Raw genomic sequence first — 70,000 nt, 5'->3', positions numbered from 1 at the left:
TTAGAATCAACTCGTGTACTAAGACCATCTTGCATTCACCTGTGTCATCTGAGCTTTAACTATCTCAGATGAAAGCAAAGATCTTAAAGGGTTAAGGAGATTTATGGATGTGGAGACCGACAATAAAAATGTTAAACAGAGCGACTGCTTTACCATCTATCTGAAATTATAATTCTTATTCAAGAGCAAAATAAATAGCGGGGGAAAAAAGTTAGACACAAAAATGCTGGAGTGACTCAGCGGACCAGGCAGCATCTCTGGAGGGAAGGAATGGGTGACTCGGGTCGAGTTAGGAAACTTTTGGAAACGTTAGGAAAGTTATGACTGAGGCGAAACAAAAAGTCAAAAAGAACCCGCAGAGAACGTTCTCCCGACTCTCAGGTCTCGACCCGAAAAGTCACATATTCCTTCTCTCCAGAGATGCTATCTGACCCGCTGAGTTGCTCCGGCTTTTTATTTTATTTTTTGTCTATCTTCGGTTTAAACCAGCATCTGCGGTTCCTTCCTACGCAAAAACAAATATGCTCCCGTTTGGAACAAGCGTTTTGGAAGTTGTTTGATGTGAAATGCAGTGGGATGTGGACTCTTGCAAAATTAAGGGGACTATGCAGTTCAAAGTCAATAACGTTCTCTGGAGACTGCCACAAAAAAAAGCTGGTGTAACGCAGCGGGTCAGGCAGCATCCCCGCAGTAAATGTGTAGCTGACGTTTCGGGTCGAGACCCTTCTTCAAGCTGAGAGTCAGGGGAACGTTCTCTGGGTGGCTTAGCCGACGTTTAGTCATAACTTTTTAAAAAGTTTCCTAACTTTCGTAATCATGTGTATACATTGTGTTTGCCAGCAAAGAATCTCACTGTGCATAGTCCCATGTGAGAATAAAAGTATTCATATTCCCACTCATATTCAGTTCATCAGAGTTATATAATTGGAATATTGTGGTTGTTAAAATCTTGTTCTGGCGTTTTGTCACTACTCGCGTCTTTTTCCTCTGCTGTAATATCGGGGCATTATTCAAAGCGCCTATCTTCACCCCCCTGTTCCTTCTTTCAGGCATCTTGGAAATAACTGCTGTCGATGTAGGAGTGGTGGCGATCAAGGGGTTGTTTTCGGGAAGATATTTGGCCATGAACAGAAGAGGCCGCGTGTTCGCGTCGGTAAGTTGTATATTTCATATTGACCATGTGTTCATATTGCTATGGGGAGGTCATGTCTCGCTAGGTTGCTATATATATGCAGAGTGCTTGAAGAACTTTTCTTCCCCATCGTCTGTATCAATTAGAAATCCCTTCACTTGTGACTTCATTCATCCATTCATTCATTAAATGGTATTTAGTGAAATATCCTAAAAGAAAACAGACTCAATATTTTACACGGCTACCTCATGGCATATGGACAATGCACCTGTTAAAGTTTCTTTATATAAGGAACTGATGTCTGCTATTAACAATAACACTTTAAAAAAAAACCACACACACACACACACACACAGCCAAAAAAAACGATTGATGAGGGAAAGTGTTGGTATATACCAAGTCTGAAGAAGGGTCTCGACCCGAAACGTCACTCATTCCTTCTATCCAGAGATGTTTACTGCCTGCCCCGCTGAGTTACTCCTGCATGTTGTGTCTATCTTCGGTGTAAACCAGCATCTGCAGTTCCTTCCTCCACACCCCCCATGTCTATCAACAAGTTCTGCCCCTTCTCACTTCCACTATAATGGGGGGGGGGGCGGAAATCAACGGGGTTGCACAAATATTCATGCTGTTTAGTTTATTTGATGATTCATGAGATCCCGAGAGTGCTTTAAAATAATCTGACGAAGAACAGCCCAGCGAGTGGCAAGCCGCGAGTTTAAAGTTGATTTCAGAGGGGAGAAGCATTTGAAGTGGTTCGCTGATTACTAAAGGAGATCAGTAAAAGGATTCACCGGGAGAAAGCTACAAGCAGGAGCGAGAATGGAGATTCTGGTTCTCAAAGTTCCCAACAAACTGTAAATGCTGGAATCTTGAGTAAAACACACAAAGCGCCGGTGTGGAACTCATCGGGGCGAGGCAGCATCTCAGCCGGGAAACGGACTGGTGACATTTCGGGTCGGGAGACTTCTTCAAACGTTCCCTACATCTTCTGTACACTCTCTCGCTCTCACTTGGAGGTACATAAGGTTCAAGACGAAGCAGTGAGTCACGTGTAACGAGAACGCCTTTTCGTGAGCAAAACAGAAAGTGAGTCAGCGGGTCAGGCAGTATCTGTGGAGGGAATGGGCAGGCAACGTTTCCGGTTCGGACCTTTCTTCACACCCTTAACGCTGCCTGTCCAGTCTCTGAGCTGATGCTGCCTGGCCCGCTATGTTGTTCCAGCTCTTTGTGTTTGGGTCAAGTTTCCAGCTACTGCAGTTCTTGATATCTCCTAGAATGGCGGTTTGTGACCGGCGGTAAAGGTTTGGCATGAATGTCATAGACCGTTTCTGAAGTCCCAAACACGCTTGCAGCCATTTTCTGATGAGTCAGCGTCTAATTAAACCCCTTCCTACGCCACTCCCACCTCTGCAAGAACAAGGTGCGCGGTGCTCCCACCGTGAGCCCCCACCCCACACACCTCCTCCCCTCACCCCGTCAGTGGCGAGGCGCTAACCAAAGGCCACACAAGTGGCTACCCGGCTTGGAGTCTGTGCACAGCCACTGTGCAAAATCACCCAGCGCTTTTGTGCCTATTTCCTTCGCTCCATAGATGCTGCTGCACCCGCTGAGTTTCCCCTGCACTTTTGTCCACCTTCGGTTTTCCAGCGTCTGCAGTTCCTTCTTAAACGCCAAACTTTCACATCCTGTCTGAAGGAAGGTTCAAGGTCACCCATTCCTTCTCTCCAGAGATGCTGTCTGTCCCGCTGAGTTACTCCAGCATTTTGTGTCTATCTTCGGTGTAAATCAGCATCCTACACACTCTTCTTCTGACAAGCAGAAAGACGCCTTTTGAAGTTGAAGTCTAGTTCCACCACTCTCTGTGTGAAAACGTTGCCCCTCCGGTTCCTATTAAATCTCTCCCCCCCCCCCCCCCCCCCCCCCCCCCCCAACCGCACTGGAGTCAAACTCAAGCCCGGCTTGTCTGTATCTTCAAGGCAAATAGTTAGCTGGTTTCAGGCTATGCATAGTACCTGCGTAAGTATGGAAAAGTTAACTATGTGCGTTTACATTCAACATGACACTTGAAGTTGGTTCTTGGTCTTTTCTCGCCTCCAATTCTCCTCCCCCACTTTGGTTCTGAATACCCGATCCGAAACGTCACCTATCCACCCTCTTTTCTTCAGAGATGCTGCCTGGCCCGCTGAGTTACTCCAGCACTCTGTGTCTACTTTTGGTATAAACCAGCATCTGCAGTTCCCTTCCTACACAAGCAGCGGTTATGCATGGACAACACTAACCCACTGACCAATAGGTCTTTGCTAAAGCCAATGCCTTTCAAACCTGTTTAAGAAGGAACTGCAGAAGCTGGAAAATCGAAGGTAGACATAAATGCTGGAGAAACTCAGCGGGTGCAGCAGCATCTATGGGGCGAAGGAAACAGGCAAGGTTTCGGGCCGAAACCCTTCTTCAGACTTTCAACCCTGTCCCGCTGAGTTACTCCAGCATTCCTTCCTATCATATCCGAACTGTTCATTCCCGGTTGTAAGTTTGTACCCTTTTCTCATGACATTCTGAGATGTGCGCGCCAAGATTTGATCTAAAGAGTGTGGGCTCAATTCCCGTTTCATCTCCTCCCCTCCTACCGCTCCTCCCCCCCCCCCCCCCTCCCCCCCCCCCCCCCCCCCCACCCCCCCCCCCCCCCCCCTCCCTCCTCCTCTTTCCACTCCCCCGTACGATCTTTCCTCTGATATCAGGGGCTTCAAATCTCTCTATCTGTTCAAAGTAGGACTGCACACAGAAACGGTTCACACGCTGCAACCCTCTTATCTGTGATCAGATTGCTGCCGCACTAATGGCCGCGTGTTCAATGTGCCCCACTGTTCCCATCAATGCAGTTCTATCCTTGATCGGCTGATATCCTTGCGGACACATCAATGAGCAAAAGTGGTGGTTCCCATCACAGTTTGATAATGTGATGTGTACCATGTACTCTTTTTTGGGGGGTAAGAAAGCAATTAGCAATCACCAGTTCCGACTATTTTTTTTTTATTTGATAAGTGCTTTTGAAATTCAATTCTGCAATTACTATAACAAAATAGAGGTCTGTTTTATAAGGTAGAAGTTGTTAACTTTGAGGGCGGGGGAGTGGGGAGGGGGTGTGAGAGAGAAGCAATGTCCTTTACACCTACACAATCAGTACACCAGCTACAAAATCTCTGATTGTCATTAATTACTGGGAGATATTCATGTACAATGTTATCTGATTTAATTGGACATCAAGCAAACAAAAGCTAATTACCGTGTTACTTTTTGCAGAGTAAATAAACCAATAACAATCACAGGACTCTGACTGTCCAGTGTATTTCACTGAAGATAGTCACTGAATGCTGGAATAACTCAACTGGCCAAGCAGCGTCTCTGGAGAAAAAAGAGTAGGTGACGTTTCTACAGAGACACTGCCTGATCTGCTGAGGTACTCCAGCTTTCTGTGTCTATCTTCTGTTTAAACCAGTCTGAAGAAGGGTCTTGATCCAAAACGTCACCCATTCCTTCTATCCAGAGATGCTGCCTGTATCGCTGAGTTTAGTCCAGCATGTTGTATCTATCTGCAGTTCCTGACTACACCGTGCATTAGAGGCACCGAACATAGAATTTTGAACATAGAACGTAGAACAGTTCAGCACAGGAACAGGCCATTTGGCCCACAATGTCCGTGCCGAACATGATGCCGAGTTAAACTGATCGCGTCTGCTTGTGCTGACCCATCTCCCTCAATCCCTTGCACTTACTTCCATGTGCCTATCTCAAAACCTCTTAAATGCCGCAGTCCTATCTACCTCCACCACCACCGTGGCAATGCTGGTATCGATTTTCATTGCAAAGTAATTATTGTAACTTTCGTAACTAGGCTTGAGTTGAATTTGAGAGAAAAATAACCTAAGGAGTTTAGAAGGATGAGGGGGAATCTTATAGAAACATATAAAATTATAAAAGGACTGGACAAGCTAGATACAGGAAAAATGTTCCCAATGTTCCCGCGAGTCCAGAACCAGGGGCCACAGTCTTAGAATAAAGGGGAGGTCATTTAAGTCTGAGGTGAGAAAAAACGTTTTCACCCAGAGAGTTGTGAATTTATGGAATTCCCTGCCACAGTGGAGGTCAAGTCACTGGATGGATTTAAGAGAAAGTTAGATAGAGTTCTAGGGGCCAGTGGAGTCAAAGGATATGGGGCAGGCACAGGTTATTGATAGGGGACGATCAGCCATGATCGCAGTGAATGGCGGTGCTGGCTCGAAGGGCCGAATGGCCTCCTCCTGCACCTATTTTCCATGTTTCTATGTTAGGAGTCATTATAATTTCAATATTTTATCTCGTTAGCCATCGTTAAAGTTGACTAAATTGGCTTGATATGGTGCCGTCTGGCTGCATATATTTTAATCACCCGAACGGCCAGAGTGCAGTAGGTGACCAAGTGCGGACCATGTTGTTCGCTTTGTGTAAGAGGTGACCTGCAGATGCTGGTTTACACCGAAGATAGACACAACATGCGGGAGTAACTCAACGGGACAGGCAGCATCGCTGGAGAGAAGAAATGGGTCGAGGCTCTTCTTCAGACTGGGAGTCAGAGGATGGGGAGACTTGAGATATGCTGGGGTAAGATGTGAAAACGACAGATCAAAGCAGACGAGGATTAAGGAAATGTGGTTTGGTCACAAAACGCTGGAGTTACCCAGCGGGTTATTCAGCAGGTCCCGCCGAGTTACTCCAGCATTTTGTGTCTATCGTAAGTTAAACTCACATCTGCAGTTCCTTCCCACACAAATGTAGAATGGTTCATTGTTAGCTGAGGAGAAGATGACAATGAGGCATACAATCGGTAAAATATCAATAACATTCATCAGGGGGACAGTGATACTAGTCGGCAAACTAGTGTGGGGGGAAGGTTCGGGGAGAGAGGGGAAGCAAGGGTTACTTGACGTTAGAGAAATCAATAGTCGAAGAAGGGTCTGAAGAAGGGTCTCGACCCGAAACATCACCCGTTCCTTCTCTCCGGAGATGCTGCCTGACCCGCTGAGTAACTCCAGCATTCTGTGTCATACCGCTGGGTTGTAAGCCGCCCAAGCAAAATCCAAGGTGCTGTTCCTCCAATTTGCATCGGTCCTCACTCTGATTCGCTTTGTCCCATTCAGGTACAAAGTTTTTTTCACTCCTTCCAATGGGGAACTATGAGGTGTAGACATCCCTGCTATTTAGATATGTGTTTTCCAAATACCTCAAATTGAAACGTTTCTTATTCAAAAATTAACTTAATTTGGAATTAAAAAATGCAGACAAAATCAAAAACTCATTCTCAATGCCCATACATTCAATAGTGTCATGCTCAGTTTGCATCTATCTTTACACAAAATATCTTTGCCACACATATGGCCCCTGGGGTGATATGTCTTTCCTTCTTTGAGGGGTGTCTCCCCTACACCCTGCCCCCCCCTCTCCCCCCCCTCAGTGTTCAGCAGCTGAAGGACCCTAGACTGTGGTCCTCCCCCACAGAGCCTTGAAGAGATGAACACACCAGAAGACAGCTTGTCCTTACTGAAGGACCTGGAAACTCTCTGTGATACAGTGGGGAAGAACTGGCAGATGTCATTGAATACAACCAAATGTCATACCATGCATGTCTCACACAAGATTAAACCACTTTTTATCAGAATACAACATGGGTAGCCACACATTGCTTGCTGTCGACCATCACCCATATCTAGGAATCGAATTAAGCAAAGATTTAAGTTGGGCGACGCATATTAGCCAAGTGTCCAACAAAGCAAATAGAACTCTCGGCCTACTCAAAATAAATTTTCACGCATGTCGTAGGTCCGTCAAAGAGAATACCAACAAGTCCTTGGTCAGGCCCAAATTGGAGTATTGTGGAGTCAGACGTATGGGATCCTTTCAACAGCAACAAGATCACCCTGGAGAAAGTAGAATAGTTTCTTTATTGTCATTGTAACATGAACCATGTACAACAAAATTTAAAATGTCAGCCAGTCAGTGCAGCATTCAAACATTTCTAAAAGCTAACGATACATACAAGGTAAAATATTAAAAGATAAACAACTAAATAAATATCACGAACAAAGCACGCATACACACCCAACCCTCCATCCTTCTGTCGATTTCACAGTGTACCACAGTCCCTTAGTCTGTATCGCCCCTGCGTTCCTTGGCGGCTACATTTAGTGCTTTTATAGCAGTGGGGTAAAAACTGTTTTTTTAGTCTATTTGTCCTTGTCCTTGTAGATCTGTACCGTCTGCCTGACGGCAACAGTTCAAACAGGGAGTGTCCGGGGTGGGAAATGTCCTTTATGATATTCTGGGATTTTTTGGTGCAGCGGGAACTGTGTAAGTCCTCCAAGGTAAGGAGTACAAGTACAACGCCGAGCAGCCCGCTTTGTGTGTAATGACTCAAAGCGCAAATCGAGCGTGAATAATATGCTGACTTCTCTCGGATGGGATACCCTAGAGCTGCGCAGAATCAGGCCAAGACCTATTGCAATTTACAAGGAGATTCACAAAATCGTGCCATCAAATCTCCTGTCATCCCAGAGCACCAAGTGCCAGAAACAAGACAAAATAACAGTCCCCACATCATCAACTGGCTAGATTTCACTAAATCTTGCGACCAATATTCCCTTTAGCCAAGGAGGATAAGGGAATGGAATATGAGACTACCCAACACATGCGCTGCTCCCGATGCTAAGCCATTTAAAAACGGGATGGAGCAGCTAGATCTCCTCAACTTGGTCAAAAAGGACCACGTCAAAATTTAATCGCTACTCCACTCACTCCGACCTGCATGAGATAACCACACAGTAATCAACCAGAACCTGAACCAGGCGTTGGCTGCACCGAGCTTCAGTGCGTCCCTCAGCACGTACTTCGTAGTCTGCAGCTGGCCGGTCGGCCACATTCCCCGACGGTCATCTCACTCTGCTGGGAGGTCAGCAAGTTTTGGACAGAGCAGAGAGAGTTGGTGACCTTCCAGCAGCTCTCCGAATGTGCTCCTGGGAACAGCCCGTAAATCAGAGAGTCCTCTTCATGGAGCTGTTTGGGATGAACGGTCAAATTGAAACTCATCACAGTTGTCACCAGTACTGACTTGCGTCTATTATTGATGGATCAAGTGTGGTCTCGTCCTGAAGCATCACTCATTCCTTCTCTCCCGTGATGCTGCCTGTCCCGTTGAGTTACTCCAGCATTTTATATCTACCGTCAATGTACAGTATTGGGTGAATGCACAGTGTTTTGCCCAGAGTATGGGAATCGAGAACTGGAGGACACACTGTAGGTTTAAGGTGAGATGGGAGGGGTGGGGAGATTTAATAGGAACCCAATGGCCACTTTTTCCACACAAAGGGTGGTGGGAGCATGCAAGAGAAGGTGCTTGATGCAGGTACGACAGGTTAAGAGTGTCTCGAGCCAAACCATCATCCCCCATTCTTTCTCACCGGAGATGCTGTCTGTTCTGCCGAGTTACTCCAGCATTTAGTGTCTATCAAGGCTTAGTACAGGGGTTCCCAACCTTGTTCATCCCGTTTACACCCTGGCAACTTTGAACAGCACATGACAACGTTATTTCACTTATTCATGAACAACTAATGATGAACAGAAACCGGTATACCAGAACCAAACACAGTCAGCCAATGAGAAAAACATGTACAAATCCAGAATCAACAAATGTACCCCCTGGGTAGACAAAATTTCACCCCCTGGGGGTAAATTTACCCCAGGTTTGGAACCCTTGGCTTCGTGAGATATAGGGCCAAATGAGGGCTGGTTGGACTAGCGTAGAGGGAGAATCTTGGTTGGCAATAGCAGGTTGGGCCGAAGGGCCTGTTTCCTTGCTGAATGGCAACAGGGCTATATGGACCACCAGACTAGTGAACACAACACACTATCTCAGCTATAAACCTTTATGGACTGACTTTGATTGACCTGTGGTCAATGGCTTTTTTTGTACTGGAACTGTTCTTAACAATTTGTTGATTTTATTGTTTAATATATTTTATCTCTGTGTATTGTGTTTATAAACAATAGACAAGAGGTGCAAGAGTTGGCCGTTCGGCCCTTCGAGCCAGCACCGCCATTCAATGTGATCATCCCCAATCAGTACCCCGTCCCTGCCTTCTCCCCATATCCCCTGACTCCGCTATTTTTAAGAGCCCTATGCGGCTCTCTCTTGAAAGTATCCAGAGAACCGGCCTCCACCGCCCTCTGAGGCAGAGAATTCCGCAGAAATAGGCATGTTATGTTGCCACAAGTAAGAATTGTTTGGTTGTCGGTACATATGAGAATTGAACACTAAATGCTGGAGTAACTCAGCGGGTCAGGCAACATCTCTGGAGAAAAGTGATAGGTCCTACTCGTTCCACTGTTTGCATCATTGTTATCACATCCCCAGCAAACAATGGGCCATTATGGGCTTCACCCTTCCTGAGGTCAACTGTTGCCAGCTCTGAATAGTTCTGGCCTTCTCTCATCTCCATTTTCCCTCTCTCCTCACCTCCCAGCCCCCTCCCTCCCCACCTCTATCTATCAGCCTGAAGAAAGGTTGCGACCTTTTCCTTTTTCTCCAGAGACACTGTCTGACCCGCTGAGTCCTGCAGCATTTTGTGTCAGTCTGCGGCATAAGCCAGCATCTGCAGTTACTTCCCAAATAATTAAACACCCCTGACAACCTCCCTAATGATGGGAAGAGGTTAGACTAGTTATGTGGTTAGGAAGGAACTGCAGATGTTGGTTTAAACCGAAGATAGATACAAAAAAGCTGGAGTAACTCAGCGGGACAAGCAGCATCTCTGGAGAAGGAATGGGTGATGTTTCGGTTCATTAATGGCCATAAATTGAACCGTCACCCATTCCTTCGCTCCAGAGATGCTGCCTGTCCCGCTGAGTTACTCCAGCTTTTTGTTTCTATCTTAGATAAGTAGTTAGGTCTATATACCTTAAGGGCCTGTCCAACTTTCATGACCTAATTCACGACCTTTTTTTACTTGTGGACATTTTTCGTCATGTTGAAGAAACGCCCCGACCTACTTCTGAAGCAGGGTTTCGACCCGAAACGTTGCCTATTTCTTCCACTCCTTAGATGCTGCTGCACCCACTGAGTTTCTCCAGCACTTTTGTCTACTTTCAATTTTCCAGCATCTGCAGTTCCTTCTTAAACGCCCCGACCTACTTGATGCCACGAGTACCTACGACTAGCATCATGATTTACCTATGACCTACCTACGACCTACCTACGACCATGCCGTGAGTTTGAGTCAAGGTCACACTCGGCAGAGGTTGTGAATTAGGTTGTGAAAGTGGGACAAGCCCTTATAGAGAAATGTATTTGTATCGAAAATGTACGTTCTATAACTGGTTCTCCTATGTCTCTGTGTGTTTGCAGGAAGTCTACACCCCAGAGTGTGAGTTTGTTGAGCGGATCCACGAGCTGGGATACAACACCTACGCCTCGAGATCCTACAAGACCGCCCCGAGCTCAGCGGGATCAAGGCGGCGGAACAGCGCCGAGAGACTCTGGTACGTGTCCATCAACGGCAAGGGCCGGCCGAGGAGAGGGTTCAAAACCCGCAAGACCCAGAAATCCTCGCTCTTCCTGCCGCGGGTGCTGGACGGCAAAGATCACGAAATCGTCCGGTTATTCCGCACGAGCTCCAAATATCGAGAGGACTTGGTGAAATCTCCCAGCAAGGCCGAGAAAACGAGAGCTTCCCAATAGCCGGGTCAACATCGCTGCAATAACAGGCCCTTGGAGCGCAAAGCTTGGACTCTATTGGAATGGAGATAGGGCTTTTTTTTTTTAATTTCTAGAACGATGTGCCTAGGACTGCGAAATCATCTATGATATAATAATTAATGTAAATATGTAAATCTGGTTTCTATTTTCAAATTTCCTGCTACTTCCAAAAGGGACAATTAATGTATATCATCCTCGGTGTCTTATTCGAACTCAGTAGGGACTTGTAGTCAGTGGTTTTTGCTTTGAAACATCTATATTTGTATCTCAAGAAAATACAATGGATTAGTAGAACATCTACCGAAGGCCCATTTTCGTCCCACGTTTCCCAATGAACACTTCATTATACTTATGCGGTATGATTAATGGCTTACGACTGAGCTGGTCATTTCAAGAACGACGGGGAGGAACTACCAGCGGAGTGGCAGTGTTATCTGGAAAATCAGTTCATGGTTGAATGCCGAAGTGGTATCAATTTTCAAAAGAGAATTGGATAAATCCTTGAATTTGGGGTGATTGTGGAGTTATGGGGAGAGAGCGTGGGAGTGGGACTGCTTATAGCCCTTTCAAAGGAGCCAGCACGGGCACGATGGGCCGAAGGGCCGCCTTCTGGGCTGTGCCATCCTATGATACTGTACTATTAAACTCAGCCGAGCGAAGGAAGTCAGAAAGCGCACTGGACAATGTACTCGAGAACTGACATTTATCTGTCCACATATTTATTTTAAATAAATATCTACAAATGGAGTACTTTGGTGTAACGAGTGGTGAGTGGTGCGTTATGGAAACACAGAGGTATAAGGATGAAGCCATCCGCACTTTTGTATTTATTCCATTGATAGAAATCCTTGTGATCTTTCAGCGAAGCACTCTAGGATTTTGTACACGATTCAAAACAATAGCCGGGGTCATTTACAGTTGGTCATTATTGGCTAAACTGTCCTCTCGATCATCTTGTTTCTCTGAGCAGATCTGAATGATACAGACATTTCCACCTTTACAACTCAGCGGGTGCAGCAGCATCTATGGAGCGAAGGAAATAGGCCGTTCGCTCCATAGATGCTGCTGCACCCGCTGAGTTTCTCCAGCTTTTTTGAGTAACCTCTCGATCATCTTGTTTCTCTGAGCAGATCTGAATGATACAGACATTTCCACCTTTACATTTAACAAAGTTCTGATTCTGCCAGAGAAAGTGGCCAATGGAGTAGTCGATGTTTCTTCGTAACCGACCGCACTCTTTGGAATATTTGTTTATTTCACTGATTGATAATGGAAGATAACTAGAGATAGAGAGAGAGAGAGAGAGAGAGAGAGAGAGAGAGAGAGAGAGAGAGAGAGAGAGAGAGAGAGAGGAGGGGAGAGAGAGAGGGGGAGGGGGGAGGGAGAGGGAGAGAGAGGGGGAGGGAGGAGAGAGAGGGGAGGGGAGAGAGAGAGAGAGGAGAGAGAGAGAGAGGGGGAGGGGGAAAGAGGGAGAGGTGAGAGAGAGGGAGAGAGAGAGAGAGAGACAGACAGACAGACAGATACAGACACGGACAGACGGACGGATGGACAGATAGATAGATAGATAGATAGATAGATAGATAGATAGATAGATAGATAGATAGATAGATAGATAGATAGATAGATAACACAATACTCGGTGGGCCTCTCTACAGAGTTTCTCAGGTACAGATGAATTTAACAGGAGGCTTCACATAATGTCCATTCCATTTGATACCTCTACCATCAGCACCAACCGAGACAATACCCCCCTCCCCCCCCCCCCCAGGGAAATGGTCTTCTAGAGGATGTACAGGTTTCACGTGACATGTACTGCCTCTGAAAATAATTGCACTTTAGAGGACATTTGGGTACAAAGCATCGCCATTTGAAAAAATACGTGTATTGATTTGTAGCTTGGAATGAGATTTGTATAATTAATTTCCCGTGTTTATTTAGATCCTGATTTGAAAATTGGTTGATCTCAGACTGTAACAAATCCGAGTTATGTGTTGGAAGGAACTGCAGATACTGGTTTACACCAAAGATAGACGCAAAATGCCGGAGTAACTCAGCGGGATAGGCGGCATCTCTGGAGAAAAGGAATGGGAGACGTTTCGTCCCGAAACGTCACCCATTCCGTCAATCCAGAGATGCTGCCTGTCCCGCTGAGTTACTCCGGCAGATCAGAGTTATCCAGCTGACATTTATTTTGTCCTGTCTTGTCTTGGCAGATTATTTACCTTCGAATTAGGTAATTTTTCTAATTTTTTTTTTGTGGAAAAATCACGTATCCAGGCCGATCAACAGAAGCAAACCACTTCTCCGGCCTCCAAACATCTAGTCGCTGAACCCCATTGACTGAGCTCTCGAAACGTTCCCCGACCACAGGGAGATTCCTGCTTGAAGCTCTTAATGGGGCTGTCCCACTTAGGAGATGGAACGGAAACCTCTGGAGACTTTGGGCCCCACCCAAGGTTTCCGTGTGGTTCCCGGAGGTTCCCGGTGGTTCCCGGTTGTACCTCGGGCAACCTCCGGCAACCTCCGGCAACCTCCAGCAACCTCCAGCAACCTCCGGTAACCTCCAGCAACTAGCAAAGCAACCGGCTTCGACTAAAAAATTACCGATTTTTAAAACGGCAACCTATTTTTAGTCGCGGCCGGTTTTGTAGTTTTTGAAATAATCGCCGGAACATAGAAGAAGCGGAAACCACTTTCGACTATTAGGGAGACTGACAAAAACCTCCGGGAACCACACGGAAACCTTGGGTGGGGCCCAACGTCTCCAGAGGTTTCCGTTCCAGTCTCCTAAGTGGGACGGCCCCATAAAGAAGAAACGCGATTCCACAATATTGCATTTCCATAAAAATGCAATACTTCACGATTATTGCAAAAATAGTCGCAAAGTGACCCATTTGCCGTTCATTCAGAAACCGGCATGAAACAGTTATTATCCACGTTACACCTAAACGGTCGTGGAAACCAACTATGTCCGATGTCAGATACCTGGTAAGTTTTTACCTGGCCATTCTTAATTCGTTGACAGGCACAAAAAGCTGGAGTAACACCGCGGGTCAGGCAGCATCTCTGGAGAAAAATAATAGGTGATGTTTCGGGTCGTGACCCTTCTTCTATCTCGACCCGAAACATCGTCTATTCGTTCTCTCCAGAGATGCTGCCTGACCCGCTGAGTTACTCCAGCATATTGTGTTTATCTTCGGTTTAAACCAGCATCTGCAGTTCCTACCTACACATACTTAATGTGTAATTCTGACAAGCAGAAACACACTCTTTGAAGTTGAAGTATATTTCCACCACTCTCGGTGTGAAAAAGTTGCCATTATTTGTTCTTGCATTTTGACAGTTCCAATAAATCCCCTTGGATAAACTCAAGACCCAGGAACCCGCCAGTTAATTGAAATGCAGAAAATGGGATACCTTAGATCGAAGATAGACACAAAATGCTGGAGTAAAACTCAGCGGGACAGGCAGCATCTGTGGAGAGAAGGGATGGGTGACGATTCAGGTCGAGGCCCTTCTTCAGACCGAGAGTCAGGGGAGAGGGAAGCAGAGATAAGCAAGTGTCAGGTGTGACAACGAGACATCAAATGGGAAATGGTGACAATGAAGATCACCGGTCGAATGACAATTTCGTTTTACAGCTGACGCCAATATTTTATAGTATCGGTAATATGGCCTCATAATCAACTGATACCGCGATTTTAATCGGGTTACTGCACCTAATTGAGTATCAAATTGAAAGGGAGATTTTCCACACAAAGGGTGGTGGGTGTATGGAACAAGCCGCCAGAGGAGGTTGTTGAGGCTGGGACTATCACAACATTTAAGAACCGGTCAGACGGGCACATGGATGGGACAGGTTTGGAGGGATATGGAACAAACACAGGCAGGTGTAACTAGTTTAGCTGGGACATGTTGGCCAGTGTGGGCAAGTTGGGACGAACGGCTTCTTTCGACACTGTATCTTGAAAGTTCTTCAGCAAATAATCTTTATACATATATATATATCTATCTATTTAATATATAAAACTCAAACCCATCCGTCCGCCTGCAGTACGGATCCCTTCCTGCCTTTTGATTCGTTGACGGCTGCTCCTTCCTATCAGCTTCCAACACACTTCGAAACAAAGTTGCAAGACAGGAACACTGAACTTTTCACTGCTGCAGCAGGCAGGGGAGGTGCAATTGAGGGAGGCGGGGGAGTGCTGGAAACTTACATTTGGCAACGGCTTCAGTTCCATTGGAGGAGATGGGTACATGGTGGAATATTGGGTTGGGGGAATCACGCCATTGGGGGAGCAGACCCAACGGGTCTGCACTTGGTCTAGTATATATATATAATTTGTGTAGAAATGACAAATCGGCGCTGCACACCCGATTGCTGGAGTTTTACGTGAATTAAAATATACCAGGTTAATTTTTTTAAAATTCAACATGATAAAAGATACGGCAGTGAGTGAGTGAGTGATTGAGTGAGTGAGTGAGTGAGTGAGTGAGTGAGTGAGTGAGTGAGTGAGCGAGCGAGTGAGTGAGTGAGTGAGCGAGTGAGTGAGTGAGTGAGTGAGTGAGTGAAAGATACAACATGGAAACAGGCCCTTTGGTCCATCAAACCCATACCGTCCATCCACCACCCGTACACATTAGTTCTACGTTATCCCAATTTCGCATCCACTGCCTGCACACAAGGGACTATTTACAGAAGCCAATTAACCTACAAACCCTTTGTCTTTGTGGTGTGAGAGGAAACTCGAGCACCCGAAGGAAATCTATACACAGGGAGAACGAACAAACAGGCAGCACCCGTGGTCAGGATCGAACCCAGGTCTCTGGCGCTGAGAGGCAGCAACTCTACCGCTGCGCCATTGTGCCGCTCTAAATAAATATAATCGATAAAGTTAATTGAATTGAATAATTGAAATGAACACATTTTATTAGTCAAGTATGTATACGTACAAGGGATTTGCCTTGCTGTAATCTTGTTACCTGGACAAATAGCCTGGGTGGCCGTTGGCCGGTGGGATATTCACACAAATCGACCAGGCAGGACAATATTTTAGCTTCAATTCAGTGAAGCCGAGTAAAAGGATGTTTACTTTATAAGTAGATTTGCGGGGGAGGTTTTTATTCTCACAGAGGGTGGTGAGTGCCTGGAATGTGCCGCTGGAAGTGGTGGTGGAGGCAGATGGCAGAGTGGCTTTTAAGAGACTTTCAGATAGACACAGACATGTGGGGAATGGGGGAATGGGGGAATGTTTAGTTTAGTTTAGTTTATTATCACGTGTGCCGAGGTACAGTGAACAGCTTTTTGTTGCGTGCTATCCAGTCAGCGGAAAGGCAATACATGATTACAATCGAGCCATCCACAGTGTGCAGATACATGATAAGGGAATAACGCTTACTGCAAGGTAAAGCCAACAATTTTCCGATCAAAGATAGTCCGAGGGTCACCAATGAGGTAGATAGTAGTTCAGGGCTGCTCTCCAGTTGTGGTGGGATGGTTCAGTTGCCTGATAACAGCTGGGAAGAAACTGTCCCAGAATCTGGAGGTGTGTGTGTTCACATTTCTGTACCTTTTGCCCGATGGGAGAGGGGGGAAGAGGGAATGGCCAGGGTGCGACTGGTCCTTGATTATGCTGCTGGCCTTGCCGAAGCAGAGCGTGGATCATGCATAGGCAAGAGTTGGTCTTGGCATAATGTTTGGCACAGGCATTGTGTGCCGAAAGGCCTGTTCCTGGGCTATTTTCTAAGGGTTCAAGGAAACCTGAGCCCCAATATAATGGTGTAACTGACACTTGAATCTGATCAACATTTCACAGGAACACGGGCAATGATCAAATTCGAATGTATTCAGTTTTCAGCTTTAGAGATGGTTTTAGAGATACAGCGCGGAAACAGGCCCTTCGGCCCACCGAGTCCGTGCCGACCAGCAATCTGCACACAATAACACTATCCTACACACTAGGGACAATTTACAATTATGCCAAGCCAATTAACCTACAAACCGATACATCTTGTATTCAAGATGAACTCAAGATAAAAAGTAGCTCTTAGGGCTAACGGAATCAAGGGATATGGGGAGAAACGTGGAATGGGGTACTCAGCCATGATCATATTGAATGGCAGTGAAAGCCAAATAGCCTACTCCTGCACCTATTGGTTAGGTTTCTAGTTTCTATCTTTCGAGTGTGGGAGAAAACCGGGGCTCCCGGAGAAAACTGATGCAGATCACGGGGAAAATGTACAAACTCCGTATGAACAACATAGAACCATAGAAACATAGAAATTAGGTGCAGGAGTAGGCCATTCGGCCCTTCGAGCCTGCACCGCCATTCAATATGATCATGGCTGATCATCCAACTCAGTATCCCGTACCTGCCTTCTCTCCATACCCTCTGATCCCCTTAGCCACAAGGGCCACATCTAACTCCCTCTTAAATATAGCCAATGAACTGGCCTCGACTACCCTCTGTGGCAGAGAGTTCCAGAGATTCACCACTCTCTGTGTGAAAAAAGTTCTTCTCATCTCGGTTTTAAATGATTTTCCCCTTATCCTTAAGCTGTGACCCCTTGTCCTGGACTTCCCAACATCGGGAACAATCTTCCTGCATCTAGCCTGTCCAACCCCTTAAGAATTTTGTAAGTTTCTATAAGATCCCCTCTCAATCTCCTAAATTCTAGAGAGTATAAACCAAGTCTATCCAGTCTTTCTTCATAAGACAGTCCTGACATCCCAGGAATCAGTCTGGTGAACCTTCTCTGCACTCCCTCTATGGCAATAATGTCTTTCCTCAGATTTGGAGACCAAAACTGTACGCAATACTCCAGGTGTGGTCTCACCAAGACCCTGTATAACTGCAGTAGAACCTCCCTGCTCCTATACTCAAATCCTTTTGCTATGAACAAGTGTCAGTGGCGCTGGGAGGCAGCATCTCTACTGCCGCTTAGAAATACTTAGCGATTTCAAACTTGCTACATCAAAAATACAAAGATGGTTCGCCTATCTGTGCCAATTGCTCTCCAGTAATGGCTGGGGCAACATGAAAGACGTGGGATTAAGCAGGTGAGCACTCAGTGTGAGCATCAGTGTGCATGTATAGGGAGTTTTCAAGTCTGGACGAAAGCATGTTCCTTTCAAATGAATTGGGTAGGTATGGGGTGAGGGGCAAGAGTTGGGGAAAACACAGAAAAAGAAACACAGCCAGCTGAACTACCCCTCCCCCCCCCCCTCCCCAAAACATTCCAAGGTAGTGCTTGTTGAAAAGAGGTTAATAATGCCACCCTGTTGTCCATTGCAGTCCGTGGGACAGAACATCGAGCAACAAACTGCACAGGTAAACCTCAGCGGAACATCATTAGGTCATAAATGGTTTGAGAGTAGAATTATGCCATTCTGCTTATCAAGTCTACTCCGCCATTCAATCATGGCAGATCTATCTCTCCCTCCTATCCCCATTCTCCTGCCTTTGCCCCATAACACCTGACACCAAAATGTGTCCATCTCTGCCTTAAAAATATCCACTGACTTGGCCTCAGGCTTCTGTGGCAAAGAATTCTTCAGATTCACCACCCTCTGACCAAAGACATTTCTCATCATCTCCATCCTAAAAGAACGTCCATCAATTCTGAGGCTACGGCGTTATGTACTAGACTCTCCCACTAGTGGAAACTCCTCTCCACATCTACTCTATCCAGGCCTTTCACTATTCTGTACGTTTCAATGAGGTCCCCCCTCATTCCTGTAAATTCCAGCGAGTACAGGCCCAGTGCCAACAAACGCTCATCATAGGTTAACCTACTCATAACTGGGACCATTCTTGTAAACCTCTGGACCCTCTCCAGAGCCAGCACATCCTTCCTTAGATAGGGTGCCCAACATTGCTCACAATATTCCAAATGCGGTCTAATCAGCCCCAGCATTACATCCCTGTTTTTGTATACAAGCCCTCTTGAAATAAATGCTAGCTATGAGTTTGCTTCATTTACCACCAATTCGACTTGCTGGATTGCTCTCGCCAGCATCCTACCGACCCCTACTTGTTCTCGGGCTCCTCTTCATTCTCAACCTCCCCTCTGCCAGGTTTTTCTCGGCACATTGACCACTCGGCTGCACACTGTGCATCCCGGAAATCTTCTGCCGCCACAAGTCACATCCCGGGAGTCTTCATGGAAGCACCATCTCCACATCTGGCTTGTCAAACAAACTCTTTCACAATCTCTGAGTCATGACCTCTGCCTGGGCACCTGTTGGCGTCCATTTTACCGAGCAAGGAGCTGCAGCCAGTTTAAATCTTTCCTGATACCCTTAATCTCTGCGTTTTGATGGAATTCCAGTCATCATTATTCTTGTCCCGTCTCCCAATTCTCCCAAAAACGTGCATCTCGGTGGACGGATTGCACAGGATGCCTTTTCAATGAGACACACACACACACACACACACACACACACACACACACACACACACACACACACACACACACACACACACACACACACACACACACCACACACACACACACACACACACACACACACACACACACACACACACACACACACACACACACACACACACACACACACACACACACACACACACACACACACACACACACAAAGCTGGAGCAGCTCAGCGGCACTGGCAGCGTCTCTGGAGAGAAGGAATGGGTGACGTCTCAGGGTCGAGACTCTCCTTCAGACTGAATGTCAGGGGAGAGGGGAACAAGAGATGTGGAAGGACAAGGTGTGAAAACGAGAGATCGTGGGCCAAAGATGAAGGAAAGTGTAGAATCGATCATTGTTAGCTGGGGTAAGGTGACAACGAGGCAGACAAGGTAAATTTTAATCTGGAGGAGGACAATCAGACTGGTCGTAGAACTAGGATGTGGAGGAACAGGGAGAGGGGAAGTGAGGGTTTGCTGAAGTTAGAGAAGTCAATATTCTTACATAGAAACATAGAAACATAGAAAATAGTTGCAGGAGTAGGCCATTCGGCCATTCGAGCCTGCACACATTCAATATGATCATGGCTGATCATCCAACTCAGTATCCTGTACCTGCCTTCTCTCCATACCCCCTGATTCCTTTAGCCACAAGGGCCACATCTAACCCTCTTTAATATAGCCAATGAACTGGCCTCAACTACCTTCTGTGGCAGAGAATTCCACAGATTCACCACTCTCTGTGTAAAATATGATTTTCTCATCTCGGTCCTAAAAGACTTCCCACTTATCCTTAAACTGTAACCCCTAGTTCTGGACTTCCCCAACATCGGGAATAATCTTCCTGCATCTAGCCTGTCCAACCCCTTAAGAATTTTGTAGGTTTCTATAAGATCCCCCCTCAATCTTCTAAATTCTAAATTCTAAATACTGCTGGGTTGTTAGCTGCAATGAGAGTGGGTAGCACACGCCAGCCGCTCACTACATATCTGCCAAATGTGTGCAGTGCAGACAGATCATGTCATCAGTACACAAGATGTTCAGATAAACCTTAGCTGGAAAGTTGTCCTATAAGGCAATGGTGTCATAAAACCCATGTTGCCATCTGCTGACTTCCTAACCTTCTGTGCCACATCCCTCTGGCAGACATTAAGACATGAGGCCAGTGACAAGCTACCTGCCCTCATCCATATGGCATCAAAGTAAACCATCCCACAAATGTGCAAAAGAAGAATCAGCAGATGCTGGTTCACACCGAAGGTAGATGCAAAACTCTGGCGTAACTCAGCGGGTCAGGCAGCATCTCTGGAGAAAAAGGAATAGGTGAAGTTTTGCTCGAGACCCTTGACCAGGCTGAGAGCCAGGGAGGGGGAAATCTAGAGGTATCCGAAGGCACAGAACAAAGCAGAGCCTGCTGGGATAACTCAGGAATGGTGGAGCCCACAATGGTCCGTTGTTGGCTGGGGACGAGGTGATAAGGAAGGAACACAAACGGTGAAATTAGCAAGAGGACTAGGGTGGGGGGAGGGACGAGAAACACTCTCGTTATTCCCTTCAAGTCCAATGACAACCTCAGCAAGTCCAGCAGGGTAAAATCTATTTCATGCGTTATCTCTTCAGACTAGTGTCATTGGTGATAAAACTGGCAGATGCTAAACAACCACAATGTCGAATTATGAAAACTCAACAGAGATTTATTTGTCCTTCCAATGTTGGCCAACCTCCAAATACCAATAAAAAATAATTCACGATCCACATAAAGAGAGATCAGGAGGGAGGGGTAATCACAAAAATGTTTCCACCATCTGTACCACGTTATTCTCTCCACATGGACACTCATCTTGGACGTAGTGTTGTCTTCTTTACTGGAGAAGGTTGTAGAGGGAACACAAATACACTCACACTGCCCAAAGAAGTAGTCAAGTCAAGTCAAGACAATTTTATTTCGCTAGCACATTTAAAAACAATTCCTGTTGACCAAAGTGCTTTACATCAGTGCAGGCACTAACATGCTACATACAGTGGTACATAGATCTAACAATACATACATAAATACATACGTACAGCGCTCCCTCAGAGGACCTCAAGAAACGCTTGTGAGTAGAAATAAGTTTTAAGTCTCAACTTAAAGGAGTCATAGAAACATAGACATATAGAAAATAGGTGCAGGAGTAGGCCATTCGGCCCTTCGAGCCTGCACCGCCATTCAATATGATCATGGTTGATCATCTAACTCAGTATCCCATCCCTGCCTTCTCTCCATGCCCCCTGATCCCTTTAGCCACAAGGGCCACATCTAACTCCCTCTTAAATATAGCCAATGAACTGTGGCCTCAACTACATTCTGTGGCAGAGAATTCCACAGATTCACCACTCTCTGTGTAAAAAATGATTTTCTCATCTCGGTCCTAAAAGACTCCCCTCTTATCCTTAAACTGTGACCCCTTGTTCCTGGACTTCCCCAACATCGGGAATAATCTTCCTGCATCTAGCCTGTCCAACCCCTTAAGAATTTTGTACGGTTCTATAAGATCCCCCCTCAATCTTCTAAATTCTAGCGTGTACAAGCCGAGTCTATCCAGTCTTTCTTCATATGAAAGTCCTGCCATCCCAGGAATCAGTCTGGTGAACCTTCTCTGTACTCCCTCTATGGCAAGAATGTCCTTCCTCAGATTAGGAGACCAAAACATAGGAGTCGATGGAAGGGGCAGTTCTGATGGGAAGAGGGATTCTGTTCCAGAGTCTAGGAGCTGCAACCGCAAAAGCACGGTCGATCCTGAGCTTAAACCTGGACCGCGGGATAGTCATCGGTGCCATTTATGTTATGTTGTGTCGTGGACTTTCTGTGTTTGGGCTTTTTTTTTTTTAATTCAATTTCAATTTTATTTTTAATATGTTTTATTATTATTCATCATTATTTATTTATTTATTTATTTTAATGGATTTAAAAAAAAAAAAAATTTTTAATTTTTTTTTTATGATACTGCCTGTAAGGGAAATTCATTTACTTGTCTCAAATTGAGACAATGAGAATAAATTTGAATACAATACAATACAAAGAATACAAAATAGTCAGTAGCCCCTAATCGGCCGACCTGAGGCACCTGGAGGTAAAATGGTGCGTTAGCAGATTTTGGATGTAGGTGGGGGCTTGTATACATATAGGAGGAGCTTGAAATTGATTCTGAACTGCGCTGGGAGCCAGTGGAGAGAGGCCAGGGTCGGGGTGATGTGGTCCCTTTTTCGGGTGCCCGTCAGGAGTCTCGCTGCAGCGTTTCGGACCAATTGCAGGCGGGACAGGGATGATTGGCTGATGTCAGTGTAAAGGGAGTTGCAGTAATCAAGGCGGGAGGAGATGAATGCGTGGATGATCTTTTCAAGGTCGTCGAATTGGAGGAATGGTTTGATTTTAGCTATCGTCCGAAGCTGGAAGAAGCCAGCTTTTACCACAGCATTGACTTGTTTGTCAAACTTCAATGCGGAGTCAAATATCACGCCAAAGTATTTGACGTGAGGTTTGAGTAAGGAGGTTAGTACATCGTTTATTCCATTATTTCAACATGGACAATTAAATTAATAATTGGACTGTTTTTAAATGATTTATGATCAATAAATAAATGCACATGTTGCTTATCAGGTTTGCTATCTTAAGGGCCTGTTCCACTCAGGCGATTTTTTTTAGGCAACTGCCAGCGATTAGGCTGTCGCCACATGGTTGCCAGGGTGTCGCCCGTACGGTCGTGAGTCGTCCCCTCCGCCGCCTAAAGAGTCGTAGCTTCTTTCTGGTCGCCGCTGGATCTTTATTACCCTACTCCCCTATCTCTCTCCCCCTCACCCTTCCTACCTCTAATTTCAGTCTGAAGAAGGTTTCTGATCCTAAACGCCACCTAATCTTTTTCTCCAGAGATGCTGCCTGAAACGTTGAATTACTCCAGCATTTTGTTACTTCTAGCTGTGGTATAAACCAGCACCTGCAGTTCCCTTCCTGCACAGGAGAGCTTATGCATGGGCTACACTGACCCACTGTCTTTGCTAAAGCCAGTGCCTTTCAAAACTGTCCCGCTGAGTTACTCCAGCATTTTGTGTTTATCTTCGGTGTAAACCAGCATCTGCAGTTCCTACCTACACATTTTGTCTGCTTCACTGCAAAATCTCCTCAAGGTATGCCTACTTTGAAGATGTTCTTCTTCTCTCTCCGATGAGGTCTGGAGAAGGGTCTCGCCCCGAAATATCACCCATCCCTTCTCTCCAGAGATGCAGTGTGTCCCACTGAGTTACTCCAGCATTTTGAGCCTCTCAAGACTATCGCTATAGACTGATGAAGTGGTTTCAACCTGAGAGGATTAACCATTTTACTCTGATCACAGATACTGCCTGCACTGCTTTCGATTTCCAGCATCACCTGGGTTTATTTCAAGTTTCTAGCATCTAAAGATTTATTAAAAAATTATATTGCTAATGCATTTCGTTGTCTCTGTACTGTACACTGACAATGACAATTACTGCTAGCCTCCCCTCATCGTTAGACCCCCTACAGTTTGCCTATCGCCCCAACCGCTCTACAGAGGATGCCATCTCCACCACGCTGCACACAGTAATCGCGCATCTGGAACACAAGAACACATACGCCAGAATCCTGTACATTGACTTCAGCTCAGCGTTTAATACCATCATCCCACAGAGACTTGTGGAGAAACTAACCCTGCTGGGCCTCAACACCACCCTGTGTCACTGGATCTTGGACTTTCTCACAGAGAGACCGCAGTCAGTCCGTGTTGGCAAGAACACTTCAGGCTCGATCACGCTGAGCACCGGCTCCCCTCAAGGCTGTGTGCTCAGCCCGCTGTTGTTCACACTGCTCACACATGACTGTGCTGCCAGATTCAGGGACAATAAAATCATAAAGTTCGCGGACGACACTACAGTGGTGGGACTCATCAGTGGAGATGATGAAACAAGGTACAGGGAGGAAGTAGAACAACTGGTGGACTGGTGCGGCAAAAATAACCTGGAATTGAATGTCGAAAAAACTAAGGAGATGGTTGTCGACTTCAGGAGGGCGCAGCCAGAGCATACACCGCTCAACATTAGTGGCACTGCAGTGGAGAGAGTGGAGAGCATAAAGTTCCTCGGTGTGCAGATAACGGACAACCTCACCTGGTCCAGGAACACCACTGGGACCGTCAAACGGGCCCATCAGCGACTGCACTTCCTGAGGAAACTAAAACAGGCCTCACTCCCCACCAACATCCTCAGGACTTTTTACAGGGGCACGGTGGAGTCTGTACTCACGTACTGCATCAATACGTGGTACTGCACCTCCAACTGCTCGGACAGGAAGGCTCTGCAGAGGGTAGTGAGGGGAGCAGAGAGGATTATTGGCGTCTCCCTACCCTCGGTACAAGAACTGTTCCAGAGCCGCTGTCTGAAGAAAGCACAGAGAATTGCCAAGGACAAACTGCACCCCCTCCACACACACCTGGATCTCTTGCCATCAGGCAAGAGATATCGAAGCATCAAAGCCCGGACTACGAGGCTGCTAAACAGCTTCCTACCACAGGCTGTGAGGCTGCTAAACAGTCACTCTGCACTCACAGTCACTTGACTTGACTCTGCGGCTGGCACGGACACTTTAATAACTGGCACTGGCCACTCAAATCAGCGGCCCCGGACATTTTTTTATGATTGGTTTACTGTTTTTAACATTGTGTTTTTTACCTGATTTTAACTATTTATTCTGTTCCATCAGGGACTGGATTGTTTTTTTTAGTGTTATTATGTGAGAAGTGTTTTAAATTTCATGTGCGAGGCTCCGCTATTCACTGGGAAACGTCTTTTCATTTTGCACTGTACTTGTTACTTGCAAGATGACAATAAAGGTTGATTGATTGATTGATTGAAAATTGAATCTGAATCTGAATCTGATATTGCTTCATTGTTTAGAACATCAATATGGAGCAACTACCTTTCTCTCTTTTACGATGACAACATCTTTCCTAGAATATGGTCACCAAAGCCGAACACTATACTCTCAATGTGGACTCACCAATGTTTTACACAACTGTAACATGACCTCCCAACTTGTATACTCAACAGACAAAAAATGCTGGAGCAACTCAGCGGGGCAGGCAGCATCTCCGGAGAGAAGGAACGGGTGACTTTTCGGGTCGAGGCCCTTCTTCAGACTGAGGGGTAGGGAAGAGGGAGATACAGAGATATGGAAGGGTACAAAGAGCACGTCAGGTGTGAAAAGGACAGATCAAAGCAGACGATGATCGAGGAAATGTACGATGGTTCATTGTTGGCTGAGGGGAAGGTGACAACGAGGCGTACAAACAGTAAAATTAATCAAGAGGACCTTAAAAACTAGCAGGAGAACTAGGATGGGGAAGGGACAGAGATAGAGGGAAAGCAAGGGCTACATGAAGTTACTCTGACTGATGAAGACCATTGTGCCGTGAGCCTTTTTGACCACCCTATCTATCTACCTGTGATGCCACGCTCAAGGAGCTATGTACATGTACTCCTCCATCACTCAGCTCTACAACACTCCCCAGAGCCCTGCCATTCACCGCCCTTGTTAGACTTAGAATAATGCGGGGGGGGGGGGGGGGGGGGGGGGGGGGGGGGGGGAATATCATTAAACTCAATAAGAACAATGTGACTTCAAACGGTGGTCTCAGCTACGGCCATTTCACCACAATCGATCCAGAGCCCATATCTTCTTCTTCACTGCAGCTTTGCAGTTACAAAGAACAAAAAGCTGGAAAAAATCTACTATCCCTGTCAGCGTTTTAACTTTTTGATGTGCTCAGATCATCACTATTGGCACATTGGTGTGCATTGAATCCATCAACACGTTTTTAACATCAATGACACTAAACACAATTTAATACGGCATTACGGTATCATATTCGTACGGGACTAGTACTTTGCTGCTTGCCCTCATAAATCTGAAAGCCTCACATACCTCGGCCATTGTATACTAGAAAAGAGCCCATTTAGAGTATCGTGGATGTGGTGGAAATGTGAATCCAGTTTTAACAATAAAGAGGATTTTTGGATGGTTTCAAAAGATAGGAGGTTCACATGAAAGCTTCATTATGAAGAGCACATCTTTCAAACTGCCCAACAACAATTTGATTGTAAAAGTAGTGAAAGACTCACATTTCTTCTGTTGTCCGTGCTACTCTCAATTGACTGCTGGGCTGTGTGTGGAAATAGCTTGTATGTAACATCGTCCCTTTAAACACTGCATAAACACTGCATTTCCTCAGTTGTCTGCTGACTTCTGGATTGTGTGCAGATATATCTTCTCCATAACATTGTCCCTGTAAATTCTAAACACCACATTTCTTTTGTTGTCTGTGCTACAATGAATTAAGTTCTGGATTGTGTGCAGATATATATCTTGACATTGTCCCTTTAAGTTATATAAACACTTATCTGTCGGGAGGTGTCATTAGGCAGTCTTACGTACAAGGCGTACAAAATTAGGTGATGGGAACCACAAATTCATTCCAGAGGGTTTAATAAAATATACAATTCACTGGATTCCATCTGGCTTAGTTTCCGAAGACACTATTCCCTGCAACCCATCCCCTTCCCCTCCCTACTTTTACCCAAACACAAAACAACAGGAAGGATGTGTGGTGTAGAACAACTCTTGATTCTTTCCTGTTTAACTGTTACAAGGTAGAGTTAGTGGTTTTGATATATCGCGCTGAAGATTTAGATCAGTTTGATATTTACTTCATGACTGGATGGTTAAAGACAAAACAGATTTCAAGGGAAGTCAGGAGATATTGATAGAGCCTTAATTATAATTGATCTCTGGAAGCAGCTTAAATTAATTTAAACAAGGGAACTGAGCAGTTAAATATATCCCGAATTGTTCAATTTGCTTATGTCCCTGTCCCACTTAGGAAACCTGAACGGAAGCCTCTGGAGACTTTGCGCCCCACCCAAGGTTTCCGTGCAGCTCCCGGAGGTTCCCGGAGGTTTTTGTCCGTCTCCCTACCTGCTTCCACTACCTGCAACCTCCAGCAACCACCTGCAACCTCCAGGAATCGTACGGAAACCTTGGGTGGGGCGCAAAGTCTCCAGAGGTTTCCGTTCAGGTTTCCTAAGTGGGACAGGGACTATTACTTCCCAGTGTTTAGTTTAGGGATCCACCGAGTCTGTGCCGACCAGCGATCCCCGCACCCTAACACTATCCTACACACACTAGGGACAATTTACGTTTATACCAAGCCAATTAACCTACAAACCTGTACGTCTTTGGAGTGTGGGAGGAAACCGAAGATCTTGGAGAAAACCCACGCGGGCCACGGGGAGAAACTGGGACCCGGAGCTCTGGCGCTGAGAGGCAGCAACTCTACCACTGCGCCACCGTGCCGCTGCAGTTCAAAATAATCTCACTGTGACATGTCAAGTGACAATAAAGTATCATTTATTCAAAGTGATGCTGCATTCGTAGTAAAGAAAACAGAAAACCATGAGACATGAGGGTGATGAAAAAGGCTGGAGGACTAAAAGTTTGTATTTTTAGTTGTGACAGATGCACTTGGAAACAGGCCATTCAGCCCATCGAGTCCACGGCAACCATTTTTCACCCGTTCACAGTAGTTCTGTTATCCCACGTCTAACACACTAGGGGCGATATGCGGAGACATAGAAACATAGAAACATAGAAAATAGGTGCTGGAGTAGGCCATTCTGCCCTTCGAGCCTGCACCGCCATTCAATATGATCATGGCTGAGAAGAACTTTTTTCACACAGAGAGTGGTGAATCTCTGGAACTCTCTGCCGCAGAGGGTAGTCGAGGCCAGTTCATTGGCTATATTTAAGAGGGAGTTAGATGTGGCCCTTGTGGCTAAGGAGATCAGAGGGTATGGAGAGAAGGCAGGTACGGGATACTGAGTTGGATGATCAGCCATGATCATATTGAATGGCGGTGCAGGCTCGAAGGGCCAAATGGCCTACTCCTGCACCTAATTTCTATGTTTCTATGTTTCTATCCAACAGTATCCTGTACCTGCCTTCTCTCCATTCCCCCTGATGCCTTTAGCCACAAGGGCCACATCTAACTCCCCTTTAAATATAGCCAATGAACTGGCCTCAACTACATTCTGTGGCAGAGAATTCCAGAGACTCTCTGTGTGAAAAATGGTTTTCTCATCTCAGTCCTAAAAGATTTCCCTTTTATCCTTAAACTGTAATCCCTTGTTCTGGACTTACCCAACATCGGGAACAATCTTCCTGCATCTAGCCTGTCCAACCCCTTAAGAATTTTGTAAGTTTCTATAAGATCCCCCTCTCAATCTTTTAAATTCTAGTGAGTACAAGCCGAGTCTATCCAGCCTTTCTTCATATGAAAGTCCTGACATCCCAGGGATCAGTCTGGTGAACCTTCTCTGTACTCCCTCTATGGCAAGAATGTCCTTCCTCAGATTAGGAGACCAAAACTGCACGCAATACTCCAGGTGTGGTCTCACCATTTCAGCCACAAACCCGCACGTCTTTGGGATGTGGGAGATAACTGGAGGACCCGGATGAAACCCACGTGGTCACAGGGAGATCGTGCAAACTCCACACGGACAGCAGCCGAGGTCAGGATCGAACCTGGATCTCTGATGCCGTGAGGCAGCAGCTCCACCAACAGGGCCAATGGGGGAATTTGGGCAAAAGGGAAAAGATGAGTCATTATCTAAAATAAAAAAATCAAGAAAGATATAACCTTGTCAGAAAGGCATAACTCTCAAGAAAGAGTTAGATAGACCTCTTATAGACAGTGGTCAAGGGATATGGGGAGAAGGCAGGAACGGGTTACTGATTGTGGATGATCAGCCATGATCACAGTGAATGGCGGTGCTGGCTCGAGGGGCAGAATTGCCTACTCCTGCACCTATTGTCTATTGTCTATTATCTGCAGTTGAGTTAATTACTGTTTTTGGGAAGTGATTCAAAGAAGGGATCAAAAGATGAGGTGAGAAGGCAGGAACAGGACACCAACCTCAGTCAGGACACAATCCTGTTGCATAGTGGGGCAGTGCTAAAGGGCTACTCTTACTCTAAAACTCTGTTTCCTATATTTTTACTTATGCCCGAAAGTTATCAACCAAATTTGTAGAAAGGAACTGCAGATGCTGGTATATACTGAAGATAGACACAAACCTGCCGGTTCTCTGGATACTTTCAATAGAGAGTTAGATAGAGCTCTTAAAGGTAGCGGAGTCAGGGGATATGGGGAGAAGGCAGGAATGGGGTACTGATTGTTGATGATCAGCCATGATCACAGTGAATGGCGGTGCTGGCTGGAAGGGGTGAATGGACTACTCCTGCACCTATTGTCTATTGTAAGAAGGGTCCCGACCGGATACATCACCTATCCCTTTTCTCCAGAGAACTAGTGTGAACGTGTTGTGATCAATGACAAAATAGACAATAGACAATAGGTGCAAGAGTAGGCCATTTGGCCCTTCGAGCCAGCACCGCTGGTCAGCATGGTTTCTGTGGTGCTGTTTCCACACTGTGGCTTTCAATCAATCAAGGAACGGTACGACACAAAATGCTGGAGCAACTCAGCAGGACAGGCAGCATCTCTGGAGAGAAAGAATGGGTGATGTTTCTGGTCGAGACCCTTCTTCAGACTTCTTCATCTCCAGAGATGCTGCCTGCCCCGCTATGTGACTCGAGCAATTGTGTCTACCTTTGGTTCAAACCAGCATCTGCAGTTCCTTCCTACAAAGAAGAGTACAGGACCGGACCTGAAGACTGCAACGACCAGGTTCAGGAATAGCTACTTCCCCACAGTCATCAGGATTCTTAAGGATAAGGGGAAAATCCTTTAAAACCGAGATGAGAAGAACTTTTTCACACAGAGAGTAGTGAATCTCTGGAACTCTCTGCCACAGAGGGTAGTTGAGGCCAGTTCATTGACTATATTTAAGAGGGAGTTATTTGCACTTGTTATCAGAGGGTTGGAGAGAAGGCAGTTCGGGATACTGTGTTGTATCAGCCATGATTATATGAATGGCATCAAAGGGCCGAATGGCCTACTCCTGACCTAATTTCTGTAGTCAAAGCCTACTATGTTCTGTTATCTGTTTATTTGCACTTATTTATTCATGTGTGTATATATTTATATAATGGTATATGGACACACTGATCTGTTCTGTAGTCAATGCCTACTATGTTCTGTTGTGCTGAAGCAAAGCAAGAATTTCATTGTCCTATCAGGGACACATGACAATAAACTCTCTTGAATCTTGAATCTTGACAATGATGCTAATTTGATCCACGCAAGGTCTACACCTTCGCAAGCCCTGCCCGTTCATGTGCTGTATCTGTCGAAATGCTCTAAAATTCACAGCAGACTGTTGCTCAGGTCAATTTTGCGTTTGCTAAACTCCAAGAACATCTCAGAGACAATCGGGTACCTGCTTGCAGACTAGATTAAACGTCTGGCTGGCTGTCATTTTGATGACCCTGCTTTATTCCTGTGGAGCCTGGAGAAACATAGAAACATAGAAAATAGGTGCAGGAGTAGGCCATTCGGCCCTTCGAGCCTGCAATATGATCAATATGATCATGGCTGATCATCCAACTCAGTATCCTATACCTGCCTTCTCTCCATACCCCCTGATCCCTTTAGCCACAAGGGCCACATCTAACTCCCTCTTAAATATAACCAATGAACTGGCCTCAACTACCTTCGGTGGCAGAGAATTCCGGACATTCACCACTCTCTGTGTGAAAAATGTTTTCCTCATCTCGGTCCTAAAAGATTTCCCCTTTATCCTTAAACTGTGACCCCTTGTTCTGGACTTCCCCAACATCGGGAACAATCTTCCTGCATCTAGCCTGTCCAACCCCTTAAGAATTTTGTACGTTTCTATAAGATCCCCCCTCAATCTTCTAAATCCTAGCAAGTACAAGCCGAGTCTATCCAGTCTTTCTTCATATGAAAGTCCTGACATCCCTGGACACGTGTACGGCACATTTGCGTTTACCTGAACTGCACAAGGCGACTAATGACAATCAGATGGCAGAATAAGTTCAGCGATGCTCTCATTCATTAAATAAAAAGCTGACAGGCCAAGCAGAGATTGTCGGATTGCAACAATACAGTTACCAGTTGTGAAGGTCTGGTGGACAGTTTGCAAATGTCTTTCATGATGCAAAGTGATTTTGTGGTTAGTTGAAAACGAAAGCTTTGAATCCAACCGGAAAAGCTGTGCTTTTTAAACATGTGGAGAATGCAAATGACATGTTCAACATCAGCAAGCCTGGCAAATAAATCTTCACAATTAGGGCGGCACGGTGGCGCAGCGGTAGAGTTGCTGCCTCACAGCGCCAGTGACCCGGGTTCAAACCTGACCACGGGTGCCCTCTGTGCGGAGTTTGTACGTTTTCCCCGTGACCTGCGTGGGTTTTCTCCGGGTGCTCCGGTTTCCTCCCACACTAAACTAAGCCATCTCCAACATGGCGTGTTTAAGAAAGAACTGTAGATGCTGGAAAAATCGAAGGTAGACAAAAATGGTGGAGAAACACCAAGAATATTCCTTGGTTATTCCTTCCCTCAATAGATTCTGCCTCACCCGCTGAGTTTCTCCAGCATTTTTGTCCAACATGGTGTGGATCAATCAGCTGACATTGAAGTAAAAGCTAGTTGAGTAATGCTTGAACAAACTGCTCCTCAAAATGACATGAAGACAAAGATTAATTTCTACCTCATTCATATCTTTATGCTATTCATGAACTCAATGCAGCTATGTCACTTATTTGTACCTGCACTTTCTGTGTAGCTAAACTCTGAACTCTACTTTCTCTCTTGCTCTGCCTGTTGTACTCTTGTATGGCAGCAGTACACCTTGTACGGTGCTGCCTGACCCGCTGAGTTATTAAGCCCCTGTCCCACTTAGGAGACCTAAACAGCAACCTCTGGTGACCTTGCGCGCCACCCAAAAAAAAAAATCAAGGTCGAAGTGACCTGCAACCTCCTACCACCTCTCATGCATATGTTGAAAACCTTCCTCGACTATGAAGAAAACCGGCTTCGACTAGACCTGCGACTAAAAAAATATAGATTTTTAAAACGGCAATCTATTTTTAGTCGAGGCCGGTTTTAAACGTGAAAAAATAGCAGCAATCTAGATGAAGCCTCGACCACGCGGAAACCATGTTTTTCGTGTCTACGCTACTGAAAAAGTCCGAAGAAGGGTGCCAACCTGATGCGTCGCCTAAAGATGTCCTCCAGAGATGCTGCCTCACCCGCTGAGTTACTCGGCGAGGCAGCATCCTCCAGCATTTTTGTCTACCTTCGATTTTTACAGCATCTGCAGTTCTTTCTTGAAAACATCGAGTTACTCCAGCACTTTTGGGTCTTTTTTTTGGTAAACCATCATCTGCAGTTCCTTATGTGGGACGTCCTCGCTGTATCTCGATACAGCATCTCAGCCCACCTAACAATAATAAGCTAACACCGGTACAATAGGCACTATTGACCTTTTAAGAGCTCTGCACTATCCTGCAACTATATAAAAAAAAATAGGCTTGTGAGGACAAGAGTCTGATTTTTTCCGTGAGATTCACGACTTAGCTTTTCAATATATAAACGTTGTCAATGCAATCCTCCACCTTTTGGCTCCTAATTGCCAATTCCCAGTCTGAAGTTGTGTTTCGAGGCAGGGGTAACGGGGTATTGCTGCATGGAATTGTCGCCAAAGTGTAGACATGGAATTATATGAAATTACATGGCATTTTACAGCAGGGGAAAAGCCATTCAGCCCAAGTAGTCTCTGCCAGCGTTTGGGCTCCACATGTGCCTCCCCGCCCACCCATTCTTCTAATCCCTTTGACATTTTCTTCCTAATGACCTGGTCTCTTCCTTCCTTCCGTTCTTCCTTCCTTCCACAACACCACGAGAAGGCAATTGGCTTATTTCTTCGTCTGCCTTGCAAACATTCTTGTGCTCCCTTTCTGTTAACTTTGAACATGTTCCCTGTGCGGAAAAAAATGTTTTAAAAAGAAATTAAACACAATGCCTTCAGAAAGAAAAAAAAAAGACAGACACGGAAAGCTGGAGTGACTCGGCGGGTCAGGCAGCATCTCTGGAGACAAGGAGTAGGTGACGTTGCGGGTCGAGAAAAGGGACACAACGTGCTGGATTAACTCGACAGGTCAGGCAGCATTCTCCGAGAACACGGCGAGGCGACGTTTCGGATCGGGAACTTTTTCTGACTGATTATAGTAGGAGAGGAAAATCAATCTCGACCCGAAACGTCGCCTATCCATGTTCTCCAGAGATGCAGTCTGGCCCGCCGAGTTACTCCAGCTTCTAGTGCCTATCATCGGTTTAAACCAACATCTGCAGTTCCTGGTGTAGGAAGGAGCTGCAGATGCTGGTTCAAGCCGATGATGGGCACAACATGCTGGAGTAACTCAGCGGGAGAGTAGAGCCAGCCCCGTCTGAAGGACCGGCCTGAAGAAACGCCACCCATTCCTTCTCTCCAGAGATGCTGCCCGTCCCGCTGAGTGACTGCAGCATTTGAATGAACGAATGAATGACTGAATGAATGAATGAATTGATGCATGAATGAATGTATGAATTAATTAATGAATGCATGTATGAATTAATGAATTAATGAATGAATTAATGATTGAATTAATGAATGATTGAATGAATGCATGAATTAATGAATGAATGATTGAATGCATGAATGAATATATGAATGACAGAATGAATACATTTTGCGTAGATCTGTAATTCCTTCCTACACTTTAGGGGAAAAAAGACGCAGAAAAATACTCCTCTCCACTCTCGCTCCACGCTTGATGTACGACTTGTATTGAAGTGAGTGCTGTCAGGACAAGATAGTCACTCCACCGGTTGGAGGGAAGGAAGGAGCATGGTTTTGCTCACAGCTGCAGATGAAAGCGTGGCCTGGAGCAATAATCCTCGTCCCAGCACTAAACAAACGTTCAGCAGCGGCTTCCTGCACACGCAGGAATTCCTGTGCTACTTGTCCGCGCTAGGGGCAATGTAACCACAAGGCTGTACTGCGAAAAGAAAATGCACACACATACCGCGAAACATCACATCAGGATTAGCCACTTTTTTTCACCCCCCCCAAAAAAAACCCCTTTCTTATTTTTGGCATCTAATTTTAGAATCTTTGCTGAGATTATACTGAGCTGTGGCATGCATACTTTCAGCAGCTAATATATCTGTGTGGTAAGTTCGCACCATGTTTTTGGCCCACTATGCTTGTGCCGAACATGATGCCAAGTCAAACTGATCTCACCTGCTTGTGCATGATCCATATCCCTGAATCTATTCCCTGCACTTCCATGTGCCTGTCTAAAAGCTTCTTAAACGTCATTATCGTATCTGCCTCCACCGCCTCTGTCACCACCTCTGGTACAAGGCACCCACCACTCTCCGTGTAATGAAACATGACCACCACCATACATACAACGGAGCAACTATAGAAACAAGGAACCGCAGATGCTGATTTGTCACACATCAAACACATAAAGCTCCGGCTTCACTCAGGTTGAAGAAGGGTTCCATTCCATCCCACAACGTCAGCTATTCCTTTTAGCCAGAGATGCTGCCAGACCCGCTGAGTTACACCAGCATAGTGTGTCTATCTTCTGTATAAACCAGCATCTGCATTTACTTCCTATACATTTCGTCTTCTCCAGAGATGCTGCTTGATCCGCTGAGTTACTCCAGGACATTGTGCCATCTTGAAAATGTCTTTAGCTTGCTGAAGTCACGCTAAATGATAGACGTTACTACACCAAGTAAGTTGAGAATCGAAGGTAGACAAAAGTGCTGGAGAAATCTCAGCGGGTGCAGCAGCATCTATGGAGCGAAGGAAATAGGCAACGTTTCGGGACGAAACGTTGCCTATTTCCTTCGCTCCATAGATGCTGCTGCACCCGCTGAGTTTCTCCAGCACTTTTGTCTCCATTCGTTCGCTCCATAGATGCTGCTGCACCCGCTGAGTTTCTCCAGCACTTTTGTCTACCTTCGATTTCCCAGCATCTGCAGTTCCTTCTTAAACAAGTTGAGAATCGATTCAGATCTTATCAAAGTGAAACGATTGGCAAACAATGCTGGCTTGCAGATACCTGACTTGCCTTTGTCAAGTCGTTCTTATTTCTACTTTGATGAGCGTTTCCTCCAGTTTATGTTAAATGGTTAGCAGTTGTCTCTGTCAAAATAGTGGAGGCAGGAATATGATATGAATAAGTTTATCCTTTGTGTGAGAACACTGTTTATGGTGCTTTTCCGTGTCTTTTGAGGGACTGAACTCACCTTGGTTATGAGAGTTAAGTTAGGTGGGGCAGCGATAGAATCACTGCCTTGCAGCACCAGAGACCCGGGTTCAATCCTGACCACGGGTGCTGTCACGTTATATCTGTGACCACGTGGATTTTCTCCGGGTGCTGCGCTTCAATCCCACATTCCACAGACACGCAGGTTTGCAGGTTAATTGGCTTCTGTAAATTGTCCTTAGTGTGCAGGATGGAACTGGTATATGGGTGATCGTTGGTCAGCACGGACTCGGTGGGTCGAAGGGCCTGTTTCCGCACTGTATATCTAAACTAAACTAAACTAAACTTAATAAAGGACAGAAAGAATGATCAAAGGATAATCATGTGGGGATATAAAGACATGTGGAACAATGTGCGAATGTGAGGTTATTCACTTTGGTAGGGAGAATTGAATAATTTTTATATGTGAGGAATGAGTAAATAGGCACATGGCTATGCAGGGAATGGAGGGAAGTATATGGATCATATGCAGATTATATTAGGTTATCTTGGCACGATGGTTGACACAGAAATTGTGGGCTGAAGGGCCTGTTACCATGCTGTACTAGACAATAGGTGCAGGAGTAGGCCATTCGGCCCTTCTGTGTTCTATGTTTAAGTGGTGGTGGACAACATAGAAACATAGAAACATAGAAAATAGGTGCAGGAGTAGGCCATTCGGCCCTTCGAGCCTGCACCGCCATTCAAAATGATCATGGCTGATCATCCAAATCAATATCCCATACCTGCCTTCTCTCCATATCCCCAGATCCCTTTAGCCACAAGGGCCACATCTAACTCCCTCTTAAATATAGCCAATGAACTGGTCTCAACTACCTTCTATGGCCTCAACTACCTTCTATGGCAGAGAATTCCACAGATTCATCCCCAGACCTTCTCTGTGACAATAAGGAAACATAAAAATGGTGCAGGAGTTTTCGGCCCTTCATCTATGTGGCTGATCTAAAAGATCCCTTCCCTCATATATCCTTTTAGCCACAAACTGTGTCCCCTTAAATTGTTCTGGACTGGCCCAACTACTTCTGTGGGAATTCCACAATCTTCTCTGTGTCAAATATGCATCTAAAGCCTGTATCCACCATGTCCCCCTGGACTTAAGAATTTGTAAGTTTCTATAAGATCACCGCTCAATCTTCTAAATTCTAGCGAGTACAAGCCGAGTCTATCCAGTCTTTCTTCATATGAAAGTCCTGACATCCCAGGGATCAGTCTGGTGAACCTTCTCTGTACTCCCTCTATGGCAAGAATGTCTTTCCTCAGATTTGGAGACCAAAACTGTATGCAATACTCCAGGTGTGGTCTCACCAAGACCCTGTACAACTGCAGTAGAACCTCCCTGCTCTTATACTCAAATCCTTTTGCTATGAATGCTAACATACCATTCACTTCCTTCACTGCCTGCTGCACCTGTATGCCTACTTTCAATGACTAGTGTACTATGACACCCAGGTCTCGTTGCATCTCCCCTTTTCCTAATCGGCCACCATTCTGATAATAGTCTACTTTGGCAAGATGGCATGGGGCATAATCGTATAGGGTGGTAAGCCTACCTTAAGAGCATTGATCTCATTGGGCAGTAGACCAAACCCAAGGGCTCCAATGGTCTAGGAAGGAACAGCTGGAGTAACTCAGTGGGACAGGCAGCATCTCTGGAGAGAAGGAATGAAGAAGGGTCTCAACCTGAAACGTCACCCATTCCTTCTCTCCAGAGATGCTGCCTGTCACGCTGAGTTACTCCGGCTTTTTGTGTCTATCTTCGGCTCCAACGGTCCAGTCCTGATTCCGTTCCGCTGAAAATGTTTACTAATTATTTATGGAGATTGTAATTGGTAAGATTGTCATTACATTTAAAATGTAATTTGTCAAAATACATAATGGAAATTGGAAAATGTAGGAACAGAACATGCTTGTTTACTTTAGTTTAGGTATACAGCACATAAACAGGCCCTTCACCCCACCGAGTCCACGCCGACCAGCGATCTAACACAATCCTACACACACACTAGGGCCAATTTACAATTTTACTGAAGCCAATTAACCTGCAAACCTGCAGGTCTATGGAGTGTGTGAGGAATCCGTAACCCCCTCTAATTCAGGCATCGTTTCAGTGAACCAACTCTGCATCCTTTGTTTTTTATACACCCCTTATCAATATCTCAGATCTCTGAGTTGTATAATGCAGTTCCAGCCATGTTTCCACGAGACTGCTTGAGGATCATCTTACATCTTGAGTTTATCTGCCTTTGTCCACCTGTCCACTTCAACCCATGGCCAGCCTTGACCCATTATCCCTGTACAAAGTGCACCAGATATGTCCATTTGTCTGGACATCTACATGGACCTTTCTTTGCTATTCCAATTGCTTCTTTATATGTATTTCACCAAGTTGGAGTACAATTATCTCTTACAATCGAACCAACGAAAGGAGAAGATGGATGCAAAATGCTGGGACAACTCAGCGGGACAGGCAGCATCTCTGGAGAAAAGGAACGGGCGATGTTTTGGGTTGAGACCCTTCTTCTGAAGAGCAGTTTTTGACCTGAAACATCACCTAGAAGCATCTGCACTTCCTTCCTACATCAATGAAATGAGAATATCTGAGCTGGCACCATGATCAACATGAATCCTACAGCGTTGACCTTCACAGAACTGGAGACATTACCTTATCCAGCTTCATGTCCTGAGGGACAGATGAAAACCCTGAGGAAGATAGAACTGTGAAGGTGAAAATGGTTTAGAGTGATCATTTTGCCCTTTACAAATTGTTACTCACCAATGCATGTCACACACTTTTAGAGCCCATTCCCTTTTAGTGCCGACACCCCCATTAGTGCCTTTAGCAAGCTCCCTCCTTCCATCAGCAGGGAATAGGCCAAATCCTGAGACCTCTTACTTTAAACTTCAGAGATTTAGTGGAGTTTAGCTTTAGTTTAGAGATACAGTGCGGAAACAGGCCCTTCGGCCCACCAAGTCCGTGCCGACCAGCGGTCCCTATACACCAGCACTATCCTACACACTGGGGACAATTTACAATTGATAGAAGCCAATTAACCTACAAACCTGCATGTCTTTGTAGTGTGGGAGGAAACCTGAGCACCCGGAGAAAACCCACCCACACGGTCACTGGGAAAACGTACAAACTCCTTACAGACAGCACACATCCTTTCTTTGCTATTCCATTTTCTTCTTTATATGTATTTCACCAAGCGGATTGAACCCGGGTCTCTGACGCTGTAAGGCCGCACTCTACCGCTAATCCTCTGTGCCGCCCTTATGAAGTATCTTTTGTGATGTCCCCTCTTGTGAAGGCTCTTTACAAGGCATTTCACTTATTGTGAAACACATTTAATCAATTGCCTCAATAATACAACAAAATTGAGAGTCTGTCAAATATCAAAATTATAGTACATTTATATATTGAGGATTGAAATTAAGATGTACGAGTTACAGTCATGACAACAGAGGATAATTGATCAAGAACCATGGAAATAATTGTACCTCAGTTAAGAAGGATATTGAACCCCCCAAATTAGGCTGCCCTAGAATTTTGCATTTCTCCGCAATTTGCTCACAAGTTTGTTCCGCTGTTCTCCGCAGACAGGTTGAAGTTCTTGAGTAGACACAAGGAATTGGAGATGCTGGTTTACAAAAAAAAGACACAAAGTGCTTGAGTAACTGAACGTGTGTCGGGCAGAATCTTGTGAGAACATGGATAAAGAAGGGTCCTGACCTGAAATGCCATTGATCCATGATCTCCAGTGATGCTGCTTGACCCGTTGAGTTACTCCAGCACTCGGTGTCTTGTTTTGGAACTCTTGACTACAATCCAAGTGAGGTCCCATTTCACGACTTCAGTTGCCATGGTCTTATTTGATGATTCTTCCATCATCACTCTCAAAGTTGGGCATGTTTCTCCAATCAAAATTGCCCCTGCCTCCTCTCTCCTTTTATAGTGTCTCAATCCTATTGGGAAAAAAAACAATAAGCTGTCCCTCTCCTTTTCATCTTTCAGGAATTGCTAAAGCATCATCTTTCCATGTAACTTTCAGTGTCATCTGCTCATCCATCTTGTTCTCTAGCTTAAATTAGCTTAGGTGAGAGATACAGTGTGGAAATAGGCCCTTCGGCCCACCGAGTCCATGCCAACCAACGATCGCCCATGCACTGGTTCCATCCTAAACACTGGGAACAATTTTACAGAAGCTAATTAACCTACAAACCTGCATATCTTTGGGATGTGGGAGGAAACTGGAGCATCCTGGAGAAAACCCAGGGAGAATGTACAAACTCTGCACAGACGGCACCCGTGGTCAGGATCGAACCCGGGTCTCTGGCTATGCAAAGCAGCAAATCTACCGCTGCCACTGTGCCATTCTACAAAGCTCCTCGCATATAGGTCTATAGCATTAAATCCAGCAAGATTCAGTGTCATTCCCTCATACATCTTCTCGAATTTCCTCACAGATCGGATTATACCATTAAATCCAGCAAGATTCTTCTATTTTTTGGGTTATTTTCCAGTTCATGTTTGCTTTGCTCGCAGGTCAAAACTTCCTCGTCATTTTTTGCAACATTTGGATATGCAATATTTCAGGCATATGGTTCAGACAATGGTTCAGTTCAGGACCCTTTTTCAGACCTGAAATGTCATCCGTCCATTCCCATGAAAGATGCTGCCTGACCCGCAGAATTTTTCCAACATGTTGTTTCTTAATCCTGAACGAATGCCAAAGTCTCTTGTAAGATTTGCCATCTTCCAGATAAGATGTTAAATGGCGGCTCAATGGAGGGAGATAACTTACCCAGGGAACTTACTCAAGAATAGCAGAATTCGGCAAGATATTAGTGAGTAGTTTGAAAAGGTACTTTATTCTAGAATTAATTTTAGAGATTGCGAAAAGGCTCCTATTCATTTTAAAATCCACATCAGGGTTTATAGTTTAGTTTAGTTTTGAGATACAGCATGAAAACAGGTCAAGGAAAGACACAGAATGTTGGAGCAACTCAGCTGGTCAGGCACCATCCCCGGAGAGTGTGGATAGGTGACGGTTCAGGTTGGGACCCTTCTTCAGGCTGATTGCAGGGGTGGGGAAGTGAGCAGCGAAGTGGGCCAGGTCAAAGCATGCCAGGAACCAGGCCAATCGGCCTACTGAATCCACACCAAACCATCGATCAGCTTTTCAAACTAGTTCTACATTATCCCGCTTCCAATTTCCCGGAGTCGCTGACCAACACTAGGGCATCTTACACCCCAGCGGTATGAATATTGATTTCTCTAACTTCAAGTCACACTTGTATCCCCTCTCTCTCCCCGCCCCTTCCTCATCCTAGTTGTCGCACTAGTTTCACTGCTGTCCTGTTGAGTTTCACTGTCTGCATAACTCGTTATCATCTGGCCCACAGCCAACAATGTACCATTGCGGTCTCCACCATTCCTTGATCATCGTTACGGTGGAAGGCAGGAACGGGGTACTGATAGGGGATGATCAGCCATGATCACATTGTATGGCGGTGCTGGCTCGAAGGGCTGAATGGCCTACTCCTGCACCTATTGTTTATTGTCGATTGTTACTTTTTTATGCATATCTTTCATTAATTTGTTCTATATCTCTCTATATCTATATTGTGAGCAAATTTGGCGCTGGCTCTGGAGAGGATCCAAAGGAGGTTAACAAGAATGATCCCAGGAATGAGTAGGTTAACATATGATGAGCATTTGACGGCAATGGACCTGTACTCGCTGGAGTTTAGAAGAATGAGGGGGAACCTCATTGAAACGTACAGAACAGTGAAGGACCTGGATAGAGTGTGTGTGGAGAGGATGTTTCCACTAGTGGGAGAGTCTAGGATTAGAGGTCATAGCCTCAGAATTAAAGGCCGTTCTTTTAGGAAGGAATTGAGGAGGAATTTCTTTAGTCAGAGGGTGGTGAATATGGGAAATTCTTTGCCACAGAAAGCTGTCAATGGATATATTTAATGCAGAGATAGATAGGTTCTTGATTAGTATAGGTGACAGGGGATATGGGGAGACGGCATGAGAATGGGGTGAGGAGGGAGAGATAGATCAGCCATGATTGAATGACAGAGTAGACTTGATGGGTCGAATGGCCTAATTCTGCTCCCATCTCTTATGATCTTATGAGCACCGTCTATATCTCTCATTTCCCTTTCCCCTGACTCTCAGTCGGAAGGGTCTGGACCCGAAACGTCATCTCTCCCTTTTCTCCAGAGATGTTGACTGACCCGCTGAGTTACTCCAGCATTTTGTGTCTATCAATGCTCATCCAAACCCTCGAGACAATGGAGGGAAGATTTACTGACTCTTGCTTAGTTGCCCAGTATCATTCACCTCCATCTGTTTGGGGCATTATCCACTCTCAGGTTGCTGGGATCCCCACACCTGTTTGGACACGTCCAGTTCTTTATTAGTCGTCTGCGTGTGGACTGACCGGAGTCAGGCCGTTGAGCCAGTCAGTCTTTGAAACCACCAACCCTCCTGGCAACCCTATGCTTTCCAAGCAAGTTCTGTCTGATCACAGCTATCGTCAACAACAACACACAAGTAAAATACAGATGAAGCTAAGTGGAGGCGATGGAATAAAGGCATTGAAGACGGATGTGCAGTACGCATGGTGGCGGGATTAAATAACATAACAGGACCTGGAAGACGGGAATGGGTAATAAATCTTCCACAGGGATTGTTGCAATCTTGCTTGGCCCACCAGGAGAGAGACCAACATTCCTGGTCTAACCTGCATGTAAATTGACTTCTTGTATGAATTATACAGAATTGGCCTGTTGTGAATGCGAAAAAACATTGTAGGTCTAATCGCCCACTGGAGGCTTTCACTTTGCATTATCCTGTATCTGTACACTGTAAATGGCTCGATTGTAATCATATATTGTCTTTCAGCTGACTGGTTAGCATGCAACAAAAGCTTTTCACTGTACCTTGGTGCCCGTGATAATAAACTAACTGATAATATCTACTGAAATGATTCTTAAAGTCTTGTAGGGGACATCCTTAACAATGGAACAAACTCAGGCTGACTGGTTTTTTGAAGATAGGGCTGGGTTAGATAATTTTATTTTCCAAGCATATTAAGACTCCTACCACCTATACCCAATCGAAGCATCGAATAGAGAAGGATTGGAAACAAGTCGATGGGTTTTGGGACATCCCAGAAAAAGGCCTTTCCCCCCAACCTGCCGGTGCTAGATCGTTTGAAGGCCCATTCACCCCACTGCTTTCTTTATACCACTCCATGCTTCCATCTCACAACATGCACTCCTTATAAAAAGGTATATTCACACTTTTACATAACTTTTGATCAATTTGATAGAGGGAGGTGAATCTGTGGAATTCTGTGGTGTCCAAGTCAATGGGTATTTTTACGGTAGAGATTGATGGATTCCTGATTAGTATGGGTGTCAGGAGGAGAAGGCAGGAAAATTGGGTTGAGAGAGGATGATAGATCTCATCCTCATGATTGAATGGCGGAGTAGATTTCATGGGCCGAATGGCCTAATTTGCTCCTACAATGTTTGAACTTGTGAACTTATCATTTCTACATTGCTCAGAATGTTTCATCCAGCTAATAAAAATTGTTGACACAAGGAACTGCAGGTGCTGGAATCTTCAGCAAAACACAAAGTGCTGGAGGAACTCGGTGGGTCAGGCGGCATCTGTGGGGGGAATAAATAGGAAGCCAGGTCTAAAGAAGTGTCCGCACCCAAAATGGTGCCTGTCCATTCCCTCCACAGACGCTGTCTGACCAGTTTTGTTCCTCCAGCACTTTGTGTTTTGCTCAAGATTGCAGCATCTGCAGTTCCTTTTACCAACATTTTATTTTATTGGCCTTTCAGATGACCCTGAAAACTGTGTTTAAGAAGGAACTGCGGATGCTGGAGAATTGAAGGTACACAAAAAAGCTGGAGAAACTCAGCGGGTGCAGCAGCATCTATGGAGCGAAGGAAATAGGCAACGTTTCGGGCCGAAACCCTTCTTCAGACTGATCGGGGGCGGGGACAAGAAAGGAAAAAGGAGGAGGAGCCCGAAGGCTGGGGGATGGGAGGAGACAGCAGGGGGACTGAGGAAGGGGAGGAGACAGCAAGGACTAACAAAATTGGGAGAATTCGATGTTCATGCCCCCAGGATGCAGACTCCCCAAACGGAATATGAGGTGCTGTTCCTCCAATTTCCGGTGCTGCTCGCTGTGGCCATGGAGGAGACACAGGACAGAGAGGTCGGAGACGAAGTGGGAGGGGGAGTTGAAGTGCTGAGCCACCGGAAAACGGTAATGTCCAGGTTCAGGAGCAACTTATGTCTGAAAAAGGGTCTCGACCCGAAAATTCACCTATTCCTTTTCTCCAGAGATGCTGCCTGACCCACTAAATTACTTCAGCACGTTGTGCCTATCTTCAGGAATAGCTTCTTCACTACAACCATCAGGCTGTTAAACTCTACAATCTCTAAATAGGCTCACAACTATATAGACGGGGCATTATTTTTGATTTTGTACCATTATTGTCTCTTAATTTGTCTGTTTTTGTTAAATATATATACACCGAACTTTTGTTTAAGAAAGAACTGCTGATGCTGAAAAAATCAAAGGTAGACAAAAAATGCTGGAGAAACAGCGGGTGAGGCCGCATCTATGGCGAGAAGGAATTGGCGATGTTTCAGGAGAGTCTGAAGAAGGGTTTCGACCTGAAACATCGCCAATTCATTCTATCCATAGATGCTGCCTCTCCCGCTGAGTTTCTCCAGCATTTTTGGTCGACCCTGAATTTTTGTTGTTTATGATGAGTTTTACGGACTGCTATGTTGAGTTGGAAGAAGGGTCTCGACCCGAAACATCACCCATTCCTTTTCTCCAGGGATGCTGCCTGTCCTGCTGAGTAGGGTGGTGAATCTGTGGAATTCTTTGCCACAGAATATTGTGGAGGCCAAGTCAATGGATTTTTTTTTAAGGCAGAGTTAGATAGATTATCGATTAGTACCGGTGTCAGTGGTTATGGGGAGAGGGCAGGAAAATGGGGTTAAGAGGGAAAGATAGATCAGCCATGATTGAATTGCGGGGTATTCTTGATGGGCGGAATGGCCTAATTCTGCTCCTATCATTTATGACCTTATGAAATCTCTTAGGAACTTCAGCATTTTGTGTTCATCTACAATGTTCACTTATCTGTTGTGCTAAGAATTTCATCGTTCCATTCGGGGGACAAATTACAGTAAGACACTCTGGACATTTTGCGTTTTGCCCAACAATAAAGAAAGTCTGAAGAAGGGTTTCGGCCCGACACGTTGCCTATTTCCTTCGCTCCATAGATGCTGCTGCACCCGCTGAGTTTCTCCAGTATTTTTGTGTACCTTCGATTTGCCAGCATCTGCAGTTCCTTCTTAAACAACAATAAAGAAAGTTCGTGATTTAGAACCGCGCTGGAGCAAATTGATGCAATTGCGTCAAATTTCACCGAAAAGCCTTTCATAATGAAGGCAGCCGTGCATATAAATGGTGACTGCACCAAATCCCACTCTGAAGGCCAATCGTATACACTATTCTGTTGTGCTGCAGCAAGCAAGAATTTCATTGTCCTATCTGGGACGCATGACAATAAACTATCTTGACTTGACTTGACTTGACTTGGTATATACCGGACGCTGACAAGGGGGTGGGTTGGGGATATGACACACGTTCTAACGCTCAGTGATAAATGTGTCAGGACTAAAACAAAGACAAAGCGCGGCATCAGAAGGTCACTCACTCGGTTCAGGCAACTCCACCGGGCCCTCCTGCCTCACCGGTGGCAATTACAGTGCATCTCGCCCGGGCCAGCGGGGAGTCCCCCATCAACGACGTTGCGCCTAAAGTGACAAAGACAGGATTGCCGCTGAGCTGCAGCAGCAAGACCTGACTCACTTTTAATGCGCCGCGCGTCCAAACCGCTGCAACCGTCCAAGCGATCCGACATGTGCGGCACCTGTTGACTTTAAAACACTGGCGCTCCGTGCATTTGTCACGCAGAAGATGACATTTGGTGCGCCTTTTGAAAACAAATTCAACGCAATTCATTCTGCTGTGAAAAAAATGCTCCCTCACCCAAACTCATTTGATCCAAAAACAGACCAATATGAAAGATTTTGCAAAGGCTTTATTTAATCTCCACTCACTTGTGCGTTCTGAATGGTGCATCTGAATTCGACATTTTTCAAGGATAAATATAACGGGAAAGTTTCAAAACCCGAATCGTAATACCATACTCTGTAGATACAAGGAACAGCGAACTGTCTTGGTTGCATCTGAGACTTCTAGTTTTTATTTTGCAATAATATACATTTTATATTTTTTGACTTTTTTTTGTCTGTTATGTTATCTGTGAGTATTGTGTTTGCAGACCTGTTGTGCTGATGCAAGTGAAAACTGTTCATGGTTCATGGTTCCGCTTTGGTTTCGGTACATGTTTTAGTTCAGTACGAGCAGCTTTCAGTTTCACTGTACATGTATAGTGACAATAAATGGCATATCTATCTATCTATATCTAGTAATACAGCGCGGAAACAGGCATTTCGGCCCACACCGATCCCCGAACACTAACACTACCTTACACACCCGAGGGATAATTCACATATATACCAAAAAAAAATCTGACAAACCTGTAAGCGTGGGAGGAAACCGGTGCACCCGGAGAAAACTCACACAGGTCGCGGTCAGAACGGTACAGACAGCCCCCGTAGTGAGGATCGAACCCGGGTCCCTGGCGCCCTACCGCTGAGCCACCGTAACATACGACAATAAAACACACTTGACTCTTGATCATTGAGCGTAGATACCGTTTTACAAACCACCACGTATTCTGTAGCACAGTAACTATATTGCAGGTGATATTATGCAAGAAAAAGGCAACCTTCAAGTGAGTAACACAAGGGTTTAATCGTGTAGTGAGGGTACTATCGTGAGCTTTAACAGCAGTTAAAACACTGAACCTGGCACCTCTGCGATGCTGTGATTGGGACATGCACCCTGTCGGTGGTCAGAAGCCTCGCCGTTCATAACTTGCCCGAGTGAGGAGACTAACTTGCATTCCTCGTCTGTGATTATGGATATGGATATATGGCTCAGTAACAAATACGTTGCTGTTCGCATTCAAGGCCATAATTTCATAAAATAAACTCGTAACTCGGTCGTTTAAACCTATCATGGAAATGACATTTATGTGTGAGAATATATTCTGTAAATTTAGCTATACTTATTATGTGTGTGTGCACAGTCAAACACACACACACACACACACACACACAAACACACACACACACACACACACACACACACACACACACACACACACACACACACACACACACACACACACACACACATAGTGTATGTAAAACACATATATACATGTATATATATGCACACACGCATATATATATATATATATATATGAGCGTATGTACATATATATGTTCGTGCGCGCACGTATGTGTGTATATATAACTATATATACCATTACATATATAAACAGCTATATATATAGTTACATTTATATCTTTATTGGTATTTATTGTTATTTATATCAATGTTATACTGTATATTACTATATATTGAATATATATTGCTAATACATATATATATATATATATTGCACATATGTGCAACTATTTGCTATATATATAGCCACATTTTACAGAATATATACAGTTAAATTTACAAAACATAGATCCTCGAGTAAATGACTATATAGATGTATCCGAATATGCGCTACCATATATATATGTGTGTGTATATATATACATATATATATACACACACATACGTTTATATATATACATAAGCGTACGCTTATATATATATACATAATATATGTATATACATATTATATATATATAAGCATATATATAAGCATATAAGCATATATTTTAATATATATTCTGCTTATATATTAAAATATACAGCCCGCTTGTGCACATATTCTTGCACATAGGCGGACGCACACACACACACGCATGAACACACATGCCGGCAAAGTTTTTTTTTTAAATAAGTTCACTTCAAAACAAGTCTATTCAGCGTGAAACCACTGGCCCGTGAGACTGCCGATTAGATGATGCGGCTTCAGTGACTAGGAGTGAGTGAGTGAGTGAGTGAGCGAGCGTGGAGTGGGCTAGGTGTGATGTAACAGGCAACCGTACATATGGGTATAAATATCATGGTCAGACGGTAAGTCAGTATGGCCGTGCGGTCGGGGGAAGAACATTTGACAGAGGGCTTCCCCCCCTCCCCACCCCCCCCACACCACCACCACCCCTCCCCTCCCCGAGTCCAAAGTTGACCATTTGGAGCGGGTTGGCAAGTTGGAATCAAAGCAGCTGTTGCGGACGGACCTTCAACGCAGCCCGCAATGTAAAGAGCGCATCTACTCCGCCTTGAGCATTCGCCTTTAATTTTAATGCGCGCTCGAAATAAAAGCGAGAAAGGGGAGCTAGAGCCGAGGTATTTTTAGTGCAATAGATTCCCAACCACGTGTGCGCACGTTGATCGAGATATGTTCTGCAACACAGCGATTCAGTCGGCCTCCTTGCCAATCCTGTTCCTTGGACTTGTGTCGGATTTGGTGCGCTGCGCTCCCCTCTCCGCCCGGCACAACGCTACCTTGGAGCGCAAATGGGAGACGCTCCTGTCGCGCTCCATGCCTCGACTCCCCGGCGACAGGAGGGCCATCAGCCGGGAGACGGACTATCTGCTGGGCATCAAGCGACTGCGACGCCTTTACTGTAACGTGGGCATCGGTTTTCACCTCCAAGTGCTGCCCGACGGGAGGATTAATGGCACACACAGCGAGAATCTACACAGTAAGTGCGCCGCCACTAAATCTTGTCCCTACGGTATTCGCTATCTCCCCGATCTGAAGAAGGACCCCAACCCGAATCATCACCTGCCCAAGACTTTCAGAGATGCTGACTGATCCGCTGAGTTACTCCAGCACTTTGTGTGTGTGTCCCCCCCCCCCCCCCCCCCCCCCTGCAAACCAGCATCTGCAGTTCCTCCTGCCAATACATGGCAATGTTTATTGAAGAAGGGTCTCGACCCATTCCTTCCCTCCAGAGATGCTGCCTGTCCTTGAGTTACCGTGGCAATTTGTATCTATCTTCTTTTGTTCTTCATAGATATGTGTAGGAAGGAACTGCAGATGCTGGTTTACACCGAAGATAGACACAAAAAAGCTGGAGCAACGCAGCGGGACAGGGGGCATCTCTGGAGAAAGGGAACAGGTGGACGTTTCTGGTCGAGACCCTTTTTCTCCAGAGATACTGTCTGGCCAGCCGAGCTACTCCAGCAGATAGACACACAATTCTGGAGTAACTCAGCGGGGCAGGCAGCACCTCTAGAGATAAGGAATGAAGTTACTCTGTCTTTATTTACAGCTAGATAAGTTGTAAATTTTTGGCGACACCTATTGTACATCCAATATGTATTTATTTATCATTCATATAAAAAAAAAACGTTGTCAAACTTCTGGTTGACTTTTACAGTCAATAGTTTTGTTGAGCGTGTCGGAAGGAACTGCAGGCGCTGGTTTGCACCGAAGATAGGCATAGAAAGGCTGGAGCAACTCAGCGGGTCGGGCAGCATCTGTGAAGAGAAGGAAAAGGTGACGTTTCGGGTCGAGACCCTTCTGCAGACTGAGTGTTTCCACGTGCAGCGCATCAGGAGAAGAAAGGGAGAACCAAATATTTTTGTCTATTTATGTGTAAACATACAAATCACAGACAAATAGGCTGGCGCGGCGTTACAAGTGGCCTTTGGCGATAGGGTTTGAAGCGTGAGTTATTGCATGGGCGCTCTGGGACTGTGAGGTTCGCGGTACAACTTGTTGCTGTTGTGTCTCCGTGGGGCTACTGATTTAATGTTCTTAAAGGGGCAGGACATGCACGTCGTTTCTCCGCGTACAATGGGGATTGGAGTCTGGATAACACCTTGCATTGTCATATCTCTCAATATCACGGTCTACGCCTCTCGTTTCCCTCTCCCCTGACTCTCAGTCTGAAGAAGGGTCTCGATCCGAAACATCACCTATCCATGTTCTCCAGAGGTGCTGCTGCCTCAGACTGGCCCGCTGAGTTACTCCAGCATTTTCCGTGGTAGACAAAAGTGCTGGAGAAACTCAGCGGGTGAGGTAGCATCTATGGAGCGAAGGAAACAGGCAACGCTTCGGGCCGAAACCCTTCCTCAGACTGTGTCTATGTCTTTCTGTGTCTTTCTTCCCACTAAACCTTGTGCCTGCTTGAAATCCCAAAGGCGTCTTAATTTTGAAGTGATGTCGCTCTCCCTTTCTCCCCTCTCTCCCTCCCATCCACACAGGCGCCGTGACCGGTTCAGATGCCCTTACCTCAGGCATCTGGATGGCGATTTAAAACTACCAGCGTTTGCATTCAGCCTTGTTTTAAAAAAATCATGCGCTATTGTTGTGGCGGCTCCAGAACACCTCAGCAGCAATGAACGTAGACAGTCCGCTTGATGTATCTGTTCTCTCTCTCACTCTTTTCCCGCACAGGCATTTTAGAGATTTCTCCGGTGGAAAGGGGGGTCGTCAGTCTCCTGGGAGTCAGAAGCGGCCTATTTGTAGCCATGAACAGCAAAGGCAAACTTTACGGATCGGTAATTATACCAAATTAGTTATTTAGTGTCGCTCTGCGAGAAAATGTCTCAACGTTTGCCGGACTGAACTTGAGTGAACTAGAGACTCCACTCTCAGAATCTATTGTACATCATGTTATTTTGTTGGGCAAGATCCGTATCGGGTTTATTGTGGGTGGTGGATGGAATATAGATAGAGGCTACTGCCACAGATCCGCATGTCCGTCTTTCAAGTGCATACCATTCTTTGCATTTCCAGCCAGCACACGCATCCACTGTCCTCCCCAGTACAACATAGGATCAGTCAAAGTGGACCACCCATATTGTAGCCTTCCCACATATGAAGTGATTTCTTCCCCCTCGAGAATTGTGTCTAGTAGCCTCTCTTTCTTTCTGAACAAGTCGTGCCACGACTTACCTGCCGCAGAAACAACAACAAAAAAACCTGTTCAAAAGGAACTGGCAGCGGCATTAATCTCACAAATGACACAGCGTGTGAAGTTTTCAGTAAAGTAATGTTTTCTCTGATCTGAATTGTGTAGACTTTAGCTATTGTTGGCGAAGAATGGCCCCCCTGTTTTTCAAGCTGTTTAAGTATAGGGAAGTGAAGGTAAAATTAATGTGAAATGACTTATTTGTATAATTACCAAATATAGCTACACATATATATATATATAATATATATATATATATATATATATATATATCTGCAGCCATCGATCGGTAGTTATGCAAACGAGTTATCCACTGTCAGTGTGCTAGAACTTCATAACAAATATATATATACACACACACACACGTATATACACACACATATATACACACACACACACACACACACACACACACACACACACACACACACACACACACACACACACACACACACACACACACAAACATACACACACACACACACATACACACACATATATATATACACACACACACACACACACACACACACACGCATACACACACACACACACACACACATATATATATATATACATACACACATAGATATATACACACACACACACACACACAAACATACACACACACACATACACACACACACACACACACACACACACACACACACACACACACATATACACACACACACACACATACATATACACACACACACACATAAACACACACATACATATAAATATATATACACATACACATAAATATACACATATACAAAAATATATATATAAATATATACAACAAACACAAACATATAAAAACACACACACACATATATAAAATATGAACGTATTACACACACATGAAGGGCCAAAGTTTCATTCAATTATGGCCCTGCCGGGAATGCGTTGCGAATACCACGCTTGCACACCACCATGCACGAATATCGTTTTCACAGCAACCTCTTATAAAAGATCAGAGGCAACAAAGTATGGCGAGTAAGTATTTAGAGTCACCTGTAGTGATGCCGAGCGAATTGGCTATCGGAATCTCAAGTGGCTGCTGGGAATCGGACCATTAATCACATATATCATGTGTGGCTGAGATTGGCCTTTATATGTATTTCTTTGGTCCAATTAGTGTGTTTTTTTCTCACGTCCGTAAGAGCTTATGAAATGGGAACAATAGCAGGCCATTTGGCCCTTGTAGAGTCTACTCCGCCGCTCATAAAGGGCATAACCCATTCTCCACCTTAATGCCACTTCCGACACCATCCCTTGAAATCCAGATACCTCTCATGGAACCGACCAGTGAAAAATCCTAGAAAATGCCTTGGGTGCATGCAATGGAGGGGTAAAGTAAGGCATTTAATCCTATTTCAAACTAATGGAGAACACGACATTTATGTGAGCTTTCAATCCCCAGGCCCAGAATAATGTCAACTGTTCCGTTTTTAAAGCATATTTTCCGAGCCTTTTCAGCCTAACACGTTACTTTGCATGCATTGTTTTTTTTTCTGTAACTTTTGGACAAAATGCTTATCTATGTCCTTGCGATAATGGATTCGGCAGATGTCGAGTTCCCACTAAGAACTTTGTAAGAAAGAACTGCAGATGCCGGTTTAAACTGAAGAAAGCTGGAGTGACTCAGCGGGACAGGCAGCATCACTCGAGAAGGGGAATAGGTGGCGGCCGAAGAAGGGTCTCGACCCGAAACATCACCCATTCCTTCTCTCCAGATATGCTGCCTGTTCCCGCTGAGCTACCCCAGCTTTTTTGTGTCAATCTACCCGCTAAGAGCTGTCTTGTTTTATGTTCCAGGCGCATTACAGCGACGAATGCAAATTCAACGAAACTCTCCTGCCCAACAACTACAATGCCTATGAGTCCAGAGAATACCCCAACATGTACATAGCGCTGAGCAAGAATGGCAAAACCAAGAAGGGGAACAGAGTGTCTCCTGTTCTGACAATGACACATTTTCTACCGAGAATGTGAGATCGCCCCCCACCCCCCCCCCCTCAGAAATGACCTCGGGAGGGCAGAAGGATGATGGGGGTGGGAGCCAATGCCACGGCCGGTGCACTTTCAGGAAAGCTTCATGCAAGACGAATAGGTGTATCATATATTTAACTTAATTGTGACTAAATATTTAAATCTGTATATTTTGTTCAGAAAATTTATTTATAGTTTTGCTGATTTTTTTAATTTTAAATTTATTTGTCGGCCAGAACATAAGTGGTGCATTGTGCTTGTGTGCGTGTGTTTGGAATTTGTCCTGTAATATTTTGTTTTAAAAGGTGAAACGGAAGATCGGGTATGTACTGTAATCGTCAATGTTGTGTGATGGAGGTCCCTGGTGTGTTTGCCTTTAAAAACAATATATAAATCTAATTGTTTCTCAAAGTATAAAGTCTTGGTCTTCACCCCATATGACGTTTTGTAGGTGTCCGTTTTGTATGTGTCTGCTTGTAACAATGTCTGATATCTGTCCTTTGTGTGTCGTGGTAGCTATCTAATTTCAATGGAATCCGTCCACTTCTGACACGGAGAGTACAGTCTTGCGGGTGCTAACCCACAAATCTGTTTTTAGACCTGCCGCAGCTGAACTTTGAACTCCCCATGCAGTCAATCTTTGTCAGATCTTCAGGTCAGAAGCTTTTCTTAACCGGCCTGCTAGCTTCAGCAATTCAGTCTCACAAATGACCACACAAATGCTTTTGAAAGGAAGACTTTCTGCCCCATTCGTGGATAACTAGAGTTGGGACCATGCACCATTAGTGTACCACTTACACAAAGCTCCTCAAAAAGCACTTCACAATCAAGGTCCTTTGAAGAGGAAGACACATTATTTGCTCAGCACCCTCAGGAGATTTTAATTCCAGCAGTATTGTCCAGGAGGTACATACATTCTTTTTTTTTTTTACATTCAAGAATACATACATTCTTTTCAAATAAAATAGTTTTCCATTCCTTAATTCGATGAAATGATCTACCTCATTTTCAGACCCCTGAATAAAATAGTCTCCTCCCAAAGGCTGCGCAGAATGCTGTACTGAGTGCTTGTCCCTGAAATATTGTTGGTGATCTTAAGTCAACACGCTACCATATGTAGCCACAAGTAGCCGGGAGGACGTCCATTGCATCCTAGTTGAGCCTTGTCACGTTTGAGCTATCTTTACCCTGTGATTTACTTTTAGTAGGGATAATCATGGTGAAAATATTTGCAGACAGCTGTTGGACTGCACTATATGGCCATTGCGTAACCCTATATTTTCTTTATATATTTCTTTCAAACCCCCCACCTACCTCTGGTCTCCATGCAGAAGAAAACAGCAGCAAACTTTAAATTCAAACAATCTGTTCGGGAGAAATGCGGAGGGAGAGAGAGAAAAAAAAAACCCTTTTCATAGTTTGAAGAGATAAGGAAACACAATTAAAAAAAATGCCATCCCATCGTGTGTTGGAATTGGAGGGTCTGGTTACGTGATTCATATGGGGACTGCCATAAACTGCAGACAGAAATTCTAAAGACCTTGTTAAAATGTCTTCTGCTGTTCTCTTTGTTGCTAAGATGGCAAAGATGGAAAAAATAAAAATGTCACAATAAATCTTGGGTTTGACACTTATGGATCTGACATTAGCAACGATTAGTTCAGTTTTCAACATTCCTTTCGATAAGCTGCTACTCATCTTACTCGAACTTTTTAAAGCTGTTAAATCTTTTAGGTAGATTGACCTTGGGGAAGAAAGCTACTCAGAACCAAAACATACAGAGATATGAGGGAAATATTCCAGGACAAGGCCCACCCTTGCTGCGCATGTTATGTGGTCTGCATGTTAAAGCATCTACTTTCTAATCCTCTGCTTGTCCCTTGGTGAGGTTAGTCTGTGAACGTTTGGTGACTGAATTACTGGGGTTATGTGCTCCTTCCAATACTATACAGTATGCACAAAGTGAACCTTTGTCACTCCATCCCAAGGCATAAATATCTGCTGGTTGTTAAAGGGCCTGCAAGACTTAGTTGATTAATTGTTTCTATGGCTTTAAGTAGTACCAATAATAAACTTAAGATTCAGGTCATAACTGAATGGAACAATGGAATGGGGAACCTTGTAGGACTAAAATTACTTACCAGCAATAAATACAAATATAGAATAATTTTTAGAATATTAGAAAAAAAAAACTGTAAGGTTATCAGAAAATGTTGTAAATGTAAATGATGTCCACAATATTTTTGAGGGGAAATGAAAAAAAATCATATCGATTAATATCTTAGTGATGTCCTGTAAGAATTTTAATTTTGACATTTAATTTACGCATCATTTACAGGAAAATATAATGTACAATTTATATTTTCACACAAATGAGAAATTCTGACAACACAACATGTCTTCTGAACTCAAATCAATTTGTTATAATGCGAAAAAATCTCAGTGGAACCCACGCTGCTTGAAAACTTGCAAGTATATTTTCAGCTATTGTTCCTATACTACAAAGCTATTTTGGTTTTGGCCAAGGTTAGTGCAGCGTTTTGAACAGACACTTGGTACATCCAGTCACTGGTTCAGTGATAGCCAACTGTTTAAACATTCTCAACTGACCGGTTGGTTGTCTTGCAATATTCACATTAGTTATGCCTTGGGATGTATTGGCAATTGAGTTTTTTTTAATGTATTACTTGATATAGTTGTCATATGATATTTAAACTTTAAACCCATCGATATGTGTCTGTAGTTTTATACAGCTAATGTTTCATATTGTGGTGTATGTGCTGTGCACATTGGAAGGAATGATATAAATGAAAGCTTATCTTTTACATGTGTCGGTGTATGAATTAAAACTAATTTTAAAGTACCTTCCAAAATTTGTGTTGTCATTTGAAATTTAAATCTAAGCACAATCATGAAAATTCCACGTGATGGAGGGAAAGAACTATAATGTCCAATCATAAATAAATCATTTCTAAATTTTTGACCTTCTTTGGGTTTCTGCTGTATCCATCTTTTGTTTCGGTGACTAGACAGACAAGCTCGAAAATGTGAAGGCTATACTGAAAATGGTCCAGGATTATTCCCTAATATGAGAGCGCTGGATTTGTTTATAGATAGAGATAGAGATGCAGTGTGGAAACAGGCCCTTTGGCCCACCGAGTCCGTGCCAACCGGCCATCTCCATATACTAGCCCTATCCTACACACTAGTGAAATTTACATTTATACCAAGCCAATTAGCCTACAAACCTGTACGTCTTTGGAGAGTGGGGGGGGGGGGGGGGGGGGGGGGTCTGACATGGTCATGGGGAGAATGTACAAACTTCATATGGACAGCATCTGTAGTCAGGATCGAACCCGAGTCTCTGGCGCTGTAAGGCAGCAACTCTACCACTGCGCCACAGTGCTGCCCCTTTTTAAGAGAAAGAGTTAAGGTTTGTTTTTCAGCCTAGTAAGAAGGCAGATGGGACATCACCTTATACAAATGAATAGTTTGGTTTAGTATAGAGATACAGCACAGAAACAGGCCCTTCAGCCCACCACATCCACGCCGACCAGCAATCCCCGTGCATTAACACAATCCTACACACACTAGGGACAATGTACACATGCACCAAGCCAATTAACCTACAAACCTGTACGTCTTTAGAGTATGGGGGGGAAACTGAAGATCTTGGAGAAAACCCATGCCGATCACGGGGAAAACATACAAACTCCGTACAGACAGCACCCGTAGTCGGCATCGAACCCTGGTCCCTGGTGCTGCAAGCAATGCAAGGCAGCAACTCTACCGCTGCGCCACCATGCCGAATAAGATGCAAAAAATTCAGGCCCTGGGCTTTATTGTGTATTTACAGTCACAAGATAGACAGAGGAATTTGCCTTGGCGATCTGCGTGCAAAACCGTTGTAAACACATGAGTTAAAAGTAGCAACACATCATTGCTGGTTAAAATCATACAACGCATTGCAACATAATTAAACCATATAAACCATATAACAATTACAGCACAGAAACGGGCCATCTTGGCCCTACAAGTCCGTGCCGAACAACTTTTTTCCCTTAGTCCCACCTGCCTGCACTCTTACCATAACCCTCCATTCCCTTCTCATCCATATGCCTATCCAATTTATTTTTAAATGATACCAATGAACCTGCCTCCACCACTTCCACTGGAAGCTCATTCCACACCACACCAGATTGTGAAATATCACAATCGTTATAAGTTGATACCTCCTATTCCAAAATAGTTTTATTTAATGCAATGGACGTTATTAAGAAAATGATCCTTTATTTGGTGATATTATGATATTATATGACATATTTGGAAAATACTAAATCGGGTCTAAAGATGGGACTCGACCCAAAACGTCACCTATTCCTTCGCTCCATAGATGCTGCCTCACCCGCTGAGTTTCTCCAACACTTTTGTCTACTTTGGAAAATACTAGTACTATCCATCCATTCTGTCTTAGGCTCGTATTTATAGCCAGATAAGTTATACCATCATCACCTTGGATCCCACCCCAAACTCTATCCCAATCTACATTGCTTTATTATGCAGCAACTAATCAGAGTTAATGGACAAACGGGTGGAGGAAATCTTCAAGAATGATATTCTTTTAGTCATTGCCATTCATAGAAAGAATACTAATATGTACGATATTTCAATAACGTTGAACAGTTGCTCAGGCAAAAAAAGATCTCTTCTATACTATAGATAGACAAAGAATGCTGGAGTAACTCACCGGGTCAGTCAGCATCTCTGGAGAAAAATAATGGGTAACGTTTCGGGTCGAGGTCACAAAGTCAGGTCTTCAGGTCTGAAGAAGGGTCTTGACCCAAAACGTCATCTATTCCTTTTCTCCAGAGACACCGTCTGGCCGGCTGAATTACTCCAGCATTTTGTGTCTGTCTTTGGTTGAAACCAGCATCTGCAGTTCCTTCATGCACATTTCATCTTCTATACTCTGCATATTTTAGTTGGCTTTGATATCTGTCTTCTTTTCTAACCCATTCCACAGTAAACAAACTTCTTGATTTAAATTTTGATAAGACACAAAAGAGCAAAGAAGAAACAGACATTTAGTTTGATCTAATGAAAAGGAATTACAGATGCTGGTTTATACCAAAGATAGACACAAAATGCTGGAGTAACTCAGCAGGTCAGGTGGCATCACTGGAGAAAATGGATAGATGACGTTTCGGGATGGGACTCTTCTTCAGACTGAGAGTCAGGGAAAGGTCAGTTCAATTTATTGTCTTGCGTACCTTCTGAGAAAGAGACCCAATCCAAAATGTCACGTCCATTTTCTCCAGAGATGACTCTGGACCTGCTGAATTACTCCAGTATTCTGTGCCTTTCTTTGGATTGATCTTAGTAAAACAGTTCACTTGAACCACTGGCATATGTAGTATTTCAACTGTTCAACCAGTTTTCTTAATTTAACTAAATTCAAGTCTTGGCTGAACGGATTAAATCTGCTGAAAATTAATTTGTCATCTTATTCAGTATAATCTTTACCATTTATGAAAGTGTGTAATTTATAGTTTGTATATTCGCTTGTATGAGTATTTTTGTTATCCCATTGATAATGGGATTGCTTATATTCCAAACTCACACAATTTCAATAGCTTCAATAGTATTACAATTATTTACTAGTGTTTCTTATTTCTAATGACATTCTGACAAAATAAACAAATTAAATAAGTTATATATAATATAACCGGAGCGCATAACGAAAGTAAGTGGATTGAACAAAAGAAAACGATTCTCGACACAAAATGCTGGAGTAACTCAGCGGGTCAGGCAGTATTTCTGAAGAGATGCTGCTACCAGCCATGCTAAGTTACTCCAGCATTTTGTGTCTTTCTTAGGTGTAAACCAGCTTCTGCAATTCCTTCCTACAAATAAATGATTCCATACATAAAATTAACCCAGGCTATTTTTAATAAGATCAATATGATCTCTTGAATTCCTGGTAGATTCCAAGCAGTGGTGCAGTGGTAGTGTTGCTGCCTTACAGAGCCAGAAACCTGGGTTTGATCCTGACCACGGGTGCTGTCTTTATGGAGTTTGTAGTTTCCACCCGCGATCGCGTGGGTTTTAACCCAGGTGCTCCGGTTTCCTCCTACACTCCAAAGACGTGGAGGTCTGTTAGTTAATTTGCTCTGGTGAAATTGTAAATTATTCCTAGCATGTAGGATAGGGCTAGTGTATAGGGTCGGCGCGATCTCAGGGTATCTTTTTCCACACAAAGGGTGGTGGGTGTATGGAACAAGCTGCCAGATGAGGTGGTTGAGGCTGGGACTATCCCAACGTTTAAGAAACAGTTAGACAAGTACATGGATAGGACAGGTCTGGAGGGATATGGACCAAGCGCAGGCAGGTGGGACTAGTGTAGCTGGGACATGTTGGTCAGTGTGGGCAAGTTGGGCCGAAGGGCCTGTTTCCATGTTGTATCACTCTATGAGAAGTTAGATTAAGAGGGATATATATATAGGTAATATTCAGACTATTATGGTGGCCGATTAGGAAAAGGGGGAGATGTAACGAGACCTGGGTGTCATGGTACATGAGTCATTGAAAGTAGGCATGCAGGTGCAGCAGGCAGTGAAGAAAGCAAATGGTATGTTAGCTTTCATAGCAAAAGGATTTGAGTATAAGAGCAGGGATGTTCTACTGCAGTTGTACAGGGTCTTGGTGAGACCACACCTGGAGTATTGCATACAGTTTTGGTCTCCTAATCTGAGGAAAGACATTCTTGCCATTGAGGGAGTACAGAGAAGGTTCACCAGACTGTTTCCTGGGATGGCAGGACTTTCATATGAAGAAACACTGGATAGACTCGGCTTGTACACGCTAGAATTTAGAAGATTGAGGGGGGATCTTATAGAAACTTACAAAATTCTTAAGGGTTTGGACAGGCTAGATGCAGGAAGATTACTCCCGATGTTGGGGAAGTCCAGAACAAGGGGTCACAGTTTAAGGATAAGAGGGAAGTCTTTTAGGACCGAGATGATAAAATTATTTTTTACACAGAGAGTGGAGAATCTGTGGAATTCTCTGCCACAGAAGGTAGTTGAGGCCAGTTCATTGGCTATATTTAAGAGGGAGTTAGATGTGGCCATTGTGGCCAAAGGGATCAGGGGGTATGGAGAGAAGGCAGGTACAGGATACTGAGTTGGATGATCAGCCATGATCATATTGAACGGCGGTGCAGGCTCGAAGGGCCGAATGGTCTACTCCTGCACCTATTTTCTATGTTTCTATGTCTATGTTTCTATAGTCCAATCTGTATTCACACCTTCAGTTTTTATTGTTCAACTTCTGTCGTAAACCTTTAAGGAAACTACCTGCGTCAGCTTGTCATGGTATATTTCTGCTAATGATGGTGTGGTGGTGCCTCTGACACGTAGGGCTGAGGTATGGGGCAATGGAGGAGCCACTTACAACATGATCTGTTTACATAGACAAATGCTTCCTAGACAACTCTGTTCATAGACAAGACTGTTTCCATTATAAATGTTCACAAGGAAACGTATGATGCAAAGGAAGAAGTTGCAATAAACTGGCAACTTCCTTCCACGAACAAGAATCCCCAAAGGGCATTATAATTCATTAAGTACTTATGAAGTCTAGTCAATGTTGTCATCTAGGTATAGGGCAACTAATTTGCGCAATGGGGAAGAGTTGGCAGAAAGGACTTGGGATAGCAAATATTAACAGACTATAAATAAAGCACAAAATGCATGGAGAGGGAGTGGACAAGTTGGAAAAAGGTACTAAAAATGAGGGGTCATATTTCTTGTGAAAGATTGAACAGCTGATGACCATTAGAGGAGTTAAAAACGCTTGGTTTAGTTTTGTTTAGTTTATTGTCATGTGTTTCGAGGTACAGTGAAAATTCTTTAAGTTGTGTGCTATCCCATCAGCGTAAAGACCATGCTGTACCATAGGGAAAGACCAAGATTAAAATCAAGCCGTCCACAGACACAGGATAAAGGGACTAACGTTTATGACAAAATAACACTTAAGGTCTCGAACTGAAACGCCACCGATTCCTTCGCTCCATCGATGCTGCCTCACCCGCTGAGTTTCTCCAGCATTTTTGTCCACCCAACGTTTATGGCAAGATAACGTCCAGTAAAGTCCGATTAAAGATAGTCCCAGGGTCACCAATGAGGTAGATAGTAGTTCAGGACTGCTCTCTGGTTGTGGTAGGATGGTTCAGTTGCCTAATAACAGCTGGGAAGAAACTGTCCCTGAATCTGGAGGTGTGCGTTTTCACACTTCTGTACCTCTTGCCTGATGGGAGAGGGGAGAAGAGGGAGTGACCTGGGTGAGACTCGTCCTTGATTATGTTGCTGGCCTTGCCGAGGCAACGCAAAGATGGAGTCAATGGAAGGGAGGTTGGTTTGTGTGATGGTCTGGGCTGCGTCGACAATTCTCTGCAATTTGCTGTTATACGTTTGTTTATATTTTTGATGTGTTTACCACTAGAGTACAAGAGTCAAGAGTCAAGTCAAGAGTGTTTAATTGTCATATGTACCGAAATGAAACCATGAAATACTTACGTGCAGCAGCACAACAGGCTTGTAACCACAGTTCTCATAGGTAACAAAAGAAACTTAATATTAAGGCAAAGCTAAAACCTTACAAGTTGGACACACTTCAACCTTTTGGGAGAACCAATGTTAAAAAGCATTAATACCACAGATTCACCAATATACCCAATGGGGAAACAAAAAACCGTAGATACTGGTTTATACAAAGATAGACACAAAGTGCTGGAGTAACTCAGCGGGTCAGGCAGCATCTCTGGAGAAAAGGAACGGGTGACGTCTTCAAACTGAAGAAGGGTCTGTTGCCTGGGTTTCAACAACTAAGTTACAGAGATAGGTTGAATAAGTTAGGTCTTTATTCTCTGGAGCGCAGAAGGTTAAGGGGGGACTTGATAGAGGTCTTTAAAATGATGAGAGGGATAAACAGAGTTGATGTGGACAAGCTTTTCCCTTTGAGAATAGGGAAGATTCAAACAAGAGGACATGACTTCAGAATTAAGGGACAGAAGTTTAGGGGTAATATGAGGGGGAACTTCTTTACTCAGAGAATGGTAGCGGTGTGGAATGAGCTTCCAGTGGAAGTGGTGGAGGCAGGTTCATTGGTATCATTTAAAAATAAATTGGATAGGCATATGGATGTGAAGGGAATGGAGGGTTATGGTATGAGTGCAGGCAGGTGGGACTAAGGGGAAAAAAATTTGTTCGGCACGGACTTGTAGGGCCGATATGGCCTGTTTCCGTGCTGTAATTGTTATATGGTTATATGGTTAAGGGTCCCGACCGGAAACATCACCCATCCTTTTTCTCCGGAGATGCTGCTTGTGTCACTTTGTGTCACATTGTGTCTATCTTTGGTATACCCAATGGAACCTGTGGCAGAGACTGTGTAGGGAAGAACGGCAGATGCTGTTTAAACTGAAGACAGGTGCAGCGATTGAGTTGCTGCCTTACCCGGGTTCGATCTTGACTACGGGCGCTGTCTGCACGGAGTTTGCACGTTCTCCCCGTGACCTCGTGGGTTTTCTCTGAGATCTTCGGTTTCCTCCCACGCTCCAAAGACGTACAGGTTTGTAGGTTAATTGGCTTGGTATGTCTGTGTGTGTGAATTGTCCCTAGTAGTGTTTATGTGCGGGGATCGCTGGTTGGTGCGGGCTCGGTGGACTGAAGGACCTGTTTCTGCTCTGCATCTCTAAACTAAACTAAACTAAGCAGACACGAAAAGCTGGAGCAAAAACCTGGACCCTCCTAGTTACTCGAGATTTTTGTGTCTGTCTGTGCCACAGACTTCTTTTCATGAAGATATCTGGGTGGAAACTTCAGTGGAACATCTGCACTGTTTTGTCTGATCCAAAACATCACCTGTTCCTTTTCTCCAGAGATGCTGCCTCACCCGCCCAGCTACGCCAGCATTTTGTGTCTATCTTCGGTGTAAAGCAGCATCTGCAGTTCCTTCCTACACATGTATGCAAACCAATTGGGTGCTGCCATTTCCTCATGTTACAGGTTATTAAGCATTTGTCTAGCATCTGCGCTTTGTTTAATTTAGAGATACAGCGCGGAAACAGGCCCTTTGGCCCACCAAGGCTACACTGACCAGTGATCTCCACACATTAACACTATCCTACACACACTAGGGACAATTTACACATGTCAAAGTCAAAGTCAATGTCAAGGTAACCTTTATTGTCATTCAGACCTGAACGAAATTTTGTTGCCTTGCAGTGATACATATAATAAAAATAACAAAAACACACAATAAACACAGATTTAACATCCACCACAGGAGGTCTACCAGGCACCTCCTCACTGGGCTGGAAGGCAAAAGTCTTAAAGTCTTTGTCTCTTCCCTCCTTGTTCTCCCTCTGCGCTGAGGCGATCCAGGGCTCCGATGTGGTGACCCCGCCGGGTGATGGTAAGTAAGTGCCGCGGCTCAACCGTGCTCCGCGAATGGGCTGGTTCAAACTCCGCGGCCCGGGGTGGTCGAAGCTGCCGCCCTCCAGTCCAGCGGAGGGTGGCAGCTTCAATTCAATTCAATATCAAGTCAATTAACCTACAAATTTGTACATCTTTGGAATGTGGGAAAAAAACCCAAAAGATCATAAGATCATGTGATAGGCCGTTCAGCCCATCAAATCTATTCCGCCATTCATTCATGGCTGATCTATCCTTTCCTCTCAACCCCACCCTCCTGACTTCTCCCCTATAACCTCTGACACCTGTACTAATCAGAAAATCTGGGAGAAATCCCACCGGAATTTGAAATTGTCCGTCACGCCCCTTCTTTTGTAAAGAAATGCTATTTTGTCTGTACATCTCTCAACATAACTCCCGGTCACAAGGAAAACCGCATGCAATTACCACTGTAATTGTAACCCAGTTTGTGCAATGAACAGACAAATTAGAATTACCACATTAACTCATATGGTCCCACCCTAGCAGAGATATTCCCTTTATAGTATTCATGTTCGCCCCATCTTCACTGCTACTGAAAATTCATTCGCTTTTCCTCTTTACCAAGTTTGGCGAAAGCATTTGGAACCAAAATTTTAATTATCTTTTTATTTCCATAGACGCCGCCTGACCTGCCAATTGTTTCCAGAATCGCTTTTGTTTTCATTTAACGCAATGAATAACATTTTAGTTTCATAGATTATGTTATATGTGACAGAAGTGGGAGTAGTGGGAGAGTCTAGGACCAGAGGGCACAGCCTCAGATTAAAAGGACATACATTTAGAATGGAGAAGCGGAGGAATGCCTTTAGTCAGAGGGTGGTGAATCTGTGGAATTCATTGCCACTGAAGGCAGTGGAGGTCAAGTTATTGGGTATTTTTAAAGTGAAGATCAATAGTTTCTTGACTAATAAAGGGCCTGTCCCACTTACGCAACCTTTACAAGCGACTGCCGTGACCCGTGAAAGGTCGGTGGAATTTTCAACATGTTGAAAATTCAGCAGCAACCAGAAAGACGCTACGACTCTTTGGAGACCACTCACGACCGTACAGGCGACCCCTGGCGAAATGTCGCGGGTGACCTCTCACGACCATAGGAGACCTCTCACGACCTCTCACGCGTCGCGACAGTCGCCTGTAAAGGTCGCGTAAGTGGGACAGGTCCTTAAGGGTGTCAAATATTATGGGGAGAAGGCAAGAGAATGGGGTTGAGAAGGAAAAATAGATCAGCCATGATCGAATGGAGACTTGATGAGCCGAAGAGCATAATCATGATCCTATTGTGAACATGATCCCATTATATAAAAAACATCATTTATTAGAAATTAATTTTTGGTTAATTGAAGACCTATAGTGTACATTGCCTCTGAACTGCAGTTCTATTTACATCACAGAATACAAGTGATTGCAGGAACTGCTCTGCCCAGGACAAGAAGGCTCTGCAGAGAGTAGTGCGTTCGGCCGAACGCACTATGGGAACTACACTCGCCCCCCTGCAGGAACTATACATAGGGAGGTGCAACTCCAGAGCTAACAAGATCATAGGAGACCCCTTCCACCCCTGCAATGGACTGTTCCAGCTGCTACGGTCAGACAAACGCCTCCGTTGCCATGCTGTGAGAACGGAGAGGTTGAGAAGGAGTTTCTTCCCAGAGGCCATTCGGACTGTAACCTCCTATCTCACCAGGGACTAACTTTACTGTGCCACTCAACTGCTTTTTAAATTTGCTGTTTTTTTCCTGTTTGTTTCCTCCCACAAATATGTTATATGTGAATATGTGATTCTGTTCCATTCTGTTTGTAGTTTGTTTTTTTGGCACAATCCGCGAGCATTGCCACTTTTCATTTTATTGCACATCTTGTATGTGCATGTGACGAATACACGACTTGACTTGAAGTGACAAAGTGTAATACAAGAAACACTGCTGTAAAGCACAATTCAATGATTCAATGATACTTTATTGTCATTTAGTTTAGATTCATTTTAGTTTTTTTTTAAATCACATCGACAATGAGTTTATAAACCAGGATGGCTTCCTAATCAATGGTAAAATAATTCACCAGTCAGATAATCGTGTGGGATCTGCAATTGAATGTACACTGTTCTTAATGTTTAATGCAAAATAAATATATTTTTACTCAGATTTTACAGTAAATTATTGCAGAATATGCATTCAGAATTTAGCAATAACAGCAATGAAATTTCAAAAGATTGGAGCTCCAGGAGAAGGATGTATGTTTGGGCAAGAATGGATTTGCAGAGCCTGTCGCAGTCACAAATTCCGTTCAAACAGCAAAGATTCTGAAAAGCAAAAAAAAAAAGCTGATGCTGCAATTTGAAACAACAGATAGTTATCATAAGGATCATAAGAGCAGAATTCAGCCATTTGGCCCATCAAGTTTGCTCTGCCATTCGATCATGGCTGATCTATTTTCCCCTCTCAACGCCATCCTCCTGCCTTCTCCTCTTATAAGCTCTCGACACCCTTTCTAATCAAGACCAATCTCTGAATCTCCATCTGATGAAGGGTCTCCACCCGAAACATCACCCATTCGTTGCTCCAGAGATGCTGCCTGACTCGCTGAGTTACTCCAGTATTGTGCGGCTATCTCCGAGTCATTGACTTACCCAGCGGGTCGGGCAGCGTGTGAGGATGAATTAACAATTCAAGCCAATGACCTCTCATCAGAACGGGTCTAACAAGAGATCATTTGACCAGAAAATGTAAATATCTTTCTCCCTTCCCACATGCCAACCGAGACACTGAGTATTTCCTGTGCTTTGTGTTTTTACACCAATATATATTCCTCTATTTTTTGCGCACTGGCACAATGTGACACAAAGCCTCTGCACGAGCAAGTAAACATATTTTGAATAAATTAGTCTAGTTTAGTTTAGCTTAGAGATACGGCGCTGAAACAGGCCCTTCGGTTGACCAAGTCCGTGCCGACCAGCGATCCCTACTAACACTAGGGAGAATTTGCATTTCTATCAAGCCAATTAACGTACACACCTTTACGTCTTTGGTGTGTGGGAGGAAACCAAAAATAGACAGTAGACAATAGGTGCAGGAGTAGGCCATTCGTCCCATCGAGCCAGCACCGCCATTCAATGTGATCATGGCTGATCATCCAAAATCAGTACCCCGTTCCTGCCTTCTCCCCATATCCCCTGACGGGGATTCTCCCCATATCCTCCGCTATCTTTAAGAGCTATATATAATGCCCCTGTCCCACTTAGGAAACCTGAACGGAAACCTCTGGAGACTTTGCGCCCCACCCAAGGTTTCCGTGCGGTTCCCAGAGGTTGCAGGTGGTTGCCGGAGGTTGCAGGTAGTGGAAGCAGGTAGGGAGACTGACAAAAACCTCCGGGAACCGCACGGAAACCTTGGGTGGGGCGCAAAGTCTCCAGAGGTTTCCTTCAGGTTTCCTAAGTGGGACGGGGCATAACCCTCCCTTGAAAGCATCCAGAGAACCGGCCTCCACCGCTTTCTGAGGCAGAGCATTCCACAGACTCACAACTCTCTGTGAGAAAAAGCTTTTCCTCAACTCCGTTCTAAATGGCTTACCCCTTATTCTTAAACTGTGGCCCCTGGTTCTGGACTCCCCCAACATCGGGAACATGCTTCCTGCCTCTAGCGTGTCCAAACCCTGAATAATCTTATATGTTTCAATTGGACCTCCTCTCCAAGGTTTGGACTTCAACGTGCAAACTCTGCACGGACAAGCACCCGGAGTCGGGATCGAACCTGGGTCTCTGGTGCTGTAGGGCACCAATAGAGAAGATGAAAGGGAGGGTAAGGGAAGAACAATTTACCACAACAAACACTCAACCCCTTACTGTATGTTACAGTCAGAATTCAGACTTCAGGCCAGCACCGTATCAGTGCTTCTTTGATCTTTCACCTCTCGTAAAAATTTGTTCTTCGAAAAGCAAATTAATCGCAGTGAGCTGCTGAATGTCATCAGACATCAATTTCAATAGCACACTCTAGCCCCAACTTGTAGAGTATTGCAAAATTAATATTGTGGGATGTTTGCGTTTAAATACATTTTACCTAAACTGACCACACCTTGATTTTAAAATGCATGTAAAAACCCCACTCTGTTTCAATAACCTTCCCCAGCTGTGCAATCGCCCAAAACACACAGTGATACTCTCACTCTGGCCTCCTTTGCAACCCCCTCCCCTCCCCTATCTCTTTACATCTCTAATGGCAGCCCTCACTGCAGTATATTGCCCTTAAGCTTAGTATTTCCTTTCTTAGATCTCTTTTAAGATGCTCCTCATGATGTACATATCTGATAAAGCTTCTGCTGGTGCCCCTTCCTTTGGTATTGTGACAATGTTTGACTTGATTACACCCTTCTGAAGTGTCCGGGGGATGTTTAAACTACATTAAAGACATTGGGCGACACGGTGGCGCAGCGGTAGAGTTGCTGCCTTATACCCCTGTCCCACTTAGGAAACCTGAACGGAAACCTCTAGAGACTTTGCGCGCGTGTGTGTGTGTGTGTGTGTGTGTGTGTGTGTGTGTGTGTGTGTGTGTGTGTGTGTGTGTGTGTGTGTGTGTGTGTGTGTGTGTGTGTGTGTGTGTGTTGTGTGTGTGTATATCATATATATATGTGTGTGTGTGTGTGTGTATATATATATATATATATATGCGTGTGTGTGTGTGTGTGTGTGTGTGTGTGTGTGTGTGTGTGTGTATATATATGTGTGTGTGTATGTTTGTGTGTGTGTGTGTGTGTGGGTGTGTGTGTGTGTGTGTGTGTGTGTGTGTGTGTGTGTGTGTGTGTGTGTGTGTGTGTGTGTGTGTGTGTGTGTGTGTGTGTGTGTGTGTGTGTGTGTGTGTGTGTGTGTGTGTGTGTGTGTGTGTGTGTGTGTGTATGTGTGTGTGTGTGTGTCTCGTCGGTCACGGGCTACCCATTTTCACACATCCTACTCACATTTTTCCCGTTGAGGCGATAAACATCTTCCTGTCGCATTCCCACCTATATTTCCAAACTTTTTAACCATTTAAAGTTTTAAAAACAGCCCGGAAACTCAACCATTTCGGGAGGAAAAACCCGAGTGATGTCACAATGCGCTCGCAAGGCCGGACGGGACATTCCGGGAGGGAGGAGCACTCCAGCACTCGCATGGCGGCAGTTGCTGGCGTCCGGTGCCTGACGCCTAATTCCCGGTGGGGAGGGAGGTGCCGGAACTGGAGCGAGGGCCGAGCCCGGGGGTTGGGATGGGGTCGAGACTGGGGTAGAACATGAAGCCGCCGCTGGAACCAAGGATGAGCCTGGGTCCGGGGTCAGGGATGAGCCCGGAGATGAAGTCGGGGCCTGCACTGGAGACCAGGCGGCGGCTGAGCTGACGGCTAGAGTCTACAGCCAGGCCCAGGCCGGGCCCAGTACGAGTACCAGGCTGAGTTCCAGGCCCTGACACTGCTCCACCATCTGGGTAGGTCCTGAGGCAGGGAATGGGAGTGAGGGAAAGAGAGTGAGGGAAATGAGGAGGAGGGAAATGGGGGGGTGTGACGGATGGAGATGGGGAGGGGTGAAGGAGGGGGTGGTGTCTCCTCCCTATCTACCCTCACTCCCACCCTCTCTACCCCCCTCCCTCTCTACCCCCCTCCCTCTCTAGCCCCCTTCCTCTCTACCCTCCTTCCTCTCTACCCCCTCCCTCTCTCCCTCTCTACCCCCTCCCTCTCCCCCTCTCTACCCCATCCCTCTCCCTCTCCCTCTCCAGGGATTGAAGTGGGAGGATGAAGAGGAGGAGGAGGGAGTGCTGGGGGATGAGGAGAAATTAACCTGATGGTGAATCTCTGGAACTCTCTGCCACAGAGGGCAGTTGAGGCCACAGTTCATTGACTATATTTAAGAGGGAGTTAGATGTGGCCCTTGTGGCTAAGGGGATCAGAGGGTATGGAGAGAAGGCAGGTACGGGATACTGAGTTGGATGATCAGCCATGATCATATTGAATGGCGGTGCAGTCTCGAAGGGCCGAATGGCCTACTCCTGCACCTAATTTCTATGTTTCTATGTCTATGAACCGCACCTGCTCACATGGGGGCTAGGCGTGAGTGGTGGAATATTGCTTTGGGGTGAGCAGACCAGGTTGTTTCCTAAAGGTTAAAATAGCACCTGCCCCAACCACCTCCTCCAGCAGCTCGTTCCATACACCCGCCACCTTTGTGTGGAAAAAGTTACCCCAACAGGTCCCTATTGAATCTTTCCCCCCTCACCTCAAACCCATGTCCCCTGGTTCTTGATTCCCCTACACTGAGCAAGAGATTCTGCTTTACCTGATCCATTCATCTCATGATTTTTGTACACCTCCATAACATCACCCCTTATCCCCTGCCCTGCAAGGAATAGAGTCCCAGCCTAGTCAACCTCTCCCTATTGCCCAAGTGTACAAAATCATGGGAGGAACACACCGAATCTTCTGCCCAGCGTAGGGGAATCGCGAACCAGAGGACATTGCTTTAAGGTGAGGGCGAAAGATTTAACAGGAACCTGTGGGGTGACTTTTTTTACACAAAGCGTGGTGGGTATATGGAACGAGCTGCTGGAGGAGGTCGTTGAGGCAGGTATGTACAACCACAACATTTATTTGGGGGGGATATGAACCAAGCACGGGTGGGTGGACTAGTGTTGATGGGGTATGTAGGTTGGCATGGGCAAGTTGGGCCGAAGGGCTTGTTTCCACATTGT

The 70,000-nt window shown here is 44.8% G+C and overlaps 2 protein-coding genes across 2 annotated transcripts in view; both read left to right on the top strand.

Moving 5' to 3' along the window:
• The window catches only part of fgf3 (fibroblast growth factor 3), a 14,215-nt gene extending 2,555 nt beyond the window's left edge, over positions 1 to 11,660 (top strand). Inside the window, exons 2-3 of the mRNA XM_055649200.1 lie at positions 1,050 to 1,153; positions 10,563 to 11,660. Coding sequence (XP_055505175.1) covers positions 1,050 to 1,153; positions 10,563 to 10,895 — 437 coding nt within the window. The 3' untranslated portion in view covers positions 10,896 to 11,660. The remainder of the gene's footprint in view (positions 1 to 1,049; positions 1,154 to 10,562) is intronic.
• A 36,400-nt stretch (positions 11,661 to 48,060) lies between these two features.
• fgf4 (fibroblast growth factor 4) lies at positions 48,061 to 55,911 on the top strand. Its single transcript, XM_055649199.1, has 3 exons — positions 48,061 to 48,559; positions 50,263 to 50,366; positions 52,604 to 55,911. Exons 1-3 carry the CDS (start codon positions 48,253 to 48,255, stop codon positions 52,778 to 52,780), a joined length of 588 nt encoding a protein of 195 aa, XP_055505174.1. The 5' UTR covers positions 48,061 to 48,252; the 3' UTR covers positions 52,781 to 55,911.
• Positions 55,912 to 70,000: the final 14,089 nt, after the last annotated feature.

This window comes from Leucoraja erinacea, chromosome 18, assembly GCF_028641065.1.
Source record: "Leucoraja erinacea ecotype New England chromosome 18, Leri_hhj_1, whole genome shotgun sequence".
In the NCBI taxonomy this organism is placed as follows: domain Eukaryota; kingdom Metazoa; phylum Chordata; class Chondrichthyes; order Rajiformes; family Rajidae; genus Leucoraja; species Leucoraja erinaceus.
The sequence above is the reverse complement of the archived record's forward strand: the minus strand, read 5'-3'. Positions and strand labels throughout refer to the sequence as shown.

Excerpts from the sequence above, each read along its gene's own strand:
- fgf4 (XM_055649199.1), top strand. The coding sequence starts at position 48,253 with ATGTTCTGCAACACAGCGATTCAGTCGGCCTCCTTGCCAATCCTGTTC. Across the intron at positions 48,560-50,262 it reads ACACAGCGAGAATCTACACA|GCATTTTAGAGATTTCTCCG; the intron begins GTAAGTGCGCCG and ends TTTCCCGCACAG. Across the intron at positions 50,367-52,603 it reads AAGGCAAACTTTACGGATCG|GCGCATTACAGCGACGAATG; the intron begins GTAATTATACCA and ends TTTATGTTCCAG.